At 41.8% G+C, this 72089-nt stretch overlaps 2 protein-coding genes and 1 long non-coding RNA gene across 3 annotated transcripts; 1 reads left to right on the plus strand and 2 right to left on the minus strand.

The window, feature by feature from the left end:
- Positions 1-5925: 5925 nt before the first annotated feature.
- On the plus strand, positions 5926-54586 carry znf414 (zinc finger protein 414). The gene is made up of 6 exons (XM_051944865.1): positions 5926-6087; positions 6309-6419; positions 10196-10301; positions 10411-10964; positions 15632-15705; positions 54467-54586. The coding sequence occupies exons 1-6, from the start codon at positions 5952-5954 to the stop codon at positions 54584-54586; spliced, it is 1101 nt and encodes a 366-aa protein (XP_051800825.1). The 5' UTR covers positions 5926-5951.
- mtch2 (mitochondrial carrier homolog 2) lies at positions 17172-40025 on the minus strand. Its single transcript, XM_051942722.1, has 13 exons — positions 39872-40025; positions 38625-38709; positions 31883-31989; positions 28889-28915; positions 26151-26207; positions 25899-25956; positions 25651-25702; positions 25506-25565; positions 23841-23934; positions 21966-22013; positions 21814-21881; positions 21659-21734; positions 17172-17965 (listed from the first exon to the last, which is right to left on the minus strand). Exons 1-13 carry the CDS (start codon positions 39956-39958, stop codon positions 17879-17881), a joined length of 906 nt encoding a protein of 301 aa, XP_051798682.1. The 5' UTR covers positions 39959-40025; the 3' UTR covers positions 17172-17878.
- LOC127532117 (uncharacterized) lies at positions 43275-44925 on the minus strand. Its single transcript, XR_007939378.1, has 3 exons — positions 44652-44925; positions 43946-44111; positions 43275-43319 (listed from the first exon to the last, which is right to left on the minus strand). It is a non-coding gene; the product is annotated as an uncharacterized LOC127532117 (long non-coding RNA).
- Positions 54587-72089: the final 17503 nt, after the last annotated feature.

Here is a 72089-nt window from a genome sequence, read left to right on the forward strand (position 1 = left end):
CCCATAACTTAATATTTTGTTGCACAACCTTTTGAGGCAATCACTGCAATTAAACGATTTCTGTATTTGTCAATGAGCGTTCTGCAGCTGTCAACAGGTATTTTGGCCCACTCCTCATGAGCAAACAGCTCCAGTTGTCTCAGGTTTGATGGGTGTCTTCTCCAAATGGCATGTTTCAGCTCCTTCCACATATGTTCAATGGGATTCAGATCTGGGCTCATAGAAGGCCACTTTAGAATAGTCCAACGCTTTTCTCTCAGCCATTCTTGGGTGTTTTTGGCTGTGTGTTTTGGATCGTTGTCCTGTTGGAAGACCCATGACCTGCGACTGAGACCAAGCTTTCTGACACTAGGCAGCACATTTCTCTCCAGAATGCCTTGATAGTCTTCAGATTTCATCGTACCTTGCACACTTTCAAGACACCCTGTGCCAGATGCAGCAAAGCAGCCCCAAAACATTACTGAGCCTCCTCCATGTTTCACCGCAGGGACAGTGTTCTTTTCTTCGTATGCTTGGTTTTTGAGTCTATGAACATAGAGTTGATGTGCCTTACCAAAAAGCTCCAGTTTGGTCTCATCTGTCCAAAGGACATTCTCCCAGAAGCTTTGTGGCTTGTCAACATGCATTTTTGCAAATTCCAGTCTCGCTTTTTTATGAGTTTATTTCAGCAGTGGTGTCCTCCTTGGTCGTCTCCCATGAAGTTCACTTTGGCTCAAACAACGACGAATGGTGCGATCTGACACTGATGTACCTTGGCCTTGGAGTTCACCTTGAATTTCTTTGGAGGTTGCTCTGGGCTCTTTGGATACAATTCGAATGATCCGTCTCTTCAATTTGTCATCAATTTTCCTCTTGCGGCCACGTCCAGGGAGGTTGGCTACTGTCCCGTGGGTCTTGAACTTCTGAATAATATGAGCCACTGTTGTCACAGGAACTTCAAGCTGTTTAGAGATGGTCTTATAGCCTTTACCTTTAAGATGTTTGTCTATCATTTTTTTTCGGATGTCCTGGGACAATTCTCTCCTTCGCTTTCTGTTGTCCATGTTCAGTGTGGTACACACCTTTTCACCAAACAGCAGGGTGACTACTTGTCTCCCTTTAAATAGGCAGACTGACTGATTATGAGTTTGGAAACACCTGTGATGTCAATTAAATGACACACCTGAGTTAATCATGTCACTCTGGTCAAATAGTTTTCAATCTTTTATAGAGGTACCATCATTTTTGTCCAGCCCTATTTCATTAGTTTGTTTTTTTAAATAATTATGTTAATCAACAATTCAAAAGTGATGGCTGATTTCGATTATTTAATTTTCAATAAATTTTTATTTATTGTTACTTTTGTGAGTTTCAAGTGATTTCAGTGAGAATTGTGGGTTTTTCCTTCTTTAACTGAGGGGTACCAACAATTTTGTCCACGTGTGTATACAGTCTATGTGTGGGACAGGGGTGCAGCCAAAATGCTGTAATTGTGGAGGTGCACATAACGTGGCATATGGAGGATGTGAGGCTATGAAATGGTAAAATAATATTCAAAGAGTGAGAGTGGAAAAGAAGATTTCGTATGCTGAAGCTGTGAAAGTGGCTCGGGGGCAGAGTAGCCGAACTATCGTTCAAGGAGATTTAGGGAGTCACGTAGGGCGGCAAAGAATGAGTGACAGAATGTATGTGGACAAAAGAGACCTGGTAACATTTATTGCAAGGGTGGTCAACAGCACAGCAGAGGTAAAGTCAAAAAGTGAAAAAATTCAACTGATTGTTAAAGCGGCAGTGCATCACTTGGGCTTAGTGGGACTGACATGGGAAGAAAGTGAGGGACAATCTCACTAATCAGTCAAGTCAGGAAACACCATGGGTTGGTTAATTCTAGTTATGGTATTAATCCTTCAGTGGAATGCTAGGAGTTTGCTGGCTAATGGTCAAGAATTCAAACATTTCATTAAAGAAATGAATAGAAAACCAGATGTAATGTGTGTGCAGGAAACATGGTTAAAACCAAATTTGGATTTCGTGGTACATGGGTATACAGTAATAAGAAGTGACAGAAGTCAAGGGGGAGGTGGGGGTTGTGCAACATTTATTAAACAAGAAATTCCTTATAGGTTACTGGAAAAGGGAGTGGACCAGGAGTTTGTTGTGATGGAAATATGGGAAAGGGGGGAGAAAGTAGTCATAATTAATAACTACAACCCATGTAAGAGGCTTAGTTTGGAAAAGCTATTAGGGATTAAAGGGCAAGACAGTAACAAGGTCATATGGTGTGCAGACTTCAATGCTCACAATACGTTGTGGGGAGGGGCGCAGACAGATGTGAATGGTCAGGTAATTGAAGATTTGATGGATGAAAGGGATTTAGTGTGTGTAAATGATGGAAGAGGGACAAGAGTAAACATAACAGCAGGTACCGAGTCAGCATTGGATATAACTTTAGTATCTAACACATTGGCAGGGGTCAGTAACTGGGGAATGTGGACAGCTTCAACAATAGGAAGTGATCATTACCCAATCCTGTGCTCCGTAGGGGAGAGATTAGAAGTGAGAGCAAAGGTGGGAATCAGAAAGTGGGTGTTTCAAAAAGCAGACTGGGACCGGTTTCAAAGGTTATGTGAGGAATCAATGAGCAAGACAGAAATACTTGGAGACATTGATGAAATAAATAAACGGGTGACATCAGCAATTGTAAGGGCAGCAGAGGGCGCTATACACAAAAGTAAGGGCAAAAGGAGTAGAAAGTTGGTACCATGGTGGACAGAATAGTGTCATCTGGCTGTAAGAAACAGGAATAAAGCATTCAGACAAGTTAAAAGGACTCATAACTTGCAGAACTTAGTTCGGTACAAAAAGGCTCAGGCAGTGGTGAGAAAAACAATACGGCAAGCTAAGAGGGCATCATGGAGAAACTTTTGCGATAGAATAGGGAGACCAACACCAGTGGGGGAAGTGTGGGGAATGATTAAGAAGATGGGAGGTGAAAGAAGGGAATGGGATTATCCTGTCATAACATCTGGAGAGGAGTCAGCAGTGTCCAACAGAGAAAAGGCAGAAGTCATGGCTAAGGCATTTGTAAAGGTGCATAGCTCAGATAATTTGTCAGAGGAGGGGAGACAGGGGAGGGAGAGAACTATGGCTCAGTATCCAGGGTTATTAAACAAGAGGGCAAAGACAGACGATGTGATAGATGAGCCATTTACATTGGCTGAAATGGTGAGGGCCATCAGACGGTCACGACCAACTTCTCCAGGGAAGGATCAGGTGTGTTACAGCATGTTAAAGCATTTGGGGCAAGGAGGATTAGTGAAGTTGCTGCAGCTGTATAACAGAGTGTGGGAGGAGGGGAGGCTACCAGAAGCCTGGAAAGAAGCAGTAGTGGTTCCAATAAGAAAACCTGGCAAGGATCCATCCAAACCTACTAGTTATAGACCAATATCACTGACATCAACTGTCTGCAAGGTAATGGAAAGGATGATAACGGAAAGGTTGTCATATCAGCTTGAAAAGAAGGAACATTTGGCAGGGTGTCAGAGTGGTTTCAGGAAAGGCAGGAGCACTATGGATGCAGTGGTTAGATTAGAGTCGGAAATAAGGATGGCCCAGGTAAATAAAGAATCAGTAATAGCAGTGTTTTTTGACATTGAGAAAGCTTATGACATGATGTGGAAGGAGGGGTTGCTGATAAAGATACACAACATGGGGATTGGTGGGAGAGTTTTCAATTGGGTGAAGGATTTTCTGTTTGGACGGAAAATACAGGTACGCATAGGGTCAGATTTGTCAAACCAGTACGCAGTGGGAAACAGTACACCACAAAGGAGTCTGATAAGCCCACTGCTCTTTATTATCATGATAAATGATGTATTTTTAAAAGTTCCAGTTGATATAGGGAGATCGCTCTTTGCGGATGATGGGGCATTATGGAAAAGAGGAAAGAACATGGAGCACGCAATAAAGAAAGTCCAAGGTGCAATTGACAAAGTGATAGAGTGGGGGAATGAATGGGGGTGCAGGTTCTCAGTAGAGAAAACACAAACACTATTTTTCACTAGGAAAAGGACTGAGGAAGGGATGAAGTTGAGGATGTATGGGCACATGTTAGAAAGGGTTAAATCATTTAAATTTCTGGGTGTTTTGTTTGACGCACGGCTGACATGGGCAGAGCACATCAGGAGAGTTGAAGGAAAGTGTAAGCAGGTAATTAATGTAATGAGGTGTTTGACTGGTCGGGAATGAGGAGCAAGCTGCTCAGCATTGAAGCGGTTATATGTGGCGCTGATAAGATCAGTGATTGATTATGGCAGTGTGGGATATGGTTCTGCATCTAAGTCCCTATTATGCAAACTGGATGTGATTCAAGCGCAGGCTCTGAGGGTTTGTAGTGGGGCAGTTAAAACATCACCGGTTCCTGCTCTACAGGTGGAAGTGGGAGAGATGCCTCTAGAAATTAGGAGAAGGCAGATAATCGCTAATGACTGGGCTAACTTGCAAGGGCACAGTCAGTCTCATCTGACAAAGGGAGTTTTGCAGGGGTTCTGGGAGGGTGGAAGGAGCCGGAGGCAAAACTTTGCAAAAGAAGTAAATAACATTGCAAAAGAATTTGGAATACTTAACCTCAAAGTTAGTCCTATGGTAGTCTATCCAGGTGTGGCCCCATGGATGCTCGTGTGGCCTGAGGTTGATTGGGGTCTATTAGAGGCTAAGAGGAGGGGAAAAGGCATGATTGATTTGGTTGGTGAATTTAAGTGTCACATATTAACAAAGTACAGCAATTTTACTTGCATATACACAGATGGGGCAAAGCAACCTGAGACAGGGGTGACAGGATCCGGGGTAACAGTACCGGAAAGAGGAATTGGGATCAACAGAAGAACATCTAATAATCTTGCAGTATACACAGTGGAAATGGTGGCGGTTTTGGTTGCACTACAGTGGGTGGAGAAGACTGGTCTAGGAAAGGCATTAGTGTGTTCAGACTCATCATCAGTGCTTGCAAGCCTCAGGTCTTTTCATTCAAACAGCCGTCAGGACATCCTATATTCAGCCCTTGAGTCACTAACAAGAATTGTTCACCAGGGGGGTCAGGTAAAGTTTCTCTGGGTACCAGCACATGTAGGGGTGAGGGGGAATGAGAGGGCTGATGATCTGGCCAAGAGAGCTTTACTGAAAAGGGAAGTAGAAATGCAGCTGAGGATCAGCAACAAAGAAAACAAAAGTATTATCTGGGAAAAAAGCAACTCAGTGTGGCAAGAAAGGTGGGATGGAGAGAAGAAAGGGAGGCACCTGTATCAGGTACAAAAGAGTGTCAGAGGTGGGAGGGTGAGTAGTGGACACAGGAGGGAGGAGAGTGTGATGACCAGGTTAAGGTTGGGGCATAGTGCACTAAATAAAACACTGAAACTGATTGGGAAACACCAGACAGGTTTATGTGAGGGTTGTCAGGAGGAGGAAGAGTCAGTGGAACATGTAGTTCTGAGGTGTAGAAGATATGAGGTGCAGAGAGGGGAGCTGATGGATAGGATAAAGGAGTTAAGGGTGCAGGAATTTACACTAAAAGAGTTGCCAAGTATGGAAGAGAGGGCACAGGTTAGGGCACTAATGGATTTTTTTAAAGGGGACCGGGGTTTATAATAGAATTTGATGGTTAGGTAGGGATAATGATAGGAATAAGGGGTTGTAGTTGGCTTGGGTGTGGAGAGTGCAAGTTAGAGTTTTTTTTTGGGGGGGGGGGTCTTTGTAGTGTGCGTGTGGGTGTGTGTTTGTAGATATGATAGTTTGAACTCGGTCGGGTAAAGGAAAGTCTGTAAGTCTACTGTCTGGTCCACACTCCGGAACAGAAGGTGGCGGTAATGCACCAAGAAGCTGGATGCCAACTGCCGTAAAAGAAGAAGAAGAAGAAGAAGAAGAAGAAGAAGAAGAAGAAGAAGAAGAAGAAGAAGAAGAAGAAGAAGAAGCCGCACATGCGCAGTACAAATCAGGTTTCCGGGACCGACAACAACATCTATGCTTCTCTCACTATTGTTGTCGCGGAGCTAGATGTCACTGCGACCATGATGTCTTCAAGCAGCACTGCCCTGCCTACAACTGAAAATGGAGGTTTGTTATTTAGCTTTCATTTTAAGAGCACATGCCGACTTAACTGGGTTTTGATGCCGTAAATTCTTAAGAATAACGTGCTAAACTTTACTGAGAGTCCATGTAAAGCTAGCAAAGCAGGGTAGCTAGCATGCTAAGCAGCTCGAGCTGAGTTGCTGAGTTCCAAATGTTATTTATAGTATTGGCCTCTTCGAAGTAATTGCATTGTTGGTTGGTTTCAGGAAACAAGAGGATACCGTGTTCGCTGCACGGCTGTAAGCGGGTGTACACAGACAACAGCGCTCTCGAGAGACACATTCAGGACCATGAGATCCCGGCGCAGTCTCTGCCTGGTGAGTGTCGTTTACATAGACGCCGCTCGGGGTGCTGCGCAGCGAGAAATACGGCCGCCATCTTGGTCCGGTCAGCCGCTCCCATACATATCTATGGCCGCTCCACTCAGCGCTGTTTGACAGCGCATTCCATCCATCTTAACTCTGAATATTAAACTGTTTTTCACGCGTTTTTTATTTTTTTGCTGCAAACGTCATACATGTAGCTATTTTCTCTGATATATAACTTCTGTCTATTGTTTTATATAGAAATATGTGTTCATTAGTCAGTATTTTGTTTATATATGTATATATAGTGTCCTGTCTACAGTTGAGCTTAATATCAGAATATTTTATTACCTATTATTATCATTATTACCTATTATTTCCGCTATGAATATTAAAATACGCCGAACCATTTGTCCTGTATCATAGCTACATGTATGACGTTTGCAGCAAAAAAAATAAAAATAAAAAACGCGTGAAAATCAGTTTAATATTCAGAATTAAGATGGATTAAATGCGCTGTCAAACAGCGCTGAGTGGAGCGGGTGACTGGACCAAGATGGCGGCCCCACGTCTCGTCAGCCCCAATAGGCAGTAGCGGTCGATGCGGCGTCTACTCTTTATATAGGTCTATGGGTCGGACATTACTGGGCGGAAAGAATATGCGGCGCTACTGTCTTCCTTCTGCCTTCGGCCCACATTGGCTCATGTCGGCTCATCCCGTCCTGTGATCAAATAAAAATATATACATGTCAATATGACAGCGCTCGATTTAGACGGTCGCCAGGTCGCCATTTGCGACTAAAAACCGATTTTGGCGACCAAAAATGACAAAAAACACGCTGGTTAGGGGCCCAAATATTTTGATTTGAACTACTGACCTCCAAATCCAAGTTTCAGGGATGGCAATTTTCCGCGGATTTCCACCGATTTAATTTAAAATTTGAATTTGTCGCTGATGTTAACGTCGTTAACATTTCGCGGAGTCCGTCGGATCCAGAACCAGTCCAGAATGTGGTGGCGGCATCCGGAGGCGGCTAACACCTGCCGCTCCTCGCCGCTCATCTGCCTGGGACAAACCGCACCTGTTCCGGCTGTCAACGTCCCAGTCGCCCACTAGGAGCTCTGGACAATGCGCTGCTCATTCGTGGGTGACTTTTCACGGCCGTGGGGGGTTTTAAGGCACACTTTGCCCAGCGGATTAATTTTTTTGGCCACTAAAAGTTGATTTTGGCTCCTTAAAATGTCTAAATTGATGTATGTTGGTGGCCCAAAAAATGTAATTTGGGCGACCGGACCTCTCGGCCTTAAATCGAGCGCTGTATGATCACCCCTTCCGCCCTCCAGACGAAAATATTCGGAGCTCGTCTCTTCCCTTTGGCCCACTTCGGCTCATCCCGTCGTGTTCGGCTCATCTCGGCTCCTCCGTTCGTGTTTGTAAACACCACCCGAATGGCCAGGTGGCTGCCGACTCTCACGTCACGCTTCACTGCGTTGCATAAACACAAGACAAGATGCTGAAGCCTTCCGCTGTTTGGGAATTCTTCAGTTTAACTGAAGACAAAACGAAGGCAAAATTTGGACCCGAGACCAGACAAACGGATCCGAATATTCGGGCCGTCTCCGCCACAAGCAGAAGCCGCCGCCGCGGCCCCCCCGGGCCGTCTCTGCCACAAGCCCGCTCCTGAGAACACAACAGATTTTTAACAAGGCAACGTGTTGCGTCGCAGCACAACAGCGACACGTTGTTAGCTTGTAGATCTTGTATTTTTGGCGAACGACACTGTCGTACCATACAAGTATAGAGCTGCAAATCATAGAACGTGCATTCAGTGTCTAATGCAGTGACTTTATCACGAGATATACGATAACTGTAAAAAGGCCTCGCCTTATCGCACACCTCTAGTCTAGCCCTAATGTTGACCCTTTATAGTAATGGCAAAACGAACGGGCAGTGGAACATCCCCTCACCAAGTTAAAGTAAAAAAGAAATGCAAAATCTCTTTTAAGATGGAATGGCTGTCGGAGTTAGGGTTGCCACCAGTCTCTTAAAATATGGAATTGTCCTTTATTTGACAATTAATTGTAGCGTCCCGTATTGAATCAATACCACGTCCAAAGAAGCAAAAATGTTTGCAAATGTACCGACATAAGTGGGAAGACTGGAACCCCTGGCAATAGGTACAAGGCAAACTGTGTGATCTGTTGCTCATGGACTGGCTGAAGTAAGGCAGCATCAGGAGACCAATGTGTAAGAAACATGAGAACAGAGAGGACACAAACAGCAGGCCACAGTTTTTCATCTCCAGAAGTCAATATGGTAAGGAATGTCATGATGTGATCAGCTGGATTTCCTCCGGTATATGGTTGTGAATCTACCAGAGGATGCTTATAATCATGCTGATGTGGTCATAGATGCTACAGTATTTTAGTGACTCAAAAAATGCCTAAGTTGTTTATTTTTTTAAATGCTTTTTAGTTTTTAACAAACATTTATTTAGTAGCCTATATGTAGTCAATAAATGATCTTTGTGTATCTAAAGAAAAACTCACTCAGAACTCTGTTAACAGTACTAAATAACCCTAAGGGTTAAAGCACCTGGGTTTGATGCACTGGGAGAGCGAGAGGTTGAATATTTCTTTGAACAACAGTGCAAGCTGGTTGGCACAAGCTTTCAGGACATGGCCTGTTATGCCGTCAGGTCCTGCAGCCTTCTTGGTATTCACACAATGAAACATCAGCCACATGTCACGCTCCATCACAATGCACTTCTCTGATCGGCTGGGCAGGATGCGCGCCTCTCCGCTGGAAGTCTTAAAGTGCGCACAAAAGTTGTTGAGTTCATTGGCCAGAGAGATGTTGGCACTCACCAAGGGCATTGGTGTTGCTTTATAGTGTGTCACAGTTCTTAGTACCTGCCATAGTCCCCTGGTGTTCCTTTGCTGCAGCTGTGACTCTGTTTGGCCTCCCTCACGGCTCTGTGGACGCTGTACGTAGCGGCCCAGTAAGGTCCCATGTCTCCGGTAGCGAGCCCCGTGTTGTAGGCAGCATTGTGGGACTTCAGAGTGTCACGGATGCCTTTGTTCATACACAGCTTCTGGTTGGGAAACTCCCTGATGATTCTTTTGGGGATAGTCTTCTCCACTAGTTTCCCAATGAATCCCACAACTGTCTCTGCTGACGTAGTTTATGCAACTGCACATCTCAATTGTGATTTTTATTTTATTTTTTCTTTTGAATGAGCTGTACCTGTAGAATTCCAGTAGACCATTTCTTCGTCATCAGAATGAGTCATATCACATGTAACTCCACTTTGTTAACCTCTGTGAGAAAGAAACTCTGTCACAGCACCTGCCATTGTGTTCCCCAGTCAGCAACAAGAGTTGGTCTGATTCACATACAGTGGCACATATTCCAACACCATATAGTAGCTGCAGGAAATGCTACAAGTTCTACATTCTGGATCTAGTTGATCCAGACAGAACTCTGCTCAGCCTGACTGCTCAGCCAGCCTGACCTGTACATCAGGTCTGATGTACAGTTAGAATACCCTGGTAGTTTTAAAAAGCAACTTCATTAGTTCTGGGATATTGTTGTCTTTCTCCGGTCCATAATGGCTTTGATGAGACTGCGCCCTGATGCAGCTGTGCTATAATCAATGAAACAGAAAATGGGCAGTCTGGGTTTACAAAAATACAGTTTGACAGTATGTATTCACACTGTCCTAATTAAGCGAAAGACGTAAAAAGAACAAGAGCGGTATCAGCATGACAAGAATTTCTCTCCTCAGGTAAAGTGTTGCTGTGCTCCTCCATTGGCTGCAGTGGCTCCTTCCCCAACATGCAGAGACTGATGCAACATATGAGACATCATCACAAACCCAACATATTCTTCCAGTGAGTTGGCCTGTGCTGTATATTGACTTATAGCTCATGTGCTGAGAATTCATTGGTGCAAATATTTTGAGTTATGTAACATTTCTTCTGTTTCTCTTGTACTCTGTGGGTGTGAGAGCTGTCGCACCAAGTTGCGGTCCTATCGTGGCCTCTTGACTCACCTGCACACCTGCTCCAAAGTACCACGGAGCAGAACAAAGCCTCTTGAACTGACACTCCCTCTGCCTGCTGCTGCAAACCACCCAAACGTGACCGCCACGGCTATGGACCAGCAACCCCCACAACTGGAATCGGTGTCTGCGGCCCAGCAACTCTCTGCTCAAAAACCAAACCCAGATGGATCCCTCTCCACTGCACTTCCGCAGCCTGTCTCTGCTGGCCCCCCTCTGCTTGGTCCACCCATCTTGCCCCTTTCTCAAGCTTCCCCTTCTCTCCTTGCTTCTCCACAACTCTCTGAGGCAACTCACCAGTCTGTGTTTAGGAATGAAGCCTTAAATCTGCCATCGTCCCTAAACCTGGATGGTCCAAAAGCAGCATCTGACCGTCTTGATGCCCAGGGTCAGCAGCAGACGCACACCTGGTCTCCTGAGTCTTTCCACCCTGCTCCAGGATCAGCACCTCACTCCCCTCCTGGGTCATCAGCTGTCTGGAAGAAGAATCCAGGTGAGCCTGTCTTCCTGCTAAAGCTGTGACCTGTGAGGTATGGCTACATGTTCTTGTTCATAGTAACCTGGTCATCAAAGCTGCTTTGTGCAGCTGCAGAGGATCCCTCAGGCTGTCCACATGTTGTTTCTTCTCCACAGGCAACTCTGTTACCCTTTAAAAAAAATTGATTATACTCCTTTAGAGACACACACATCTGTAGATAAAACAGTTTTTTTATTATTATATTGCTTTGTAGTCTTCTTTGAGTCCTCTGGGAGGACTTTGTTCCATCAGCTTCCATGCATTCTGTGCACACCGCTGCCCTTATAGTGCATGCAGTCTCAAATTCAGAGCCACATAGACTTATGCAGAGGAGTCTGAGCGGACTCTCGTGTAATTAGGCAAGTTATGAATTTTGTATCACAGGCACAAGCAGACCGTTGTGTCCTAACTAAAGTGGAAGTTTTATCACTTGCTTAACGCTAGCCTATTTGTGGTTTCCCCACTTACCTGTGCACTTACTGATGCAGACTGTGAACGTGGACGGCAAATGTGGAAATAGTCCTACAGGGTGGGCCATTTGTTTCCATGCATAGGAAAAATAAATATTTTATGTTGGACAACCATTTTTATTTGTATAATGTGCTCCATATGATTACCATTGTTTCGAAAACACATATTAATATGTGCTGTCCTCTGTTGATGAACTTGCATTAGCACAGTTGAAGTTCTGTTTGTAATGGCGTTGGTGATACGTTCCTCGAGATGATTTATGTCTCGTATTTTCACCTGATACACCATGGCCTTCAGGTGCCCCCAAAGATAGCGTCAAACACATCTTCTTGGGTATCTGAAACATAAAAAAATATACATTATAAATTTTTCCTATGTATGCAAACTTATGGCCCACCCTGTATTCATAAACTGTAGGGTCTATTATGTAGACTCATCGCATTGCCCCTCATGTCATTTGACAAAAACACACAGGCTTCCTGTGGGGTTGCACTTTTAATAGGAACGAGCTGTTGCTAACAGATAAGGCTGTAGCACCACGTCATTGTAATTACGGTATTCCTGACTTGAACACAGTGGGCGGACATAGCCCATTCTGGAGAATTTAGAACTCACCTCTGTGTTTGAGTGCAATTGATAAAAAGCTTGGTCCAATCTATAAACTCCAATTTAAGTCCAGCCAGGATTACTTCAATTTTTAAGGGTTGTTGCTAGAGGTACGGACCCGTACCTGTAGCCTGTGGACTACGGATACGGCACTTGCCATTTGCCAATCAGATACGCGAGATCTGGTCACGTGACTCCCGGTAGACGCTAGCTGTATGGACCCGTAGCATCGGTACGACAGGTACGGACCCTAAACCTGACCCTAACACTAACCTTAACCTTTGCTTACCTTTCAACAGTTTGCAGTGGTTAGCAGCTTCTTGACTCGCGAGACTCGCGTACGGGTCCGTATCTGTCTGGCAAATGGAAAGTGCCGTATCCGTAGTCCACAGGCTACAGGTACGGGTCCGTACCTCTAGCAACAACCCTCGTACGCCCCGTATCCGTAGACACTACCATTTTTAAGAGGAATGTGTGTATAACTGGATGAATGAGAAGCACATTTTAAAGTTTTTTGATTACCACTAACGTAGAAAAGCTGTGTTGCAGTTCCACTAGCTTAACAGTTGTTTAGGTAGAAATGGCTTCTGTCTCCCTCAGCTTCTCCTTCTCACTCATGCTCAGTGTGCCGCATGTTAAGTCATTTGCCTGCCTCCTTTTGCGATAGCAGTACCTGTAAATCAATGTAGTTTGTTGGAAGTTCTGGAGGTGAAACAGCTCTGTACCGCCCTAAACAACCTGGTCGCTGTAGTATCTAGTCAGATAGCTGGCAGGTAGCTGGCAAGTAGCTGGAGTTTCAATTTAGCTGGTGATCAGGTTAACTGGGGAGGTTTGTTTAGATTTGCGCTTCTTGTGCTCCAGATGTTCTGTTTGCAGATTTGTCATGAGCAGGCCTGCCTGTGTTTGTGAAGCATGACTAGATAAAGAAGACGTCACCAAAAAACATAAACATCACTAGTTAATGTAGTAAGTGTAATGCAGTCAATGTCATCTACAGATAGCAAAATGAAACATGCTGGACAGAAAAAAAACATCAAGTATCTCACTGTACCAAGTTCAGTGAGAGGATTCAAAGTGATGTAATCCAGTGATATAAATATTAGATGTGCATCTTACTAATTGTGCCACTGATTGACTTGACGAACATCTAGCTTCACTCGTATACATTTTGTTCTCTCTGTCAGTTGTTTAACACCCAGTAATGAGTCAGGAAACACACCATGTCAGCTGGTAAAGTCACAACTTAACACAAGCTGCCTGTTTAATAATGAGCCAGAAAACAAATTATTGTCTTACCAAGCAAAACCCACAACAAAGAAGTGTGTTCTCTGTTGTATTTTGTATTACACTGTGCATTAACTATAACAAATACAGAGCAGAACATTGAGCTTGACTTGGGTTTGTTTACCAATATACACAACCCCATCACCTGCAAAATGCTGTAAATATGCAGCACATTTTCAAAAAATTTCAAAGCAATTTCCCTTCAGAGATCAAGAAGTATTCTGATTGTAATTCTGAAATTAGGGCCTAAATGATATGGATTTTCTGGGGCCGATGCTGATTTAAAAATATATAATGAAAAAAATAACTTCTTTTTGGTCCCTTAATGTTTAGAACAACAAAGATATGAATTACAGGCAGAATAACTTTACAATATACACATACACATACATATATATATATATATATATATATGTGTGTGTGTGTGTGTGTGTGTGTGTGTGTGTGTGTGTGTGTATATATATATATATATATATATACAGTGCCCTCCATAATTATTGGCACTCCTGGTTAAGATGTGTTGAAAACCTTAAAATGAATTAAATTTTTATCACAGAAGCATATTCTCACACTGGAAACTTTTGAAAAATGTATTATAGGAGAAGATTAGGTGCTGTTTTGTTGGCAAAAGGGGGTTGTACAAAATATTAACATCAGTCATGCTAATAATTGTAGGACACATGATTTGATGTAAAATAATTATTTCTTAATTTGTGATTTTTTTTTTTATTCCCCCCCCCCCCCACTATTCAGTGGGGGGGGGGGGAATGCACTTGAATTAAAGGTTGGATTTTCCTCTTTTTTTTATTGTGGTCCTATATTATTTAGAAAAAAAACTGAATTTATTAGAAGCTAAAGAACACATCTTAACCGGGGGTGCCAATAATTATGGAGGGCATGTATGTATATGTATGTATATATACATGTGCGTATAATTCTGCCCGGTACTGTCTCACATGCATAACACCTGGAGCTCCAGCAGGGAGACAGAATGACTGTTATAAAGTCAAGGAGCTGCTAAATGGCTGAAACCATTTAAGATGTGGGCTTTAAAAAAAAAACTTTTTTTTTTTTCTTCAACACTAAATGAAACATTTATATCACCAACTTCAGTCAGTTGGCAAGTTTGGGGGCGGCATGGCTCAATGGGTAGAGTGGCCCGTTGTGCTCATGTCGAGGTGTCCCTGAGCAAGACATCGAACCCCTAATTGTTCTGATGGATCCCTTGCATGGCAGCTTCCGCCATCAGTGTGTGAATGGGTGAATGTAATGTATCATGTAAAGCGCTTTGGGTACCTTTCAGGTATAGTAAAGCGCTATATAAATACAGACCATTATAATGGAGAACAGCAAATGTGTTAATATATTCATTTTACCTATAAATGCTATTTTTAACAGATAGTTTCAAGCTATTATACATTTGCTGCAGGTCCTCCCTCCACTCTTTTCTCTACCTTTCTGTCTGCCTCTCGACTAACCTATCTAAAAAAGCCAACAAAAGGCCTAAAAAAGCTGTTAAACTTTAAACCTCAACTATTTAAACATGATATTGTACTGATGTGCTTTAGGTCTGACACTATTAAAGTGATAAAGCAGAATATCACTTTAACTTATAGTGAAAGTGAAATTAATGTTACTGATTGAATATTCTCTCTAACAAATACCAGTAGAATAGTCAACTTTCTAGTCTGTGTTCTATCAGCTGCAGTACCAGCAGTATAAATGGACCAAACATAAAAACATATTTCTGTTTTTTTTCCTGTCACAACGTGATGCATACAGTTTGCAAGACTGTAACTATGTGGCTGTATTCAGTGCTTTTAGTAGCGTACAGCTCAACAGGTTTTCAGATATGATGTATTCCCTCAGATGAAAATCTGTAGTACTCAGAGAATCATCAGGAACTACTACTATTTTCAAGGTGGCAAATAAACTTTCATCCTTAGACATGCATTCTTGTATAAACAAGCTTTATTTGTTGCCTGCTGAGCAGCAAAGTCTCGCAGGGTAGGAATGTTTGTTCAGAGTGCTTTGTCTCTGTTAAATTGAACCGTTTACTGTGCCATTGCTATTTTTGTTGCGTCAGTGACACAGCATCTTATGCTTAAAACTCTGCTCAACTTGTCACCTTTTGCAGAGCTGAACTGTCAATTATTTTTTTAAACATTAAACACATCTTTAATGTTTCTGTAGCAATTGAGGTCTGTGAAAGTACTCAAAACCTTATATAATGTTGATGTAGTTCCTGTGTTTAGACAGTAATTTGTCCTTTTATGCATTAGGTATAGCCTGCAGCAGACGCATTCTTTGGGAGCACACCAGAGGGCGCTACACCTGTGTGCAATGTGGACATGTGGTAAGCAACCGCAAGGAAATGACTCAACACATCAACAGTCAACACAGTGGTAGCAAAGCTGCAGAAGACACAACAAACTCTACTGATAACACATAATGTGGAAACTTTCTGCTGTTTTTGTCAAGGCTTTAGACAAACACTGCACACTGGTTTACTTTGAAGAGTCTGCATTAGTAAAGTTTAATACAAAATGATGATTTTGTAGTGGCTGTAATAAGTATTTACATCATGCTGCTTCTGAAAAGCACTAAAAAAAGATTTTTTCCTAAAAGTGTTTTAATTAGTCTGCTGGGTCACAAAAAATATGCTGTAGAGTCGCTGTCATTTATTCTAGGGATACTTGGCTGTAGCTGACAAGTGTTTGAAGGCTGTTGCCATCTGATGTTTGAACAACAGAATTGATCGCAGCTTCTGAATTGCAGGTGACATTTTGGCTATTGATGGTTTTATGTACATTAGTAAATTATAAACACTTGATGCTATCTTTCTCAGTTGACTACAATACAGACTATAATGCTGATCAGGCGAGTCATTGTGCAGTGCTGCTTGTTACAGATGATGTGGAAAAACTAACTTGACTGATGGATTTAATACATGTAGATTATGCAGATATTATTTTCCCCTCCAAGGACTGTTATTAACCTGTCCTTAGAATTTGCACCAGACCAATTACAGGATACAACTGCTGTTATTGTAGTTTCTTGTCAACTAATCCAATAAAACACCTAAACCAGCAAAGCATGTCTCTAATTCTGTACTCTGTTTGGCTCTCAGCTCAGAGCCTATGTAAATCTTAAACTTGACTTTCAAATAAATTTCCTAAAACAGCATGTTTTGGACCTTTTGGTCACCATGTTTTACCCACAGATTGTGCAGCAAGTAGAGGTGAGTCCAGATGAACTGCAGTGTGAGTTCACAGGAATGAAGAAACGTGTAACCCAACAGCTCACTGAATTGTTCTTTAGGAACTGCAATAATTAGTCATTTGAGAGAAAAATAAACATAATTTGTATATTGTTTAGTTACTGCACTAGATGCAGCGTCTCAACAGGCAGGATCTGCAGATTCTTTTATATTACTGAAAAGTGAATATCATTGGCTTTTGGGGTAATGGTTGGTCAAAACAAGCATTTTACAACTCTTGTTGGGTTACGGGAAAGTCTAAGTGGCTTTTTTTCTATGCATATTCTACATGAATGCAGAAAATTTGATTAATTGATAATGAAAACAATTGTAATTTCAGCATTAATGTTTTAATAGTTTGTGGAAAGTGGAGCTTTGAAGAGTAAGAAAGTATCTCTGTTTGATACACACAGGTGTAATACATGCATTGGTTTGGCTCTGTACATATCAACAAGACAACCACCATAGACAACTCCAGCCCATTCTTTCACACCAAAGTCACTGTGGTGGGCGTATCATTTCACATACTTCAAGTTCCATATGAAACACCTTTACGAGAAAGACAAGGTCAAAAAGGTCTGTTTTTATTTGGGTCAATCAAAATGAGTCGATACAAGCACTCGACTGGTCAGCGTGTCAGTTTAGTGAGCTCTCGCTCCTCCTTATGTCTACACATCCATACAAGCTCCCAGACAATCACCACTGCTTTCCCCTCCTTTACATTGTTAACAATACACACTCACCCAGCAGTGAGCTTTACAATAACTAACACATCAAGACAATACCACATGACAGAGGTCCCACTTGATAATTGTAAATTACTTGACATTACGACATGCAAACTGAGGTGCCGTTTTCAACACACAAATCCCATCATGTTGATGAAGATTTAATATCGATCAATCTATATTAAAAAAATGGAAGCACCCTCAAGGGTGCTTCCACATCATAACATTATGCTGACAACTTTTCATCAGCATAAGCCATCCTCCCTTCAGTTTCTCTACATTTTTTTAAAGGATCTGTCTCCCTGCACTAGCTTGTTGTCATACAGCCCTGAAGTTTAACTGGCAATTTCTATTGATTAAACAAAACCTGCTGTAATTAACTGGAAACTAATGTTTTTAGTCCACAAGATGGCAGGTTGTTAAATAAAACTTCATCGTAAACAAGTACATACAAAAAAAGATAAGGGACCGACTGTCCACCCCCAGATCAGGCAATGTTGATTTATTTTCACAATTGGGGTCAGCGCAAGGCTCTTGAGGCTTCAAAAAAATCTCTTCTGGTCAAATGCATACATCTTTCCTGCTGGGAGCTTCCGGAAAAATAAACTGTTGCCTCTGCTCATGTTGCCCTGGAATGAAAAAGAGGAAAGAAGTACCAGTAGTGACTGAACTTATAGTGTGCAGAACCATAACTAAAAGGCAAATCTAAATTTAAAATGAAAACAATTGCCTAATGTGAGAGCCTGCTAACACAAAACTTGGACTACTACTATAATTTGTCATTAAGTAGTCCCAAAGCTGTTCATATTTGAACAGCTGTGGGATTTAGAGTAATTTACTTTAACATTGCGTGCAAAATAACTTCAAGCAACCAAACAACGGATAATGATGGTGACTAGCATTAAGTCAACAATTAAACCCCATTTCCACCTGGTATTTCTATTTCACCTGGTATCTCTCAATTTACTGAAATACTCACTTGAGTCTGCAATTTGAGCTGATCTCAATCTACAGATAAGTGCAGTTGGCTAATCTGTCAACAAACTCAATGCCTTCAAGGGAAGTAGTGCTACTGTGGGCTGTTTTTTAACTCCCACTGCAGAGACAACATTACTGCTCTTACATGAAACCTTGACTAAACTTGATGTCTTCATGTTCTCTGGACTCACAAACAGCTCATGAACAAATACTGAATTATAAACATTGCTTGTCAAGATGCAAGCTGACACAAATGCCAACATGATTAAATCAGTCATAAACTACCAGTCAAAAGTTTGGACACACCTTCTCATTCAATGTTTTTTGTTTTATTTTCTACATTGTAGATGAATACTGAATACATCAAAACTATGAATGAACACACAGTTTTATGTAGCAAAAAAAAAAGTTAATCAAATCAGAATGTTTTATATTTTAGATTCTTTGAAGTAGCCCCCTTTTGCTTCGATGACAGCTTTGCACTCTTGGCATTCTCTGGATAAGCTTCATGAGGTAGTCACATGAAATTGTTATTAACAAATGTGCCTTGTCACGAGTCAATTTGTTGAATTTCTTGCCTTCTTAATGTGTTTGAGACCATCAGTTCTGTTGTGAGGAGGTAGGTTTAGTACATTGTGGATAACCCTATTTGACAACTGTTAGAATCGATATGACAAGACCCACTCAACTCAGTAAGGAGAAACAACAGTCCATCATTACTTTAAGAACTGAAGGTCAGTCGGTCTGGAAAATTTCTAAAACTTTGTATGTAAAACCATCAAGTGCTACGATGAAACTGGTTCACATGAGGACTGGAAAGGAAGACCAAGAGTCACTTCATCGAAGTCACCATCCTCAGAAATGGGAAGGTAACAGCACCTCAGATTAGAGCCCAGACAAATGGCAAACAGAGTTCTAGTAGTAGACATCAACTGTCCAGAGGAGACTGTGCCAATCAGGCCTTTATGGTCAAATAGCTGCTAAGAAAACACTAATAAGGAAAAACAACAAACAAGAGGTTTGTTTGGGCCAAGAAACACAAGGAATGGACATTAAACTGCTCTCAGTAACTGAAGGAGGCGGTTGCACTTTTCTCTGTCTCTATCTATATCTGCTCTTCCCCCATCCCTGTGTATTCTGCTTGCTGCAACTTTGTCTTGTCTCATTCTTGGAGCAATCGCTTGGCACTGGACCTTCGAAACACCGATCATGGAATTGATTAGCTGGTCTCTCAACGCCATTGACAAGATTGTCGCTACCAAAAGCACAGGCTTAGGGGAGCCCACCTGCCTGGATGGGAGCTTTGCCTCGGGCTATGTGATCGACTCGTGGGGAAAGTTGAGAGGGATCATGTGCCTGGCACCCCTATCTGTGGAGGATGTGGAAGATGTTTACATATTCGGATTTATGATGACAGGTCTGCTGATAATTGGCTTGATTGCGTGCCTGAGCTTCTGGAAAATTAGGAGGTCCGCAGAAAAAAACGACGTCCAAGCTCTGCTGATCCTAGCAAACGATCGGATCAAGGCTGCTGGTGACCAGAATGACGAACTCAAACGTAAGATAGACAATTTGCTTGGGGTGACTGTTGATTTGAGTCGGAAAGTGGATGTTATCAGGGTGGAGATCGCCACAGCTGAGGTCTAGAGGTTGAGAGCAGCTAGGGGGGACAGCTTTCGTGCATGCAGCGTGCCTCGGATGGTGCAGCAGCTGCATAGGTGACTGACTCCGGGACTGAGCCCCCCGTCCCAGTACCCTTCACCCTTACCCCAGTTAACCTTGTCTAGTGTTATGCTTTGCCTGTTGCAGGTTTGTTTGTTTTTCAGGTTCCTTCACAAATTGAATTTTCCCATCCTTAGAGGCTTCATTTTATTTGATGAACCTTTTTTTTCATTTACCCTCTGCCATCCCTCCCCTGATGCCAAATTTCTTTTCTTTTTCCTCAAGACGGGCGGCGCACTCATAGTGCAGCAGCCTGAGCTGCCATTGGCAGGGTAGTTCATATAGTTTCGTTGTGTACGAAAGTGTGCAAATGACAAAGTTCTGTTCTGTTAAACTAGTGGAAATCTGTCATTTGGTCTGATGAGTCCTAATTTGAGATCTTTGGTTCCACCTGCTGTGTCTTTGTGCGATGCTGATGTGATGGTGTGGGGGTGCTTTGCTGGTGACGCTGTTGGAGATTCACTCAAAATTGAAGGGACACTGAACCAGCTGGTTAACAAAGCATCCTGCAGTGACATGCCATCCCATCCAATTTGCATTTAGTTGGATCATCATTTATTTTTAAACAGGACAATGAGCCCAAACACATCTCCAGGCTGTTTAACGGCGATGTGACCAAGAAGGAGAGTGATGGAGTGCTGCGTCAGATGCCCTAACCTCCAGAATCACCTGACCTAAAACCAATCAAGATAGTTTGAGATGAGATGGACCGCAGAGTGAAGGCAAAAGGGCCAAGAAGTGCTCAGCATCTCTGGGTACTCCTTTAAGGCTGTTGGAAAACCACTTCAGGTGACTACCTCATGAAGCTCATCCAGAGAATGCCAAGAGTGTGTAAAGCAGCAATCAAAGCAAAGGGTGGCTACTTCAAAGAATCTAGAATATAAAACATTCTGATTTGATTAACAGTTTTTGGTTTGCTACAAAAATCTATATGTGTTCATTCATAGTTTTTATGTCTTCAGTATTAATCTACAATGTAGAAAAAAAAATTAAAACAAAAACCATGGAATAAGAAGGTGTGTCCAAACTTTTGACTGGTAGTGTACACTTGCTCTGTTGACAGTCTGCAATCACCTGAAGCTTCAATCTATAAAAAGTGCAAATCAAAACAGGCAAATGTTCATTTCAACTTAACAAAAAGAGGTCAATGTTATACCAGGCATCTGGTTTGTAGATGCTGGCTGAAGCAGTAAAAATTATTTATTTTTTGTTAACAATTGTACTGACTGTGGTACATGGTGGTCCCCATCCAATAGCCGAATTTCAAATATAGTGACCATGTTGCCTCAATGATCAGTTTCTTAGCTGTAGTCAAAAGTCAGCGTATCTTTGAGTGATGAAACTGAGATGTTTCTGCATAACTTTTCTATTACATGTACAGTCTGAAATTGTGATGTCAATAAAACCAGTTTTCTGCATTTATCTGGCGCTCATGGTAAACAAAGGTTAAGCTGTTGTAATTTATTAACTTAGTGACAGAGGCCTATTTTTGTGTAGTGAGTGCTGCTTGAATTTGATCAGAATTTTTGTTTCGGACTTCAAAGCAATAGCAGTATATATATTTTGATCCATGTGATGGTTACATAGGTGTTTGAAAAACGTTTGGTCTGTGGTATATTTACCTCTCTGCTGAGATGCCTCCAGCAGTCCACCCAGGTGGGATATACTGATGCATAGGGAGGTAGGCCTCCAACGAGCCTGACAGGACATTGGAAATGTGAGTCTGGTTGATCTAGCACTTAGGAGGTTCACAACAGCAAAGAACCTGTCAACTCACCCGCAGTTATTGACAGCCATGAGGTTTGACACCAAAACAAAGGGGTATGTGAGCATACTGGCAAAGAACTGGAAATAAGAGCAGAAAAGTAAACAAAATAAGACTGCAAGCTATAGACCAACTGGTGCACTGCTGGTGTTTGTTGGACTCACCCCTGTCACAGCCTGAGAGCAGTTCTTGATTTCTCCTGTGTGACTCATCTGTAAAGAGAAAGAGTCACAGCATTAACTGTTTTTGAGCCTTGATTCAAGACTGTTGAACACAATGGGGAGACAGTAACAAGAGTTTGTGTCACAGTTTTGGGTAATGCTGCTAAGTAAAATGATGGCCTTCTCACAATCTGACAATACCGCTCCACTACCTGACTTTTGGAGTGGTTCAGAATCAGTTTTCTGTCTGTTGAATCCTGTGCTCCCCCTTCTGTAGTGGGGACCAGCGTTTCTGTAAACTCATATGGTGGATGTGAATTTGACGGAATAATTTTTCACGTATTTTAAAAGACTAACTGCATCAATGTGTTTCATATTTTATTGCTGAATCTGTGTGCAACAGTACTCAAAAATCTAATAAAGGATTTGGATGAAATTTTTAGGGACCATCAGAAATGACACAAGTGCCAACTGACTAGATTTTGGCAGAGATGTGGTTTATAGTTTGGATCCACACATTTGTTAAAGATTTCTGTATCACTGTGAGATAGCGGCAAGGTGTCAGTGTATCTATGACAACAAATGAACCCTACGTCAGCTGCCTGCTGACGATCACATGACTGCGATCCGACTACAAATCCACTGTTGTGGACTTAAGCTTGTTTTACGCTTGCCGCGTCTGGAAGGTCCGTGCGGCTCTATGTGGACAAATTATGTCATTTTAGCAGCCATGCTCCTTCAAGCAGCCCTTCTCACACTGAAAATTTTCGTGCTGTGTACCTCCATATTTTTCTAATCATGTGGACGGAGACGCACAGAAAAACATGGCAGAGGACCAGGACCTACTCATAGCTGAAGTCCAGAAATACGGGCACTTATACGATTCATCACACAGAGATCACCGCGACAACCGGGTTATGAACAATTCATGGAGTGAAATTAAAACTGCTGAAATGCAACTATTTGGTAAAATGCCATATTGTAAGTGGTGTAAAAAATGGCAATCTTCTACTCTAGTTTAGTACTGGAGTAGACTAGGTAGACATGTTTTTGCGATATACTGTCCCTATAGTTTGGGAGCAGACGCCGCACGGAGTATAAAGTCACACACGTTTTCTTGCGTGAAATATTTTCTGCGCAGTTTGTTCATGTGAAAAGCATAACCCAGCCTTTATCTGTAGGAAATTATTCAATGACTGAGCAGCCTTGGCGGAGTGCTTTTCTTGTTAGTGATAATTCTTTTCAATTATATGCGTCTTGCTTGTTATTTATTTAATTTGTATTAAATTATATGGTCCTGTACACAACTGGTAACTGAAAATCAAAGCAAGAAAATTCTGAAATATTTTAGCTGCTAGTGTAGTGGGTCCTTCAACAACACAATGTAACACTGAAAATCTCAGAGAGTTGCTGCCAACACATTCTTTTGTTAGCCCATTTGCTTGTGTTGACACTAAAGTGGCAGTTTCAATAAGGCCAGATAAGCTGTGTTTGTTGCAGTATTTGCTGTGATTACAGCTCACAGCCGTAGTTTAAAAAATGCTGTTACTGTGCTCTCAGTTACCAGGCTACTGATATGAAGATACAATGTAAAACCCCAGCTGGTCAAGGGGCGCCAGTTTGAGATGTGTGATGCATGCATTGAGGTCTGTACCTTAATACAATAAGCACCATGTGATGACATATATTGTGAATTAGCACTATATAAACAAAACTAAATTTAATTGTAATGAAATCACTGTGGGAACAAAACCACAGCATTTCTGTGCATTTATAGACAACCTAGAAGTAAACACTGACAGCTTTATTGAAGGACGTTTAAGTCATTAAGCCAACCTTTAACTGGACTGAGTGGTGTGTGTATAAGAGGTAGCATACCGAGTCATCAATGGCGTACGTATTGATGAGGTGAGCCAGCAGGTTACAAATCCACAGAGACAAGACATCACCCAGCAGACGAGGAATCAAACCACTGGGGGAAGAAAAAAAACATCAAATAAAACAATATTTGAACACAAATAACACTGTATACAGTGCAATATATATGTACTGTAAATAAGATCACACCATTTTGTGAAAAAATAGGTTTCCCACCTTGCCTGTATATCTAAGCTGTGCATTTCATTTGTAAGCTCTTCAACTGTGATTGCTGTTCTGTCTGTTCTGGCTTCTAAGGGCTTTCGCAATTTTACACGACAGTGGAAAACAGTGGAATTTCTCTACAGGTGATGGTCAGCCAGGGCATATAAGCCACAGCATACTTTTTCTGCATTTATGTATACCTATACATAATATATTATTATTATACCACTGAGAAATTATGTGAATGGAAGAGGATCTGTGTTTAGGAATAGCAAGGACCATGATGATATGACTCATTCTGATCCTTTGTGTTGAAAAAAAAAAATCAAATTGATAGAGCAGCTGGGATGCTGCTGCTGACTTTCCTCCAGCCCCCTGCTTCCAGCTTCCCATTTCTACCAATCTCCTCCACATCGCCCTTACTACACTTGATATGCTCATCTACACACTGTTTGCATCTTACTATCAACTACATATGCAGTGGTTTTAATGACAGAGGCTCACACCATAACAGTAAACCTATGAATCAGTTTCAGTGTTGGGTTGTACTTAGTATCATTTATGTTACTTTTATGCATGAATGCCATTGTATCTTATGTTTCCTTGTCCCCCACTCCCCTCTTCTCCCTTCCCTATCCCTGCCTCCCCCACCCCCTCTACTTCTTCCATCTCTGTCAACCAACAGCAGATGAGTCCCTCCATATGAGCCGGGTTCTGCTCAAAGTTTCTTTCTGTTAAAAGGGAGTTTTTCTTCCGTTTTCACTGATACTTTAGGGCTTGCTTTGGGGGTTCTGGACATTTGGTTCTGTAAAGCGTCTTGAGACAATCTGAATTGTAATTGGCTGAAATTGGTTGAAACTGAATTGAAAACAGTTCATGTATTTTATCTGCTATTATTATTTTAATATTTCTATTTGGGGAATAATCCTGGATAATTAAAATTAGGAGACTGTAAACAGGACAATTTATACAGGTTAAGTTATACCCACAGCGCACTGTATACCCACAATATGCAAAGTCCACATTTTAGCTGATAATAGTATTTGTTATTATTGAGCCAAATTGTCCCCATTCAAAACAAATATAATTATCTTTGAGCAGCTCCCATTTGCAATGTATCAAGTTCCCCCCATGGAAACTCTCAGTATCTTCTGCTGTTGTAAAAACTTTATTTTTTATTTCTCGGGGATCTGTAAACATTTACAGAGATAATAGCATCCATAATACCTCAGCCTCAAGTTGATATGTAAGCTTTGAAATATTGTTAATAGTCTAATAATTCAGTGTTAGTATCCATGCTCCGCATATAATTTAGCATGAAAGCTAAATTGACACACTTTCTTCTTAATATCATTATATTACTTGGTGCTTTATCTAACTATAAAGCACCAAGCGTATTGCAAAATTACTTAAAGTTGACCAACAATACAAAAAAATACACAAAGAGACTGCCAAACTTACGCAAAGAAACCAAGAATGCCGCCTTCTCTGTAGACTGTGACGATGGAATCAAACACCCCACTGACAACAGAAGAAATTTTTACGTTTTCAACAATTTTCACGGCTCTTCTCACTGAGGTTTATGTCTAGAATGTTAAAACTTTACCTGTACTTAGTTTCTCTCCCAATAAACTGGACCATACATCGCAATGTAATCACTGAAAAACAAGTCGGGGGAAACATACTTGACATGCAGAGTAGTGTCTCACCACACAGATCCAACTCCAAGATTCAAATGTATGGTAATCTCAACCACTTCAAAGCTCCTATACAATATCTGAAGTCATCACATGCATAATACTGCAGTGAGTCAGGGTAAGCCACCTGACAGATGTGAGCAGAGGAATGACGTACCATGAAAGGGATGTGTGACGATGGTGGCACAGGAACGAGCGATCATCTCTTTGGTTGTCTGTGGAAAAGACAGAAAACAATCAACTGAAACTGAACTATTATCTTGCCAACTATGGTGCCTGTTGATGTCAGGGTAAACTCAAGCGAGCATAAAAAAGTTTTCTAATTTCGACATTTCCATGAACTTTTTGTAATGAAATACTTGATCATGTGCATAAAAATTAGCAATGGAACCATGGCGTATGCCCTTACCTCATTAACAACATGCTGTAGGGAGCCCTCCACAGCCTTCTGCGACCCGCCCAGTACCTGGCCAACAGAGACAAACCTCATGATCATTTCATTTTTTAATTTACCATTTTATGCCTTTATTAGACATAATGTAGAGATGGCCTGAAACAAGGAGAGAGAAATGAGGGAGGACAGGGAATAAGGGAAGACTCAAGACAGTGTGGGTCATGGATATGAATGTAACCTCCACGTCTCCTGAAACAGTCAAATCAACTATGCTGTTGGCCAATTTATCCCCAATAGTATACACTCCAGCCTGGTCATTACTTGGCTATCAAGTTTGAAGCAGAAACCAGCGGAGGCAAAACTGAAACTAGTATGCAACTGTGTTTCCTGGCTTGTTGATCTATCATCTAAGTGTCTGCCTTTGAAAAGCAGACACTTAGATGACTGGTGGACAGGGTCAGTGCTCAGTCTGTCAGCTAGACGACTGATGTGATGGGCTTTTTAAAATACCTTTTTCCTTAAGGATTCCAAAGCTGATTTAAATCTCACTAAGACCAGCAGCTCCAGCTGTCAAGAGCAGTCAAACATGCCTTGAACGAAAACATATTAAATGACAACCATTCCAAAACTACTACAGACAAAATGTGGCAAATACAGTATGGAAGACTTACACTGATGGCATTGTAGCCAGATTGGTGCCTGTATCACACCTGACCTTACCAGGGCTCCAGACTAACTTTTTGTCCTAGGAGCACAGTGGCCCCCAACTTAAAATTTTAGGAGCGCAACCAGAAAATTTAGGGGCGCACACCAAAATCCACTTGCAAAGTAAATATTCACATTTTCTCTCATTTTCACTGTTTAACTGGTAAATATTTGCCACAATAAATGCAGAAACTATGTTTTCAATTCACATTTTATAGTGCAGCAGTTGACACAACATAACAAGAAAAGCACTCAGAGAGTGCAGTACTCCACCAAGGCTGCTCAGTTGATGTATAATTTCTGACAGATGAAAATTTTAATAAAAATGACCTTGTGGTGAGCACAGGCACGTGTTATGCATGGGAACGTTATGTATTTATACCAAATCACGTGTAAATTACTCTTATAAAAGTCTGCTGATCAGCAGAAATTCATCACTTTTTGCAAGCCTTTGTTTTGCTAGTGTTAAAGGGGAACTTCGGGTTTTTTTCAACCTGGGGTCTGTTTTCATATGCCATTTCATACATGTGAGTGATGGAGAAATGAATTTTCAACATAGCTCCAGTATTTAGCCAGGCAGGCTGTTCAGCTAGCAAAAAGTATGGGGCAACTTGCCCCCCCACGTCAAAGTCCACCCTAACGTGCTTTTTTCCCCCCACACTGACCGGCTCGGATAGTCTCAATGAGTGTCCCACAACATACTAGAGATGAGAAGTGAACGAAAACTTCCACATTACTTGGGTATCGCTATTTGTTGTGATCTGTATCCAAATCTGGGGATGCTACAAAGCAAACCTCGTTCCGAAGTCGTGCGATAGCTCACGCCAAAACCGGTGTTTTGGGTGTTCACTTCGTCTCTAGTATGTTGTGGGACACTCATTGAGACTATCCGAGCCAGTCAGTGTGGGGGGAAAAAAGCACGTTAGGGCAGACTTTGACGAGGGGGGGCAATGTCGAAAATTCATTTCTCCATCACTCACATGTATGAAATGACATATGAAAACTGACCCCAGGTTGAAAAAAAAAACGAAGTTCCCCTTTAAAATAACCTTTCTCTCCAGGCTTTTATTTTGAAGACGTATTTTTAATGCTACGGGCTTTTATTTTGTGACCATTCCAGCGGCACAGGAAGTGCTTCTCTAAAAAAGGTTTCTTGACATGACAAAGACGCCGCAGAAAAGTCCGAAAATTCACGTAAAGATGAAAGAAAACGGCTCCACGCTTTTGCTGTCTCGCAAAGGATGTGTCTAAACTTCTAAGCAGCTGGAATGGAGACAAGAAAGGAGTGAAGGACAGAAAGGTGAATTTGTGTTCAAAATAAGGCTGAACATAAATAAAGGCTTTGTGAAACATCAGGAGCTTCACCGTCATTCGCCCCCTGCTCTCACACACATTGGCCCGCCCGCCTGCCGCCTTCTTCTTCTTTGGTGTTCGACTCCTGTCTTCTTCTTTTGGAGTTAATGTTGGTTGGCAAACAGATCATTTGCGCATGACTGTCTACTGGGCTGAAGTGTGGAGCAGACGTTTGTCAGTAACAAAAAATATTCAATAATAATTTAAAAAGAAATCAGCAAATTTACTGGTCGCACATGTGCGAGTAGATGAAAAATTTACTCGCACTCGCGACCATTTAGTCGCAGTCTGGAGCCCTGCTTACACATGCTAAGATTTTTCAGCATAGTTCTGCCACAAATCACCACTATGAGGTATTTCGCAAAATTTACCGTATGTTACAAACTGTGGCTATAGATACCATGTGATGAAACTCCCAAGTTTCATCTGTCTATATTTGGGATCAGATGTTAAGATTTGTTATTTTAATTTCCCCAAGTGGTCAGACAAATCATCTCAGAACCCAGTTCTTTGCTAACATAACCCAATCCATACTCTCAAAAGTATACCTTTAAAACAGTATCAGACAGACATACTCTACTTCACACTGTATTTGGGGTAGTGTCAGTGGATATTAGCAAGATGTATATAACACCTATTCTGATTTGCAGTTGACAAAAAAAATGCAGCAAGTTCTTACAAAAATGAACTTTTACCTGAGGTGTACCTTGTTCCTGACATTTCTGTAAGAAAGTAAAGATCAACATTATCAAAGGAAAACAGTATATTCTGGTCCTACACTACTAATATATTGGGCATTAGTATATATCTCAGGTGATCAGGCTTGCATTTATGATGAAGCACACAAATGTACAGGCACCCAGTGCAATCCCAACAGAAGGCTAAGCAGAGACTGCTATTGTTGTTGCAGTCTTAAAATTATTTTTTTTAGCAACACAATATCTCTAATATATATATATATACACACGTGGACAAAATTGTTGGTACCCCTCAGTTAAAGAAGGAAAAACCCACAATTCTCACTGAAATCACTTGAAACTCACAAAAGTAACAATAAATAAAAATTTATTGAAAATTAAATAATCAAAAACAGCCATTACTTTTGAATTGTTGATTAACATAATTATTTAAAAAAACAAACTAATGAAACAGGCCTGGACAAAAATGATGGTACCTCTATAAAAGATTGAAAACTATTTGACCAGAGTGACATGATTAACTCAGGTGTGTCATTTAATTGACATCACAGGTGTTTCCAAACTCATAATCAGTCAGTCTGCCTATTTAAAGGGAGACAAGTAGTCACCCTGCTGTTTGGTGAAAAGGTGTGTACCACACTGAACATGGACAACAGAAAGCGAAGGAGAGAATTGTCCCAGGACATCCGAAAAAAAATGATAGACAAACATCTTAAAGGTAAAGGCTATAAGACCATCTCTAAACAGCTTGAAGTTCCTGTGACAACAGTGGCTCATATTATTCAGAAGTTCAAGACCCACGGGACAGTAGCCAACCTCCCTGGACGTGGCCGCAAGAGGAAAATTGATGACAAATTGAAGAGACGGATCGTTGGAATTGTATCCAAAGAGCCCAGAGCAACCTCCAAAGAAATTAAAGGTGAACTCCAAGGCCAAGGTACATCAGTGTCAGATCGCACCATTCGTCGTTGTTTGAGCCAAAGTGGACTTCATGGGAGACAACCAAGGAGGACACCACTGCTGAAAAAAACTCATAAAAAAGCGAGACTGGAATTTGCAAAAATGCATGTTGACAAGCCACAAAGCTTCTGGGAGAATGTCCTTTGGACAGATGAGACCAAACTGGAGCTTTTTGGTAAGGCACATCAACTCTATGTTCATAGACTCAAAAACCAAGCATACGAAGAAAAGAACACTGTCCCTACGGTGAAACATGGAGGAGGCTCAGTAATGTTTTGGGGCTGCTTTGCTGCATCTGGCACAGGGTGTCTTGAAAGTGTACAAGGTACGATGAAATCTGAAGACTATCAAGGCATTCTGGAGAGAAATGTGCTGCCTAGTGTCAGAAAGCTTGGTCTCAGTCGCAGGTCATGGGTCTTCCAACAGGACAACGATCCAAAACACACAGCCAAAAACACCCAAGAATGGCTGAGAGAAAAGCGTTGGACTATTCTAAAGTGGCCTTCTATGAGCCCAGATCTGAATCCCATTGAACATATGTGGAAGGAGCTGAAACATGCCATTTGGAGAAGACACCCATCAAACCTGAGACAACTGGAGCTGTTTGCTCATGAGGAGTGGGCCAAAATACCTGTTGACAGCTGCAGAACGCTCATTGACAAATACAGAAATCGTTTAATTGCAGTGATTGCCTCAAAAGGTTGTGCAACAAAATATTAAGTTATGGGTACCATCATTTTTGTCCAGCCCTATTTCATTAGTTTGTTTTTTTAAATAATTATGTTAATCAACAATTCAAAAGTGATGGCTGATTTTGATTATTTAATTTTCAATAAATTTTTATTTATTGTTACTTTTGTGAGTTTCAAGTGATTTCAGTGAGAATTGTGGGTTTTTCCTTCTTTAACTGAGGGGTACCAACAATTTTGTCCACGTGTGTATATATATATAATATATTATAAAAATATATACAGAGGTAGGTAGTCACGAGTAACTTTTTGAAAAAAATGTACTTCTGAGAGTAGTTGTACTCTGCCATACTTTTTACTTTTTTGAGTAGATCTGTGAATAAGAAACGCTACTCTTACTCCGTTACACTGGGCTACACTCGACTTGTTACTTTTTTATTTACCACATTAGATATGTTTGATGTAATGCCCACATGACTGTGTTTCACTAATCAGACGAAGCAACAATAATCACGCGACTCCGTTTCACCAGACATCGCCCTGCATGACCGCATACGAACTGTGGTGGCATAGCAATACAAACTCTACACACGCAGCAGACAAAGAATGAAAAAAAACTGAGGCATTTTCGAGATCTTGCTTCGGAATCCGACAACATTAGCATAGCGTAAGCATGTATATCTCCATCTTCGGCTTTTGTCTTCTGTTTACTAACACAGGCAAAGTGAAATACAGTATATCTCGTCACTGGAAGTAGTTTGCATTGTTCAAACATAAAAACGTTACCTTACTACAGCTATTTGTTTCAAACGCTTTATGTTGCGAAAGACTGACTTGTCATTTTGTAAAGATGTTATTTATTTTATTGTTTTTTTTATTTTATTATTTGGAAATACCACACACATAATTTTTTACATTGTTGTCTGATCACATCATTTCTAAAAAATAAATTGGACATTAAAATCAAACAGTTACTCAGTACTTGAGTAGTCTTTTCACCAAATACTTTTTTTTTACTCGAGTAATTTTTTGGATGACTACTTTTTACTTCTACTTGAGTGATATTATTTTGAAGTAACATTACTCTTACTTGAGTACAGTTTTGGCTACTCTACCCCCCTCTGTGTGTGTGTGTGTGTGTGTGTGTGTGTGTGTGTGTGTGTGTGTGTGTGTGTGTGTGTGTGTGTGTGTGTGTGTGTGTGTATAGCGAACCAATAATGAAATTATATTACGCTGTTTGAGGTTATGCTTTCAGAACCATGCTAACCGATTATATCCATAATTCCAACTGAAGAACATGTGATTACAGTCTTTTATGATGCTTTTTTTTTTTCAGACTTACCTGGACAACTTTGCTGTGCACGACTGTTCCAATAGTGCCAGCACAGAGCCTTGGACCAAGCCCTTTGAAGAGACCCACTTTTCCATCAATCTTAATGATGTGTTTTGCTAAAACATTCAGAAAACACATAACTTAAGTTGTAAAAGACATTTTAAATAGGTATAGATGATTCAATAAAAGTAAATACTAATAATAATCAAGAGATGTGCACAATCCAGTGGTTAAATATGGATAAACTCTTTTCAGTTCTTCAGGGTTATATAGGCTAACTTCTGTTTCATTATCATCATCAGATAGCCCCCACAGATGCTGATATTATGCAGTGACCTGACAGTGTGGAGGCCAGGTCAGCAATGCTGATGAAGCCTATAACAGCTCTACTATTTCAGGCTTCCAGGACTGTGCTGGTAGTCCTGCACAATGAGCCCAGTAAATTTTAAGTGTTAACAATTCAAACTACTTACCTGTGGTAATATCCATACAGTAATGCATTCATAAGCAAATAATTAGTCATTGGTGTCATTAAAATGTGTCTGAAATTTGACAGATTGGGCAATAGAAATGATTTTGTTGTCTTCAAAGTGAATTAATGAATGTCAGCTTTATGGCTGCATATATACCGAAAATCCTGTACATCCAAATCTGATGTGCTCTCTCCATGGATGAAGGTGATAACAATTTTTACAGACGTCCTGTTGTTTTAAATTCATTTAAGATGGATCTATACAAGCACATCTCAAATAATTGAATATAGTGGTAATCAGACATGGCTCCAAGTGAAACATATGTCTGTCCTAGACTCAGTACACATAAACAGAAATATTTCAAGCCTTTATTTGTTTTAAACAAATAAAGGCTGGGGGGGTCAGGCTTTTTGAGCTCTAAGTCATTCTCATCCAATTGTTGTCTGGCAAACAATGAAAGTCTCACATATTTAGGGTCTGAGCACCGAGGTGCCGAGGACAGGCACCGACTGTCCAAGGCACCAACGGTGCCTAGGACCCCATTGAAACCTTTAGGTTTATTAGGGTCCGAGCACCAAGGTGCCGAGGACAGGTGGTGCAAGGGCACCGACTGTCCAAGGCACCAACGGTGCCGAAGGACCCTATTGAAACCCTACTGTTTACTATTATTAGAGTCCGAGCACCGAGGGTGCCGAGGACAGGCAGTGCAAGGGCACTGATTGTCCAAGGCACCAGTGGTGCCAAGGACCCTATTGAAACCCTAGGGTTTTTTATTATTCTTCTCCTCCGAAAAGAAGTGCCTTTTTGAGGGCCTAAACCTGCTCCAATTCGCGTGCAAATTTCCAGATGTGCCAGAACTGCCGAAAATTTTTATATTTTAAAGGAATTATGGAGGTTTGTGGCAAAATGGCTCCAGAGCGCCCCCTACAAAAGTGCAAACAGTGGTCACTAGGCCAACTTGGAGGACGTTTCATCTACAGCTACAATATTTGGAAGGCATATGCAGCACATCAGGATGCATAAAAAAGTCAGTGACAGCTACTCTCTAAACCCAACAGGAAGTGCACTGTCTTGCGTTAACTGTAAATTACTGTCAATTTTTGGTGACAAACTCCTCCTACAGGGTAAATCCAAAAGAACTGAAATTTGCTCAGTACATAAAAGAGCCCTGGAGGATGAAAAGTTATCAAAAGCTTCATCCAAAGCTAAAAGGTGTGGTCATGGCGGCCTTCTAAACTTTGATCCTTCGCCATGAAACAGGAAATGCTTTCTAAGTCTCATGAACATGCTCCAATCTGCCTGAAACTTTACATGTATGATCAGAGTCCTGCCCTGAGCACATCTATATGCTGATATTCAACCACAGTCATAGCACCACCTTGTGGTATCATGAAATTTGACATTTTTTCCAGTTTGATTTGCTATTGCCTGTTGGCCAGATTCATCTCAAATGTGATGACAACAGCCTAAACATGTTGATGATAAATCACAGTTGAAAATGGTGACTGGTCGTTAAAAGGCGTGTTTGTGATTTCGCATCGAATTTTGATGTTTCCTCATGAAAACTGAAGTGCTTATATCCCAGCTGAACAAGAGTCTATCTGCCCCAAACTTCATGTGCTGGACAAGATTATGGGTCTTAATATATCCACACTTAAAAATTTGGAATTCGTCATAGCGCCACCAACTGGCAACATGATGTTTTGCCATTACATTTGCACGTCCCATTGCCCTAAATTTTGTCATATTCTGAAAAATGGTGAGCTGAGTCTTCACACCATGACCGTGCCACAATGTGAAGATTTGTGGGGGCGGCATACCTCAGTGGGTAGAGTGGCCGTCTTGTAACTGGAGGGTTGCCGGTTCGATCCTCGGCCCGTTGTGCTCATGTCGAAGTGTCCCTGAGCAAGACACCTAACCCCTAATTGCTCCTGATGGGGTCGTGGTTAGCGCCTTGCATGGCAGCTTCCACCATCAGTGTGTGAATGTGTGTGTGAATGGGTGAATGTGACGTATTCTGTAAAGCGCTTTGGGTACCTTGCAGGTATAGTAAAGCGCTATATAAATACAGACCATTTACCATTTTGACGTTTCATACAACGCTGTTGTCGTGGCAACGCATTGTTGATGTGATAAACTGAGTGCTTTTTGACAGGTTCAGAATGCTAAAAACTTCACCCAAACTACCACACACATCACAATTGGTCAAAGGAATGACACTGTATGCATCACAGCACTGCATGTGCTATAGCGCCCCATGCAGCATATTTAACAATCAGACCCCACAGCACATTTCACCTACATCCACAAAATTTGGGAGACATCTAGAGCACATCAGGACACACAAAAAAGCCTCTTGGAGCTATGCCCTAAACCCAACAGGAAGTCCGCCATTTTGAATTAACTGGACAAATTTTCTCTATTTTTTTAATTTTTGAGAGCGAACTCCTCCAAGGGGTTAACTCCTAGAGACCTCAAATTTTGCCAGGATATAAAACATGATGTCATGATCAAAAGTTATTAAAAGATTCTTCCAGAGTCAAAAGGTGTGGACATGGCGACTTCCAGAATTTTGATGGTTCGCCAAGAAACATCAAGTGCTATCTAACTATCCTCTGCATGCTCCAATCTACCTCCGACCTCTCATGATTAAACACAGTCCTGTCCTGATCATATTTATAGGCCAAAATACATTCGACAGCATGTGCCATAGCGCCCCCTACAGCATTTAAAAAAAATAGTCTCCACAGAGACTTTCACCTATGACTATGAAATTTAGCATGCATATGTAGTATGTGAGTGTAAACAAAAAAGTCTCTTGGAGTCATTCTCTAAACCCAACAGGAAGTCGGCCATTTTGAATTAAATGTCAGATTTTTGGTGTTTTTGGTCATTTTCAACAATTCAGTTCTCACAGGCCATAACTCGAAATCACCTGAATTTGGGACAATATATATAAAACACGCCTTCAGGTTGTATATTTGTGAAAATTGTTCACAAAACTCAAAGGGTGTGGCCATGGTGGTCAACTGAACTTTAATGTTATGCCATGAAGCAGGACGTCTTGTGTAAATCCCCTGTACATGCTGCAATCTGCCTCAAACTTTACATGTTTGATCAGAGTTCAGTCATGATGAATTTCATAGACCAATACACAGTCACACAGATAGCGCCACCTGGTGGATGGACAGAAAATGCTGCATAAATAGCCTGTACATGCTCCAATCTGCCTGAAATTTGACCTGTGTGCTCAGAATCCAGCCCTCGTCGTATTCATGGGCCTAAATACACTCTCAGTTGCAGCATTGCCTGGTGGACATGCTTGGGGTCGCCGACCAGCAAGGATGTGAGGACCCGTTCAACGCTGCTTGCAGCTTTAATTAGGGTCCAAGCACCGAGGTGCCGAGGACAGGCGGTGCAAGGGCACAGACTGTCCAAGGCACCAACGGTGCCGAAGGACCCTATTGGAACCTTAGGGTTTTTTTTTTTCTTTTTCTTTATTATTATTCCGCCAAAACAACTGCATTTTTCAGGGCCTGAACATGCTCGAAAAGTCATGAAAATTTGCACACACATCAGAAGTGGCGAAAAATTTCATGTTTTTTAGGGCATGTGGAGGTGTGTGGCAAAATGGCTCCATAGCGCCCCCTACAAAATTTTAAAAAGTGGTATTCGGACAACTCAGAGGACATTTGGTCTAGAGCTACAAAATTTGGGAGGCACATGCAGTACATCAGGAAACACAAAAAAGTCAATCACAGCCATGCTCTAAACCCAACAGGAAGTGCGCCATCATGCGTTAACTGTACAAAATCTATGATGAACTCCTCCTAGGCGGTAGGTCTTAGAGATCTGAAATTTTGCCAGTACATACAGGAGGCCTTCCTGAGAAAAAGTTTTTAAAATCTTCCTCCATAGTCAAAGGGTGTGGTCGTGGCGGCCTGTAGAAATTTGATCCTTCACCATGAAACAGGAAATGCTGTGTAAATCTCCTGAACATGCTCCAATCTGAATGAAACTTTACATGTATGATCACAGACCTGCCCTGATGACATCCCTACAGCAAAATCCATTCAGTCACAGCACCACCTTGTGGTATCAGGACTATGACATTTTTAAACATTCATGTTCTAGAGTAAGCCCATTGGCCAGATTCACCTCAGATGTGGTGACATAAGCCTGAACACATAGATGATGAATCCCAGAAAAAATGGTGACGACTCATAAAAAGGCGTGACTGTGGCGGCGTGGCGAAGTTTGATGTTTCGCCACGAAAATTGAAGTGTTCATATCTCAGCTGCAAAAAATCTTATCTGCCCCAAACTTCATGTACTGGACACCAGGACCACTCTGAAGACATCCACACTCATAAATTTGGAAATAGTCATAGCGCCACCTATTGGTAACAGAACATTTAGGCATTACATTTGCACATCCCATTGCCCAAAACTTTGTCATATAATTCTGAAAATTGGTCCACTGAGTCGTCATACTATGACTGTACCATGGTGTGAAAATTTTGATGTTTCATACAACACTGTTGCCGTGGCAACGCATTGTTGATTTGATAAACAAAGTACTTTATGACAGGTTTACAATGCTCAGCAGGTCACAAAAATTACCACACACATCACTGTCGAGCCAAGGAAGGGCACTGTATGCTTCTCAGCACTGCATGTGCTATAGCGCCCCCAACAGTATTTTTAATAAACAGCCCCGGCAGCACGAATATTCGGATCCGTTCGTGTGGTTCGTGCGGCGGCGCGGCAGCGGTGACGGCCCGAGTGGTCGGATCTGTTCGTCTGGTCTCCCGGGTCCACATTTTGCCCTCGTTTAGTCTTTAGTTAAACTGAAGAATTCCCAAACACTGGTCTTCAGCATCTTGTCTTGTGTTTATGCAACGAAGTGAAGCATGGCTTCAGAGTCGGCAGCCACCCGGACATTTGGGTGGTGTTTACAAACACGAATGGAGGAGCCGAAATGAGCCGAAGAACACGGCAGGATGAGCCGAAGTGGGCCGAAGGCGCAGGGAAGAGACGAGCTCCGAATATTTTCGTCTGGGGGGAGGAGGGGGTGATCACATCGACATATGTGTTTATGTTATAGACATGTGTATATGTTTATGTGATCACAGAACGAGATGGGCCGAAGGCGGACCGAAGACAGTAACGCTGCATATTCTTTCCGCCCGGTGACGTCCAACGGCGGGAGGAGGGAGCGAATATTCCGATACCAAAATTAATATCCGGATAGTGCCGTAGCGAACGAATATTCGGATATTGGGGATATTCGGGTCCAGCCCTAGTCATTTTAGTCGCTTGAGGGTTAAGTAGTGCAAAGCAGCAGCTTGGAAAGAAATGGTTCTGAAGTGAATGCAGGTTAATGTGTAGTCTTAAAGGGGAACTTCGGTTTTTTTCAACCTGGGGTCTGTTTCCATATGTAATTTCATACATGTGAGTGATGGAGAAATGAATTTTCGACATAGCTCCAGTATTTAGCCAGACAGGCAGCTTAGCAGCTGAGCTAGCAGCTCAGCTAGCAGCTCGGCTAGCGGAAAGTATGGGGCAGCTGGCCCCCTGCGTCAAAGTCCGCCCTAACGTGCTTTTTGCCCCACACTGACCGGCTCAGATAGTCTCAATGAGTGTCCCACAACATACTAGAGACGAGAAGTGAACGAAAACCTCCACATTACCTGGCGATCGCTCTTTGTTGTGGTCTGTATCCAAATCTCAGGACGCTAGAAAGCAAATCTCGTTCCAAAATCGCGCGATTTCACTTCTCATCTCTAGTATGTTGTGGGTAGTATGTTTGTCTAAATTAGGGTCTGTACAAAGAGATTGTCAGTCATCCACACCTTGAAAATTCATCTTTAAAATAGTTGTAACTGAAGTAGGCGCTACAGGACTTTGGAGGTGCTTTGATTTGTACATGCTTTCTGCTGAGTACAAATACAGTAGAAAATTCTAAATTCTCCTCTGCTATGCTCACCCACTGTGCTCCACAGGTGTCAAGATTATACACTAACCTGGCACTACAAACAAATCTGTAAGATCCTGTTATATCCTGTAAACAGTTAAGTGTGTTCATGTTTTCACAGCTTTTACATCACCAGTTTCAAATTTACAGAATCCACATTACACAATAAAAAAGGATTTTCAAAATATGGGACTTTTTAAACAGAAGCTATAAAATTAACTATCCACATACTGACATATAAAGCACTGTATTGAATACTACTGACTCCATTTCTGAGTTTAAATTGTGGGGGTTAGACTTACCATAAGCAAATAGTCCAGGCAGCTGGTAGACTTGTCGGCCAAACAAGTTCCTGCCCAGGGTGGGAGAGAGAGGCTCATGTCCTACCTAATAACACACAGTAATAATTTTAAGACTAAACAGCTACTTTTAAGCGTGAATTCCTGTCACGCCTTCCTGTAAACTCCCAACTCTCTGCAGCACAAACACACACACTGCAATACACTTCCTACTTATTTGGACACATCGATCTGAATCTACATTGTCCCAATTCCGTTCACTTCGTCGTTATACAATTATAAACTTTCTATGTGCGTATGTTGTCTTTCAGTCAACTTTAATAACGATCTGAACCTCAATGCCTTAAAAGTTGTCTAACAAACTAAGCTAGTTAGTTAGCAACTGCTAATGTTAGCATATTAGCTGGTTCAGTAGGATGAGGGCAAAAAGACACGTCCCCAAATTCTCTGTTACAAGCGCAGTCACAAATGGTACATATTTACTCTCTCAAAAGCACAACGCTAATCAAACACCTCTTTTATACAGTTTGCGGAGCTGACAGTAAGACAAACTGGCACCGCTTGCAGATTAGCATCAAGTATCGTTCGCGTTCTGTTAAATGGGTCGACAGACACCATGTATGAGTATTCCAAGAACCAGGATTGGATGTCTGCATTTCCGGAAAGAGTCTGACAATGCTGAACACGGAGGATGTAACGTTTGACTGGCAGCACAACGGAGCTAGTCTCATGGCGGCTAACAGACAACCTGACGGCCCGGGTTTGTTATTAAATAAGTTCTGCAATTGTCTGGGAGTCTCTCTTAGGACACCATTCTGTTCACTGAGTGTGATGAACATCGACGAAGTAACGGGATATTTCTATAAAGCCTGGAATTTCGAATACGGTTCACAGTAGGCTTTTTCCGCCCACTAGAATATTTTCAAGGCAGAAGGTCACAGGGACAACACACGGACTCACAGTGGAGCTGACAACGTTAGAGGGACATTTGCTGCAGTAAAGATTGTACGTATGCAGAATTAATTAGTGGTAGTAATTCGCGAAAGGCCTTTAGTCCTGTTACATACTTATTTACGAATAAACGAGGTAACATTTAACTACATTATTCTCAATGGAGGTGGTAGTTTTCTCTTTCAGACTGACAAGGCAGTGTGATGATGCAGTATTTACAAAGGCCAGGTCAGACTGGCTCCATCAACTTCTGCACCACAGACATCTTCACTATCCCGCACCAACTCTTCCCCTCTTACCTGGATTAGGACTTTAATATACATCAGAGGGTGAGAGAGGACGGTTAGCCCTGATCCCAGCAATATCTGGCCACACGTGTCCGCCATTTTTGGAAAGACAAGAGAGAACGGAAGTTATCCTGTTTTCTTCTTGAGCCTGGGAACGGCAGAGGCCATTTTTGTCAAGTACTTCCATCTAGTGTTCACTAACGGCAGGGCGCAGTGAGCACAGGTTTGTGTAACGTCACTTAAATATCAAAAAAGTAGAATTTATATAATCTCTTAATAATTCCCTTGTTCACACTTCAATTTCCATTCAGCTCAGTTTTATTTATAAACAACACTGGTGATGCCAGTGATTTTTGCTCAGCCTAACTTTATGAACATGGTTACACTTATTTGTCAGTTTGATTAAATAGGTGAAATGCTCCTTTAGGGTGTCACCAAATTTTCTGTGCTGCTCGACTGATTAGAATTACCAGCCCAGCGATAAGTGTCAGCTGTAGTGTTTAGTATCACAATGACACAGCATATCACTAACAAGATGGATTAGCCCTTAGTGTCCTTAGTGTAGAAACTTGTTCCTTTGTGTGAATCAAGTATTACATAGTGCTGCTAAAATGTTCCACTTCATTAAGTAAAGTTATATGCTGCAGTATCGCTTCCAAAGAGATCTTTGGATACACCCACTGTTTTTTAACGGAAAACGACACTTTATAAATAGATGTGCAATTCAAGGCCCTGGATCCTGACTGGTAGCCGAACGTTTTACCAGAGTACACCAGACCGCACATTGAATATGAATTGAATATCATAATGTGTATGTCAGGGATGTCAAACTCAAATACACAGTGAGCCAAAATTTAAAACTTGGACAAAGTCGCAGGCCAACACTGATATTTATTTGAAAAAAATCTTCCTCCAAATATAACAATGAAACTATATAATAGACAGTCCACGACATAAAAATAGGAACAGGGATAAATTTAAAAATATATCATATATTTTCAAATTTCGTTTTTTTGAGTCCACTAAAAATATGTATTTTTTTGTTTGAGTCTTTATAGCTGTTTACATTTTCTTTGAGGGCTTAATTTGATGAAGCATAATTAAAAATGGCTACAAAAAGATAAGAACTTAATAATTTATCAGTCTCCCATAATGCAAAATCATTTCTGCACACTATTTTGGCATGTTTTGAGTAAGAGAAACCATTTTTCATCAATTCTGTCCCATGCTTTAATAATTACATTTTTCAAATCACCCTTGTTATTGAACTGTTTTCCATCATTATTCACTTTTCTCAAGACAGTCTGGCTGCAGACCTCCACTCTCAGGACCGGAAGTTTATTCGAAGCCTTTCAAAATAAAACCTTGCAGACCTGCACTGTGAGGTCTCCTCCACTCTCAGGACCGGAAGTTTATTCGATGGAAGCACGTATTTAGCGTTTCCCACGTGAATGTACTATATGTATATAATGTAAATATGATTTAAAAGCGAGTATACCAGAAGCCTACATGTTTTCTAGTTTTCCATGGGCATTATTTTATGTCTAAATATGTAAATATTATTTATGCGTATTCATGTTCGATTAAGATTTTTAAAAATACTATGCTTCCAGTTGACCTGGATAAAATGCAAGAAAATCAAAAACGGCACCATCAACGAGTTTTCTGCTGATAATTAATGCAAACTAGAAGTACAGCTATTGTTATGATCCCATTAAAACATTATTTCTCATTACTGCATTATTTTACACCACAGTATTTTGATTTAATTGGATAAAGAAACAGCTGTTAGTTTAGTTTGCACCACATATTCGTTTTGAAACAATAGATCTGTGAATGCACCCAAATGTGTGATGGTATAATGCTTCCACACTCCAACCTATTGCTGACTGTTCTTTGTTACCACACTATTATTTATCATTGAAAATGTAGCCTCCTGCACTGTTTGACCCATTTACACCATTTTATATAGGTATATAGTATGTGTTTACAATTATTCATCTTCTTCTCATCATAATTCATTTAATAATTACTTAATATTGTTTGTGCTATGTTCTTACCTTGTGCTGTCAGACCACATGGATTTGCCAATGGAGGATGTAAGGGTTGATTAATTTTTTGATTAGTTTTGTGTATTCAATTCACTGAATTACTGAATACCTAGTTACATGACCCAGAGAGCCAATAACCTCTGTTACAGGAGAAAACAGTAGACACAAAACAAACTTTCAAACGTTTTATTTGTCCTTGAATTCACAGTATGCCATGTAGCGTCGGTTATCCATAAGCTCTTCACAGAAGACAAACATATCCTCAATGTTGTAAAGAAAACTTGAAGGGCTCCAGAATGAATTCTCTCTCTCATCATCATCAATGTCCTGGGTGGCATCGAACAAGTTTGCCAGTTGCTGTTGAGCCTCCTCAATAGAGCTGCTGTCCATGTTTAAAATTTCTGGCATCTCCACCCTGGCTGTAAACAGTTGTGGGTTCCCCTGCACCCATTCCGCTGCTTGTTTGCAGTGGGCCACAACTTGGCCCACCATACTGGTCTAAAGAAAAAAAAAAGTGTCAGCTTTTTGTCAAGGCATGAAAGATCATCTCACAAAAATTAACTACATGGAACTGGAGAGGCTTACCTCTTCTTCAGTTTGTCTCCATCTGGTGAGCTGGTTCCATTGTCTCTACCTGGTGGGCACATTTTCTTCCTCTCCTCAGCCTAAAAAGTATTATTTTGCATTAAATACAAGCAAAGGTCACAAAGTCAGTTTGGAAACCATGTCTGGGATGGGAAACTTGACATAAGATTGACTGAGAACAACTAATAAAGACTGAGAAAAAAGGACTGCCAAACTGACCTCAGTCATGTCATCCAGTTTTTGCTTCAGTCTAAAACCCATGCCTTGTTTTCTGCACTGCAGAAATGCCATTGGTGGCATCGACACAGACACTCATGAAGTGATTCTTAACGTTTATGTCCTTTGATTTCCACTGTGTTTTTCTCCTGGATATGTGGTGACCATGTTTTTTTTGTAGATTGTCTGGTTGCAATGAGGGCATTTATCCTTTTTCAGGGATAATCTTGAACATCTTTTCTCTGTGGCAGCAGGTAAAACCAAGGAGGGCACTGCAGCATGTATCTTGCCAGAATTTGAGAGGGTTGAGGACTGTGGCTTGGCAGAGAGCTGTGGACGAAGGTGTGGCAGTGAGGTTGTTGCTCTGCCTGAAGGTGAGACTGGAAGAGGAGAGATCCGGCATCAAGACCGAGGTGGACTCTTGCAGCTGTATTTGTGTGGGGTGGGAGGAGAGGGTTCTTTTCTGGAGAGGCAGCAGTCATGGCATGCTGGGCAAACCTCCAATGTGTTGTGGCATGTCTGTCCTTCTGAAAACAGTTTTACTGCACACAGGACAATGGTAGGTCCCTGATCCCTGCAGTTCAGTCCGCATCTGCATATAATTTTATCTAGAATAAAAATCGTGCAAAAAAACATCTTAGTTAAGGACCAATGACAAGTACACTCTATAAGTACTGTTTCTACTCTCTTTTTGGGTGCGGGTGTACACTCACACCCCATTTCAGCAACATTCTGAAGTTTTATTTATTTTATTTATTTATTTGTTTATTTTGAGCAGACATTTGTTGAGTTTAATAGGGCGAGTTCAATACAGTTTGTGCCCAAAAAAGGAGCAGAAAAAGTTCAGAGAACTTATCAATGTCCACTCCCTCCCACCATAAGTCCACAATAATTTAAATTCAACAATCAAAAAAAAAAAGAAGCAAAAACAAAAGAATTGCATTCTATACATAAATACATTTACAACACTACATAATACAATAAAAGCACTATTATCCTATTTTCAACTTTTCATTTAACTTTCATTTCTGATATATCATTTGGCTCACATAACTCACGTAAATTTTGACTTGCAGAGCAGAGAATCTGATTCTTAACTTTTTCTTTTATGAAAATTACTCTCTATAAACCGTTTAGGGTAGATCATTCCCCTTTTACCAGCCAAACCAAACCCTTCAGTAGCATTGTCTCATACTTAAGAATACAAACACACAGACAAGTACATTATGCTTACCTTTAAATAAAATGCCACCTTTTTTGTGTGCCTCCAAGTGGCTCTGCAGCTTGGACAGTTTGGCAGGTTTAAACTTTAGGCACAGCGGATGGTGGAATTGTTTGCAGCATGTCTTGCAGCGTTTCATTTTGGGCGTGCTGCCGGCTGTTAGGACTGAAATATGCATCTGCAAAAGAAAAAATTATGTCGTAATAAGTCAAACAAAATTATACAAAAATATATATGGTGACTCAGTGTTTTGGTCTTCTAGCAGGACAATGCACATTTTAGTGAGCACATCGCTGCACAAGACGACTTTCAACCAAGTTATATACAGTGGAAACCAGTTAACGTTGTAGTGATCATGGGATAACGTACTTATCAACGCTTTGATATGGATCAAAATGCCCGGGACAAAATAATTTTTGTGCAAATGCCGTTTGCAAACGACAGTGAAAGCCTTCTAATGTCAAGCTAATCCCATATATATCTAAATAATACAGAGTGCCTTTAGAGGCTAATCAACCGAGTGAATCAACCTGGTTAGCGCTAGCCACCGTTAGCCTAACTACGATAACAACGCTACAAACTAAAGTCCAAAACTCGATTCTTTCAAATTAATATAACTTAACAGGGCGATGTATAGTGTGCAACGTAATGTTCTAGTGAATAAAGGCTGTTTCTGTTTCTTCGTATAACAAAAAGTTGTCGCTTGACTTTTACTCACTTTGTTGTCTCCGTACTTCACGTGGGAAACGCTAAATACGTGCTTCCGTCGAATAAACTTCCGGTCCTGAGAGTGGAGGAGACCTCACAGTGCAGGTCTGCAAGGAAGGGTCCTGAGAGTGGAGGTCTGCAGCCAGACCCTCTCACTTTTCTTGCCATAAATCCCCATGAAGTATTCTGTTGTCTTCTGCGATTTGTGGCATGGTGTGTTGTCTTTTTGACAGATAAGTTTTTCATTTTTAGTATAAGTAAGTGGTTCAATGTTTTTTTTCCCACAAGTTTTATATAAGACTGAATTTGTTGTTTAGAATTTGTTCTAAACAAATTTAAGTATTTTCATAAAAAGCTCCCATAACCTAGCTATATCTTGCTAAAAATTTGTTTTTCAGCACCAATATGATGCCAATAGAATTTAAACCCGCCAATTTATTTTTTTCATCCGAAAATAATTTTTTCCTATTCATCTCTGTAAATAAAATTTTTTTAGACTGTTCAATTCTCAGGGTCTCCACGGGTCCCGAGAGCGGGGTGTGAGCACGAGGAGCACTTTGTCCTCCTCTTCCTCCCGCTCATCCTGGATCTCCGTCTCTATCGGTGACCTGCTATCCGTGGCTGAGGAGAGCCCCATGGTCATGAACAAGGGACAAAAAGGAAACAAAATCCGGTTGATGTCTTTCGCGTGTAGGTGGCGGTGGTGGCGGCGGCGGCGGCGGCGGCGGCGGTGCTGGTGGTGGTGGTGCTGGTGGCGGTAGTTGTAGTAGTGGTAGTGATAGTGGTGGTGGTGATGATGATGTGGTAGGGGGCACCGTCATGTTTATATTGTTTTCGTTTTGCCTGACCGACCGGCTCTTTTCTCTTCTTACTCCGTCCAACCAGGTCGGGGCCGTCCGGCTGTTGTTTATTGTTTGGTTCGATGGACAGGTTTTCTTCTTACTCCCCCGTCCAACCAGGTCTTGTTTTTGTTTTTGTTTTTGTTTTGTGGTCTGGTCCTGGGGTTTTTTTTCGGTCGGAGGGCTTCACCCTCACCTTCCACAAACAGATTCCAGTAAAACGACTGAACAGGGGAGGATATATATATATATAGATATTAGTGCTGTCAAACGGCCCAATGATACAATCATGTAATCAGATTAATCTCAAGGTTGCTGTGGATTAATTTCGATTATCATGATTACCGTAAATATCATTAATTTTTAATCTATATCCATCGTGTTTTATTTTGTATGAGCAAAAAGATTCAAGAAAGAAGGGAATATATATACACTTAATGTGTTTATTCCACACCTTTCAAAGTTCATGTTCACAAAAAACTGTTTTTTTCAAACAACATTTCTCCATTAATGTGGCGCTGTTACTCTTTTTCAGCCTGCTACTGAGACTAGTATTTGTCCATCCATCCATTCTCTATACACTGCTTTATCCTCATTAGGGTTGTGGGGGTGCTGGAGCCTATCCCAGCTGACTCAGGCGAAGGCAGTGGGACACCCTGGACAGGTCGCCAGTCTGTCGCAGGGCTACATATACAGACAAACAATCACACTCACATTCACACCTACGGGCAATTTTTAAAATAATCAATAAACCTCAGCATATTTTTGGACTGTGGGAGGAAGCCAGAGTGCCCAGAGAAAACCCATGCATGCACAGGGAGAACATGCAAACTCCATGCAGAAAGATCCCAGGCTCAGGCCAGGACTCGAACCAGGGATGTTTTTGCTGCAAGGCGAAAGTGCTAACTACTGTGGAGCCCATTAGTATTTGAGATAAAAAAAATTTTTTTTAACATTTTAATTCAAAAAGCAAAAGGTTGAAAAATAAATCCAGCACAGTACAAATAGCTGACTACTTGTGATACTGTTAGAATAACTTGTAGCATTTAGTATTATCACACGCCACTTATAACCTCTTTAAATCAAAATTACAAGGGAAAACAGATAGCCTTGCACTGTCCAAATTGTGAGACACATCTGCCTACCGCCACAGCTAAAGCTTGATTTTGCACCTTTTACAAAGTGGGACATATAAACAGAGAGCATTAGAGATTCTGGTGTTTAGAGCTTTTTTTTAACTGTAAGTGGAGGAGGTTAGCTGTTTTCTGTCTTTATGCTACATTAAAATAACATCTCCTTGCTGTAGCTTCTTTATCTAGTAATTTCTTCTCTCCTTTTTTCTCTGTTACTCTTTCTTCAGCCAGCTATTGAGAACAAACACATTTGTTGACATTGTCTGAGAGAAGAGATGACCACTTATTAACAATGTTGCCTGCAACTGAGAACAGTCTTTCACATGGTACAGTGGTTGCAGGAGTGGCGAGATATTTGCAAGCCAGCAGTGCCAGCTTGTCATGAGCTTGTCAGTGAGCTGACCACCACTCCTAAGGGACAGTTCTCCATACTAATAGTAGGCTCTGCTCTGTACAAGTGCATCAGTCTGTCAGGTAGCAACTCCTCATCTGATTCTGAATCTGAGCCCATCTGTAAAAGACCCTTTTTCTTGAGTGGCTCATCTTCACAAGGCTGTCGAGGTGGGGATTGTTCATGCAACAGTCGTCCAGGTGTGGTCCACACCCCCTCTCTGTCACTCTTGGGGAGGCATTTCAAGTCCTTGAACCGAGGATCCAAAACTGTTGCAATCTTGAGCAACAGCTTTGTTGCTCAAGCTTCATTGAGCAACAAAACTCAATGAATCTTGAGCTTTGTCACATTGTGAAGGGAGCCTGAGAGAGACTTGAGTTTGAGTCTGAGCGGTGAAGGCTGAGGGACAGTGAGATCCTCCATGTCTGAACTGCTGGAGCCAGAAGATGACACACTGATTTGGTCAGCATGAGTCTTCCTGAGGGAGCTGTCGCTGCCCGTCGCAACGAGGCGAGCTTCTTGGTGAGCAGGCGGCTGCTCCATGAGCTGGGGGAGGCGGGACGGACGGGTCGACTGGAGGCTCCACCTCACGAGACAGTTCATAGCTCTCCTAGTCTGTGAGCAGAGTGTGGGCCTGCAGCCAGGAGGTGATGTGAGGGTTCACTGGAAGGTTGTACTGAGAACAGGAGGCCTGAAGCTGCTGAATCTGAGAGAGGATCTCAAACTCCCGCCTGCATTTATGTGTGCGAGTGTGAGAGTGTAAATATAAATATCGAAGTGTGCTGATGAAGTTTTTGTTCCCTTTTTCGGACTCTTTGTTGACAAAGCGTTCTTGAAGGGAGGTTAGGTCTTCCTGGAATGCCGTTTTAAACTTAGATACATATGCAGGATCGTCATCAGAGGTTTCCATCACACGACGCAGGTGGCGGAAGGCAAGCAGTGCCACTGAGCAGGAAACATAGGATTCCCCACCCAGAATCTCAGTCATATACCTGCAGTCAAGACACACACGCACATGCACACATGCACACACAGAGAGAGAGAGATGAGGAAAGAACAAAATGGTTATGAAAACAAGTTGAACACAAATGGGTTTTCTTTGATCAATTCATTTTATTTCAGCATAAATTGTACATAGATTGCTTACTTGCAGGGCTCCAGAAGAGACTCCAGTTTCTGCAGTTTGTCCCACTCTTGTGGCGTCAGCATGAGATGTTTGTGGCTCTGTTGATCCAGGGTTGCTTTAATTGCTGCTTGTTTGCGGTTCAGACGGTTGACCATTTCGAGTGTAGAATTCCAGCGTGTTGGGACATCCTGGATCAGTGGCTCTTTCCGCTGTCCCAGGGTTGCTTGCTGTGCTTCCAACTCTAAGGCGTTTGCTGGACTATGTTTGAAGTGGCCAACAATTTTCCGACACTTGGATAATGCGCTCACAAATCCGCTGTCACCAAGACTCACAGTAATGCATCTCTGTAAGATGTGAGCCACACATGGCATATGCTCAAATGGCAACATTTTCCCACTTGTGTGCCACTGTTAAGAAGTGTTCAGCACATGCCTCTGTGAAGTGACGCTCTTCCGTCTATTAATGCGAACGACTTTAATACCCATGCGGCAGTAATCAGATGCGCTGTAACACCAAGATAGTTACTGTTACTTACAGAAGTCCAACAGTCTCCTGTCAGGGTGACATGTTTGGCTACAGATAAATCCTTGTGCTTTTTATCTTTTTCAGTTTCATAGAGTCCACGAATTTTTGTCATTATTGTGCTTCTTGACGGAGCACTGTACAATGAGTCTTGAGAGCCAACTTGCAAAACTTTAGTAAAGCCTGTGTCCTCGACGATAGTAACGGGGCTGCAGTTTGTTGCAATCTACCTAGCAATTGTGTCAGTCAATTTGAGGGGGGTCCAGCTGCAGACCTCCCGTGTGAGGCCGCTTCCGGTGCAAACTCCCCTCTCAGGTCATAGATATACATAGAAAGGCTAGATAGCTTACAGACGCTGTGAGCCAATGAGGGCTGACGTCGCTACATGGCCGCCATCTTACCTAGGGGCTGCCGGCTCACTGATAACATTAATGCCTATGGAGCATGTACTATTTAATTAACCATAGCTTGCTCAATTTTCAACCAATTCTTAAACCGTTCGATTTGTTATAAACGCCAGAGATGTAGTTATGTTATTGCATATTTACGGATAATTACAACCTTGGACTTTCATATTAAATTAAAAAAGTAGATAGTAGAGCATTACCTGCCATAGCTGCACACATACACACAGTGAAATTAAATCGTCAGTGTTTATGTTAAACATTTAATAGTTTGATATTTTATATTTCTAATTAATACATATATTAAATATAAAGGGGTAAGTTGACCCACATGATATTTTAAACTTAAACTGAACAAATAATGTATGTACATTATATGAATTGTGATTCATATTGGTTCAATTTACCCCAAGGCTTTTGGTTCATCTTGCCCCATGGCCATTGTTTTGATAAAACCTAATTAATTTAAGATTCAGAATGATCTTTTGCTAAATGATTCACATAGTTCTAAACATTGAATATCACTAACATGCATAATGTATAAGTTTAGACCTGGGTCTATTTGCTTTAGCATAAAAATAATTATACCACAAAAGTCAAAGAATTCCACAGCCAGTTGGAAATGATGTCTGTGTTCTTATTTTAGGGTCTCGTGACAACTCATGTGTATAGTTTTAAAGATCAAGGGGATGCTACGTTCATCTTACCTGTTCTCCCCTACATATATTTTATTATACATTTTTAAATAAACACATTCAGTAACATGACATCAAGGTTTCTTTTATTAACAGGTGTGCACAATTACAAAACAATTCAAGATTCACTCCAAACCAACAGTAACACTAAACCATGCAATATTCACTCCAAATAAACAGTCACTCTAAACCATGCAACATTCCCATTGCCTCCTCTTCTCTGTGTTTTGGGGAAACCTTAAAAACATGAGAAGATACCAAGATATACGAATTATTGTCAAAATTTTACACCCTTCTTACTTTTAACATTAATGGTAAGGACAAAAATACTGAGCTAAATTATGATATTGTTGGGGTAATTCATGTAGCCTATGCTTGAATGCCATTATGAAAACCTAAATAACTGTAACATGTTAAAAGAAATGTGAAAAAGAAATATTCAATGATTATTATGTAAACAAATGGTAGAAACATTTCTAAAACGTCAGGGTCAAAATAACTTGTATTAAAGTACAAATCCACTAAGTTAGTAATAATTATCCTAAATATGTCCCTCAAGTAATTTCTTACGAGTGAAAGGTGATTCCACGGGCTCTTGTTTTGAAGGAACATTCATTTGAGCATCCATATGCTGCACAAAAGTGCGGCATCTTGCACTGTAGGGGGGTATTTTTGCAAACACAAAGCCAGCCAGTTACTGTATCACAATGAATGTAAATCTAGGATATATTTCACTAATGAAACAGCCTGGAAATCATGTTAAAACGAAGGAGTAATTATGCCTTTCCCACCTGTCCAGGTTACTTTGTAATAGTCCAAGTGGCTCACATGTCTCATTCACAACCTCTTGTTTCTTTGCTAGCTAATACCCAACTGCATCCACACAAATTGTCACAAAATTATTATTGGTCTCACAGAAACCTATATAATAATTGAAACTCCCAGATTGCAGCCTTGCAAATAGCTGTAACAAACACACAACTATGCAGCGATTTTTGAAAAGAAAAACTGCAATATCAACAGGTCTGCGCGGCCTGAATCATAGCCATGTTAATAAGGTTTTTAGTAAACCAAACCGTTTGTAAATCCATCAAGAATTCAGCAAGTTAAGTGTATTTTTGTTTGTGTAGGTCGCTCACCTTCCATCCACTACTATAGAGTGCTCCGGAAAAGTCCCCCTAGGTACAACACGGTCTCACGGGGATTCGTGAAACTGTTACGTAAATTTTTTGTTTCTTTTTCGTGCGCACCAACACGATTTCGTATGTTTTTCGTGCCGCTCACCACGAATGTTTTTCGTGTTGCTCACAACGAACCGCTGTGGTAATCACAGCTGAAAGTGGTTTATACAGCGGATTCATGACGATCTAAGCTGTCCATCGCGTATACTGCTTGTGTGATTGCGTTTGCGGCCGCCGGCCGCCGACATATCTTTAAATTCCTATGCAATTGGTAAGTGTACCACGGGTTATGGTTGGTTATGGTTAGGTTATGGTTAGGTTATGGTTAGGGTTATGGTTAGGGACGATGTCATGCAAAATATAGCGTTGGATTCGCCATGGTTTTACATTAAAAAATAATACACACAGTCGTTTGAAATACGTTCTGGGTGACACGAAAAGTCCGCCGTTTAAATACATTGGGTGCGCATTTCGTGGTGAGCGGCACGAAAAACATGACGAAATCGTGTTGGTGCGCACGAAACCGAAACAAAAATTTACGTAACAGTTTCACGAATCCTCGTGAGATCGGGCTGCTAGGTAAGATGGCCGACCGGTGACATCGCCGGCGAAAGTCCCATCAGCCATCTAGCCTTCTATGTTATATCTATGTCTCAGGTCACCGCCAGCATAGATATAAGAGTAGATACGACACGCCCCTCAGAGCGGCGTGCCTACGGAGACACAAGGCTGGCGGTCATCTCTCAAGTTGTCCTTCGACCTTCAAAAAAATTCCTGGATCCAGACGGTGTCCGGATCACCTCCAAAATCTAATCGATTGTTACTTTTGCTCTTCCGGACATCCTGTAAAAATTTGGTGAAAATCCGTCCATGACTTTTTGAGTTATGCTGTTAACAGACAAACGGACACACACACACACACACACAGACAGACAGACAGACAGACAGACAAACAGATGGCCTGGCGGAGGTATGCGCTCTCCGAGTGCTTTTCTAGTTTGTCTTTGTTCTTACTCCATGTAGTTTCCCAAAGACTTTCGCTGAGGAGGAAATGGGAAGCAGCTCTGAGGAGAGCGTGGGGGTTGCTGCAAGTGATGATCAGTGCTCGCCAGCAAACATTTAAACCTGATGAGTTTGACAGGGTGGGGCAGTATTGCCGGCTCAGACCTGTGTTATCCATCAGTGTTTAACTTCTCAACTCATCTTAAAAACAGTAGGTGCATTATTTACAAGGATGCAGCAACTCAGTTTTATTGAGTTGAATATTTCATGACCATTTACACTTTTCTGTTACTTATAGACGATCCACTGTGACCCAATGCACACTTATTATTCACCCTACTTGTGTTTGTATCACTGCTTCCATGCCATTAGCATTACAGGCTCATTGTATGTCAATTATGTGTATCTCTAAGTACTTAAAATAATTTTTGTCATACTTAACGATTTTATATGAATCATTCATAATCAACTACAATGCTGTGAGATGCTAAATCTTTGTATTTTCTTAACTTTACACCTGTCTAAGTGTAAGGGCGTCATCTGGGCATGTGGCACACAAACACGCACACACGTATGTATATACCGTATTTTCACGACTAGAAAGGTGCACATAAAGTCTTAATTTTTCTTCAAATTGTGCGGCGCGCCCTATGGTGCAGTGCGTCCTGTGTCTTGTTGTTGTAAGGCGGACGTAGTAGAGAACACCATGAGAACGTAAAGGGGGAAGTGTGGGCACGGATGTATATAAAAGAACAGGTATGTGCGTTATGCAGAACATCGTTGTTATAACAACCCTGAAAATGGCAAAGAGACACACTTATGAAGCACAGTTTAAACTGAAGGCCATCAGCTACGCGGAGGACATGGAAATCGAGCAGCCGCGAGAGAATTTAAAATTAATGAATCGATGGTTCGCAAGTGAGGAAGCTGGAAAACGAGCTCCGACAGGTCAAGAAGACGCAGCTGAGTTCCGCGGACATAAGGCGAGGTGGCCCGAGTAGGAGGAAAGACTCGAGCGTGGCTCATCGAGCAAAGAACGAGTGGGAGAAGCGTTTCGACGGTCACCATTCGACTAAAAGCAGTAACGCTAGCAGAAGAAATGAAAATTGAACATTTCCAAGGAGGTCCGTCTTGGTGCTTCGTTTCATGAAACGGTGCCATTTTTCCATCTGGACCAGGACTACGGTAGCGCAGCAACTTCCAGCGGATTATAATGAAAAGCTGGCCATCTTCCGGTCCTACTGCAGCAAACACATCGCCGACCAACACATCCGCCCAGCCACATCACTAACATGGACAAGGTGCCGCTCACTTCGACATCCCGTGAGTCACACTGTGGAGAAGAAGGGGACCAGCACGGTAGCGATACGCACAACGGGGTACGAAAGTCTTCTTTTACTGTTGTGCTGGCTGCCATGCTAATGGACAGAAACTGCCGCCTATGGTAATTTTTAAAGAAAGACTTTGCTTAAAGACAAAGTTTCCAGCAGGAGTCATCATTAAGGCAAATGAAAGGGCTGGATGGATGAGGAAATGATGAAAGAGTGGCTGAGGGAGGTGTATGTAAGGAGACCAGGTGGTTTTTTTCCACGCATCACCATCGCTGTTGATCTGTGACTCTATGCGTGCCCATCTCAAACAGCCGATGTGAAAAAAACAAGTGAAGCAAATGAACTCTGAGCTTGCTGTCATTCCGGGAGGCCTGCAAAGGAACTCCAACCGCTGGACATCGGTGTTAACCGGCCGTTCAAAGTAAGGCTGCGAGCGGCGTGGGAGCGATGGATGACCGATGGAGACCACAGTTTCACTAAGAGTGGAAGGCAGCGCCGGGCGAGTTACGCCACAATTTGCGAATGGATTGTAGATGCTTGGGCTAATGTGTCTGCTGGCACTGTTGTTCAAGCTTTCGCCAAAGCCAGCATCATTTCCGAGGAGCCGCACGGCACGGAAAGTGACTCTGACAGTGAAGAAAGTGAACCTGGCATGTTTGATGGAGATTTAGCGCAGCTGTTCAATTCAGAAACTGAGGATGAGGACTTCCATGGGTTTGATTGATGACGATTACCGGTAAAAAAAAAATGTGAATACCAAACTCAGTTTTGCTCCTGCTCTATTTTTAAATACGCACACTTGTGTGCTTGTTTTATCCGTGTGTTTTACCATGCCCGCGCCTATTGATGATTAAAAAATGTTAGTACTTTGTAATCAATACTTAAATAAAGCACAACCAAACTCAGTTTGCTCCGCTCTATTTTAAATACGCACACTTGTATGCTTGTGTGTGTGTTGTTGTTGTAAGGCGGACGTAGTAGAGGACACCATGAGAACGTTAAAGGGGGAAGTGTGGGCGTGGATTGTATATAAAACCCTCGCCATATAATCAGGTGCGCCTTGTGTGTGTTAAATACAGTAATGGCACACATAACTGAGACTGCGCCTTTTAGTACAGTGTGCCTTTTGGTCGTGAAAATACGGTATATTCCCCCGTGGAATTAAAAAAGAAGTATGTAAATCTATCTTCTTTTTCTGTAGGCCAAAGCAACAAGGACCACGGCAACCTCAAGGCAAGTTATGGAGAGTCTACACACCTCTGAGTATGCCACCAAAAAGGAACCTGAGCCTAATGTTGATGTTGTGAGTATTTCTACTTGATAAGTCCCAAAAATGTGAGGGGATTATGGGCTTGGTCTCAATAAGCATGGTGTTGGCATTGGGATCTATGAATGACTAGAGAATTGGTCAACAATCACATATTTTTCATCCCTTTTCTAATAGGACCACAACTATCATTGCCCAGTTCGCCGTGGGTTTTGAAGGCCAGGATCAGTGAGGCTACAGCCAGAGTGTTGAGTCTGGAGAAGAAGAAAAGAAATGCGCAGGTGCGAGAAAAGAGAGCAAATACCACTATAAAGGCTCTACTGAAGGTTCTGAGAAAGAAGAACCTAATGACTGAGGAGCTTTGTGAGAGGCTGAAAATATACAATGGTATAATGAAAGTATTGTTTACTTAACACCCATTGTCAGACTATGTTTTCAGTATTTCAGGGTACTTACTCAGTTATGCAAATTGATTTTCAGAACTCCCTGTAGCCCTTTTCAAAAAGAGGAAGCACAATGAGTATTCAGCGGAGCAGCGAGAGTTTGCCATCACCCTGCATCTCCATGGTCCTAAAGCGTACAGCTCCTCAGAGACACATTACATCTTCCTCTCCCACACCCACGCTCACTCCAAAGGTAATCTTAATGTTGTTGTATTGACTTTACCATAAAATACATGAATCATAAAGCCCTGCGTACCACTCCCTGGAATAAACAGTAAAAACTGAAGCAAATCTATATACTCTCTAAATCTATATATCATATACTGTTGGGGGAACCAGAGTTTTTTTTAGTTTTAAACAACTGAAATGAAAAGAGTACTTGTAAGCACTTTGTTATAAATTTTGTAATTTTTAAAGGTGGCTCTCTTCTTTGTTTTTGTTTTTTTTGTCTGCAAGTCCGCTGAAAAATGACACCAACCAACCATGGTGTCATTGCTTAAGCTTCATGTGCAATTTTTTTTCTTCTTTGTGACTGTGACCATCACCTGTCCTCATGGCAAATTAACCTATCATGTTTATTTCAAGCTGTTTCCTACATTATGCCATTGAGGGCTGTGCACACCCAAGTGAAACATAAAACAAACACAGGACAGACAGAAAGGTGAGGCATAGACAGTGTTCTAAGAGAAAAGGTGCATTTTATTTGTTTGTGCTCTTTAATTCACACCTTAAAACCAGTTACAAATCTAACACCCTTCACAAACACTAAATACGACAAAATCCCAACTGGATCAATCATGAAGATGTCAGGAGACCACAAGAAGGATATAAAGCAGAGTGAGATCCACAGACACTAACCCAGCAACCTCCACTGACTCAGCGCCCGGAGGAACAAACTCTATTGAGTTTTGGTAGGTGCCGGTGTGGTGGGTCTGGCATGCATGAAAACCTTCACCAAAAGGAGAGAGCTGTCTCCTCCAGCCCAAGGAGGTCCACACAGCCCTCCCGCAGGAGCCACCAAGCGGAGAGCCAGCCCAGGAGCCCGGAGCGACCCCGCCGACACAGCCAGAGCCCCAAGGCCCGCGCAGCAGAACGGGCCATAGCAGACCCCCACGGCGCCCCACCGGCCCACAGCCCCACTTCCCCCACGACCCCCCCCCCCCACAACCCGACTCCCCCCGCCCCCCAGCCCCCAAACCCCCGCCCCCCCGGGGGGGGATGTGGATGTGGATATGTGGATGTGGGTGCTGGAAATAATGAAACTGATGTAGCCATTGAGGCTCTAGTGTTCATGGTTGTTGGCGTACAAGGACACTGGAAAGCTCCAATTGGTTATTATTTTACAAATTCACTTTCAGCAGAAACCCAGAAAGAGCTTAGGCGACACATTAAAGTGTTGTGTTTGACTACGGATGGTCATGCCACCACCAAAAGCATGTGCAACCAACTTGGTTGTGAGCTGAGGGGAAACCCACATGGACTGTTGAAAACCAGCTTTCCACACCCAGCTGACTCTTCTCATGAGGTGTTCGTGATGATGGATGCTTGCCACATGTTGAAGCTGGCTCATAATATGTTACAGGTAATGTGATGATTTAATACTTAAGTTGTTTATTGCAAAAGTTAATAAACTATCCTGTTCTAGTCTCTCATTGTTATATGTATATATCATCCTAAAGAGAGGTATAAAAAAATAAACAGTTAATATTAATAATAATTGTTTTTATTGTAAATGTAAATAAACTCTATCCTGTTGTAGTCTAGCTCCTTGTTATATGTATGTAATAGCCTATATGTGTGTGTGTGTGTGTGTGTGTGTGTGTGTGTATGTACACATTTATATATAAATAAATAGTAATAAATTAATCTTAATAAGTTTTATTGTAGTGAAGATGTATCATTTTGTGGGTGTATCATCCAGTATATATTATTATTTCTTGCACTTAGAGGTACTATATATAAGGCGGGGATGTTTTAAGCGGAGCGTGTTTATTTTTTGTTAAATTTTGTTTTAGATCACATATTTTTATTAATAGTACATGTTTTGATGTTGACAAAGTAAACCACACGAAAATCGGTTGAGAAATGAGCAAATTATGATTTATTTTTAATGTACATGCATTGCTTTGAATGGGAACTTTGCCCCCGTCAAGATGGCCGCCACGTACCCACGTCGATTAGCTGGCTGCTACAGTGGGCTGGCACATCTACTCTTCATATCTATGACCGCCACTGTCAGCCCCGGAATAAACAACCTTTTTGTGCGTCTGTAAAAGGACTCCGGACAGAAACCAATGAGGTTACACACTCGGTACAGTAGGCTGCGGTATGCATCTTTATGCATGCCGTTTGCGATCCGCCATTTAATCCAGAGAAGAAGAGGAAGCGCAAGACTCCAGCAATGTGTTACTTTTTCGAGTAACACAACTCCGTGTAGTACATTTACGGTAACTGAAATTTATGTATCCCAAAAAAACGAATCCACGGGTTGCATATGTTTGCTGTTTCACTTGCTGCTCTATGCACGTAAATGACTGAATATGTTACTGTAACATGGCTAGTTAGCTGTCTTAGCGTTCGCGTAAAGTGGCTACTCGTTTAATTGAACATGAAATGTGTCGCTATCGTTCTCTCGGTTTACTTTTTCTAATTAGAATGTGTAGATACTATGACCTCAACATTACTTTTTCTGTGTTATGTAGATGCATCACTCTGTATTTCAACTGAGTGAAAGGCAAGATGTGCAGCGCTGCACAACTGCTGCAAGCTCGTGTCATCCCCTCCCGCTCCTGTGATCAGACTTATCTGGTTAATGACAAGCTCTCAGCACAGCCGGCGTGAGTTTCTAATCAGTGCGGCATATAAGCCAGACTCCCCTCACAACTCACTGCCGGTTCATTGCACCATCATCCATGCCACGACGCACTCAGCTGTCCCCTGCACTCCATTCACCTCCTCTTGCACGTCGCTTCCTGGACTCAAGCTTCCCGTTGGACTATATTACCCATTTCCCTGCCCTTGCCACGTCTCTCCATCTGCTCCCTCCATTCTGCCCGCTTCTGCCTTCCACACCCTGGACACTCCGTGAGTCTTCCTTCCCCATAACTTAGTTTTATTTTATGTTTAGTTTAATTTGGCCTCTATTTCCAGGTAGATCAGTGGAAGAATGCTGCCGGGCAGGCAACCAGGGACGCAGCGGTGTTGGAGGGACGCAGATGGGCTGCGAAGAAGCCGTGGTTAATACCACACATACCTCGCGACCTTCTGACGTTCCTGAACGCCCCCCTGAATAACCTGCCCGGTCCCCCGAGGCACTTCCCTGACAGCTCACCTGTTTCTGGTTCCCCGCTAGCCGCTGAGCCTGCCGCCACAAAGGTTGGTCGCCGAAGGCGCGGCTCAAGAAGACGAAAAAGCTCCCCAACTCCTGTTCCTGAGAAGCTCTGCGCCACCTCACCTGCAGCGCTGGAGGGCCCTGTGCCACCTCGCCCGCAGTGTTAGAGGGGCCTGATGCAGCCTCAACATTTGAGCGGGTCGATGCTGCCACCATCCCTGAGCAGGTTGACACTCCCTGCTGAGGAGAGGCCCCGTGACGTCTTACTCCCTGCTGGGGAGAGGCCTCGTGCTGCCCTTCTCCCTGTTGAGGAGAGGCCCCGAGCTGCTTTACTCCCTGCTGAGGAGAGGCCCCGTGCCGCCTCACTTCTGGTTGAGGAGATGCCCCGAGCCGCTCCTCTCTCTCCTGTCCATATGGGGACCATCACCTTGTCTTCGGTTCATCGGGGGTCCGTCGCCACGTCTCCTGTCCATATGGGGACCATCACCTTGTCTTCGGTTCATCGGGGGCCCGTCGCTACGTCTTCTGTTCCTGTGGGGCCCATTGCCCCGTCTTCGGTTCATCGGGGGCCCGTCGCCTCGTCTTCTGTTCCTGTGGGGCCTATTGCCCCATCTTCTGTTCCTGTGGGGCCCATTGCCCCGTCTTCGGTTCCTGTGGGACCCATTGCCCCGTCTTCGGTTCCTGTGGGGTCCATTGCCCCTGTTTCTGTTCTTGAAGGGGCCATTGCCCCATCTCCGGTCCATGAGGGCCCTGCAGCGTTGAGGCTCCCAGCCTCCCCTACAGTTTTAAAAGAGCTAAAAGCTCTTTCTGCAGCTGCGAAGGAGCTTAAGGTTCTCGCTGCAGTTTTGGAGGGGCTAAGAGCTCCCCCTGCAGTATCTAAGGAGCCAAGAACTCCCTCTGCAGCGTCTCAGGAGCTAAAGGCTCCCCCCACGGCTCTGAAGGAGCTAAAGGCTCCCCCCGTGGCTCTGAAGGAGCTAAAGGCTCCCCCCGCAGCTCTGAAGGAGCTAAAGGCTCCCGCTGCAGCTCTGGAGGAGCAAGGCTCCTCCTGCAGCGTCCAGAGAACAAGCAGCTCTCCGTGCTGTGTCTAAGGAGCTAAAGGCTCCGGTGCAGTTTTAAGACGGCTTCCCGCCTTCTCTGTAGCCTTCAGGAGGCGTCCCGCCTCCCCTGCAGTCTTGGTGAGGCTTTCTGCCTCCCCCGTGGCCTTGGTGAGGCGTCCCGCCTCCTCCGTGTCCTTGTCGAGGCGTCCCGCCGCCTCCGTGTCCTTGTCGAGGCGTCCCGCCGCCTCCGTGTCCTTGTCGAGGCATCCCGCCTCCTCCACGTCCTTGTCGAGGCGTTCTGCCTCTCCAGCGCCCTCTGAGAGGTGTAAAACCTCCCTGGCGCACTTAGAAGAGCTTAACGCTCGTTTCCCCAAATAGGAGCGAAGCATGACAATGTAATACTTTCATTCAGAAAGGTGTGAGCTTCTTGTCAAATACATATGGTATTTTTTAGAAAAGGGTTCTGTGTTTGCTTCAGGAGTGTTTTTCTTTGTGCTGAATAGCTATACGAACAAAGCGGAAGTTCTGTTGAGTTACCCTCCATCTCCACCCAGGCTGGAACATCTTCGTTTAGAAAATAAAACAAGGCAGCCCGAAGCTGAGCAGCCCAGTAGTAAAGTTTCATATAGAAACTTTGTCCAGAATAGAATTTAAAATCCTTCTTCTGACATATAAAGCTCTTAATAACCAATCTCCATCATCTCTTAAAGATCTGATAGTACCTTATTATCCTAGTAGAACTCTTCGCTCTCAAGCTGCAGGCTTACTTGTTGTTCCTAGAATTTCTAAAAGTAGAATGGGAGGCAGAGCCTTCAGTTATCAGGCGCCTCTCCTGTGGAACCTGCTCCCAGTTTGGGTTCGGGAGGCAGACACCCTCTCTATTTTTAAGACCAGGCTTAAAACGTTCCTTTTTGACAAATCTTATAGTTGGGGCTGACTGGGTGACCCACAGGGGTTCGGCTTGTGTCTTCATTTGCACAGCTGACTCCCTCTTGGACGTCCCTTCGTTCTGCCCCTAGTCATGCTGCTATAGGCCTATAGGCTGCTGGGGGACTTTTCTTGACGCACTGAGCCCTTCTCTATCTACCTTTACATTTAATATGTATACCGTCATTGCAGTACATTCACTCTGTTTCCCCCTGTGCTATTTCTCCGAGTGTCCCTGGTCCCAGAGCTGGATGCTTCAGATCTGCGGTTGATGTTCCACCAGCTGGTCCAGTCTCCACCATGTCCACTGTGGGATGCTGCTGCTGACCTTCCTCCAGCCCTCTGCTTCCAACTCCCTTTTTCCACCAGTCAACTCTGCATTGCCTTCAGTATACTGTTATGCTAACTTACATACTGTTTGAATTTTACTGCTAGCTATATATGGAGTATGTTTAATGTCAGAGCCGTACATCATCAGAGTAAACTATGAGTCAGTTTTCAATGTTAGCTTATACTTTGTCTGTGTCACATATCCTGTCATGCATGCATCCAAATGTGTGTTGTGTTTTCCTTGCTTTCCCACCCCTCCCTCTTCTCCCATCCCTCCCCCTTGCCCTCTTCTGTCCTTCTCAACCCGCCCGGCCAGCAGGCAGATGGGTCCCCCCTATATAGAGCCGGGTTCTGCTCGAGGTTTCTTCCCTGTTAAAAGGGTGTTTTTCCTTGCCACTGTCGCCTTTGGGCTTGCTCTGGGGGTCAGGCATTTGGGTTCTGTAAAGCGTCTTGAGACGAGTTGACTGTAATTGACGCTATATAAATAAAATTGAATTGAATTGAATTGAATTGAATAGTAAAGTTTCATATTGGGCAGCCTTAATCCCCCCCTTTCGTAAGGCAGGTGAAGGAGGGGAAGACGCACTCTGGGGCGCTTATTATTCCAAATAAAGTTGGTGATAATTCTCTTCAGCTTATTAAAGAATGAGGCTGGAAGATGAAGAGGGATCGATTGAAATAAATACAGGAATTTAGGTAGTATTGACATCTTAATAATATTAATTCGTCCAATCATAGAAATTGGAAGTGAACCCCATCCTTCAAGCGTGTCCTCTACCCCTTTCACCAACGGGTCATAGTTGGCAGCCAGAGTGCCGTCGACCTCTGGGGTTATTTTAATTCCCAAGTACGTAAACCCCTCCGTAACGTTGGCATAATGAGTTTGAATCGTTGGGTTTTCCCTCTCCTCTTTATTCAACATTAATAGGGCACTTTTTGAACAATTTATTTTATATCCAGAGAAAAGTCCAAATTCACTCAGAATTAGGTTTAGCGCTCCTAGTGTGGTGTCTAGGTTTGTTAAAAATAAAACAATATCATCTGCAAACAACAGAGAAATTGTTGCGCCTCTCATTGATGGATGCAGAATCCCTTTCTCATACGATTCGTTAAACACTTCCAAAAGATGCGGGAGTAACTTGGTTGAAAATTTCTTATATATCTCTACAGGTAGACCATCGGGACCAGGGGCCCGCCCACTATTCATGCTCTGTAAAGCTCATAGTAACTCCTCAATGGTTAATTTAGTTTCAATACCAATTTTCGCCTCTTCTGGTATGGTAGGAAAATTGAGTCTGTCTAGAAAACTGTTCTGGTCCTCCGATCCATCTTGACATTCAGACTTATAGAGATTTTTGTAATAATTTGCAAAGGATGTATTTATTTCATCAAGATCAGTTAACTGTTTTCCCTCTTCAGACATTATCATATTGATAGCCCTCTCCGTTTGTACCTTTTTTATCCTGCATGCCAACAATTTTCCCACCTTTTCTCCCTGATCGTAGTAGGACTGTTTTAACCATAGCAAATTAGAAGTTATTTTGCTTGTAGTTAATTCATTATATTGAGCTTTCAATTGAAGAATCTCTTGCTGCTTTCCTGGATTGATTTGGTGGTAGAGCTGCCTTTCTAGTCCCTTTACCTTCTGTTCAATTGTATTCAATTGCTCATAATATTTTTTTGATTTATAACTAGTATAACTTATTATTTCACCTCTTAAAAATGCTTTAAAAGCTTCCCATTTTATTGAGGCACTGGTTTGATTAGTGTTTACAGAGAAATATTCGTCTATTTTCTGGTCGAGAAATTTCACAAAATCGGGATATATTTAGCCACTTAGACTGGAAGTGAAACCTGGGTGGAGAGGAGGATGCCTTAGGCAGTTGTAAACACATTAAAATTGGAGCATGGTCCGAGAGTAATATGGCATCATACCAGCATTTCTTGATTTTTGATAATAGAGAGTTTGTGATCAGTAAATAATCTATCCTCGAGTATGTTTTATATGTACTCGAGAAGCATGAGTACTCCCTTTTGTCAGGGTTAAGACACCTCCAGGTATCTACAAGATTGAGATCAGACATGAATTTCTTGATAACTTTCCTTGTCTGTTAATGAGAAGTATCAGTACCTGTCGAACGATCTATCATTGGGTCCAAAACGCAGTTGAAGTCTCCGCCAATTATGTAGTGACCCGGGGATGAAGATATGGACAAAAATAGATTTTCATAGAAAGCTGGATCATCTTTGTTGGGTGCATATATATTTATTAAGCTTACTAAAATAGAGTTTATAGTCCCACTGAGTATGACATACCTCCCCAAGGGATCTATGATTCTGTGTTTCACATGAAAGGGAACTGATTTGTGGATAAGTATCATCACTCCTCTAGAGTGGGAGTTAAAGCAGGCTGCATGAATCTGACCTGGCTATCTTTTTCGGATCCTACCCAAATCTTCCTTTTTCAGGTGAGTTTCTTGTATGAAAGCAATTTTTGACTCCATTTCTTTGATTCTACTTAACACCTGTTTCATCTTTACTAATCTATTCCAGCTGGAAATCTTCAAATCTATTTTGTTAGCCATAAGACTATTTCAATCAGTTCCTTTTTGCACTTGACAGAGCAGTGAAAGAAAAATAAAGTAAAAAAAAAAAAGAAAAAAAATCACAGTAAAATAGCTCATGGTGGTATTACTAATCTTAAATAAAGAAATACTTAAATAAATGGATGAATTGAAAATAAATAAATGAATAAGTGAATAAACAAAAATAAACAGATACATGAATAATAGGTAAATAAATACATAAATAGATACATAAATAAATAAATAATATACCCTATATATTTTATATATACGGTTTATGTGATAATTATAACATACACACGTGGACAAAATTGTTGGTACCCCTCAGTTAAAGAAGGAAAAACCCACAATTCTCACTGAAATCACTTGAAACTCACAAAAGTAACAATAAATAAAAATTTATTGAAAATTAAATAATCAAAAACAGCCATTACTTTTGAATTGTTGATTAACATAATTATTTAAAAAAACAAACTAATGAAACAGGCCTGGACAAAAATGATGGTACCTCTATAAAAGATTGAAAACTATTTGACCAGAGTGACATGATTAACTCAGGTGTGTCATTTAATTGACATCACAGGTGTTTCCAAACTCATAATCAGTCAGTCTGCCTACTTAAAGGGAGACAAGTAGTCACCCTGCTGTTTGGTGAAAAGGTGTGTACCACACTGAACATGGACAACAGAAAGCGAAGGAGAGAATTGTCCCAGGACATCCGAAAAAAAATTATAGACTAACATCTTAAAGGTAAGGGCTATAAGACCATCTCTAAACAGCTTGAAGTTCCTGTGACAACAGTGGCTCATATTATTCAGAAGTTCAAGACCCACGGGACAGTAGCCAACCTCCCTGGACGTGGCCGCGAGAGGAAAATTGATGACAAATTGAAGAGACGGATCGTTGGAATTGTATCCAAAGAGCCCAGAGCAACCTCCAAAGAAATTAAAGGTGAACTCCAAGGCCAAGGTACATCAGTGTCAGATCGCACCATTCGTCGTTGTTTGAGCCAAAGTGGACTTCATGGGAGACGACCAAGGAGGACACCACTGCTGAAAAAAACTCATAAAAAGCGAGACTGGGATTTGCAAAAATGCATGTTGACAAGCCACAAAGCTTCTGGGAGAATGTCCTTTGGACAGATGAGACCAAACTGGAGCTTTTTGGTAAGGCACATCAACTCTATGTTCATAGACTCAAAAACCAAGCATACGAAGAAAAGAACACTGTCCCTACGGTGAAACATGGAGGAGGCTCAGTAATGTTTTGGGGCTGCTTTGCTGCATCTGGCACAGGGTGTCTTGAAAGTGTGCAAGATACGATGAAATCTGAAGACTATCAAGGCATTCTGGAGAGAAATGTGCTGCCTAGTGTCAGAAAGCTTGGTCTCAGTCGCAGGTCATGGGTCTTCCAACAGGACAACGATCCAAAACACACAGCCAAAAACACCCAAGAATGGCTGAGAGAAAAGCGTTGGACTATTCTAAAGTGGCCTTCTATGAGCCCAGATCTGAATCCCATTGAACATATGTGGAAGGAGCTGAAACATGCCATTTGGAGAAGACACCCATCAAACCTAAGACAACTGGAGCTGTTTGCTCATGAGGAGTGGGCCAAAATACCTGTTGACAGCTGCAGAACGCTCATTGACAAATACAGAAATCGTTTAATTGCAGTGATTGCCTCAAAAGGTTGTGCAACAAAATATTAAGTTATGGGTACCATCATTTTTGTCCAGCCCTATTTCATTAGTTTGTTTTTTTAAATAATTATGTTAATCAACAATTCAAAAGTGATGGCTGATTTTGATTATTTAATTTTCAATAATTTTTTATTTATTGTTACTTTTGTGAGTTTCAAGTGATTTCAGTGAGAATTGTGGGTTTTTCCTTCTTTAACTGAGGGGTACCAACAATTTTGTCCACGTGTGTATGGTAGTATTACCAATCTAGTAAAAAAAAAATATATCAAACAATGTAAATTATAAAAATGATATATATATATATATATACACATATATGTACACCTACACACACATGCATATATGCATACACATAGGAAGTAGCAAATTAGTAGTAATAGTGCTAATAATAATAATAACATAAAGAATCCAATTAAACAAACACAATTAAACAATAAATGGATTAACTTAAATAGTATATGTTATTTATGCATAATATATCTATTGTATATTAATTAAATTAGATGTAAAACATAAATAAAAATCCCTTTACAGTGCATCCCATTAAGAATATAAATTATAAAGTAATAATAACATAGAGTGGCATTTCTAATTTTTAATGAATATTTGAATAAGTGGATGAGTAGAAGTAAATGAATAACTAAATAAATCGATAATATACCCTATATAGCCTATGTATGTGATAATAATACTAAGTTCATAATAATATTAAGGCAGACGTGATGAAATGGATGTAAAAGCAGCAAAATCAGAGGTTAGAAAAAGGGTATGACATTTGGAGGATCAGGGGAATTGGCTCTCAGGTTGTTGATATCATAATATTAAACACATGATAATGAAAATGATGGTAATAGTAAATGATAAGAAAGTTCAAGAGTGAAGGTGGTTGAGAAGAGGGGTCCAAACAGAGGGTGGTTCTACGGCTGAGGTATGGGTGTGTATGGGTGAATGTTCCAAGATGGTGTGGTCTATGAGTAAGTTTTTCCAGTGTGTGGTGTTTGTTTTGCTTCTACTTTTCCAGTTGATGAGGATGGTTTTCTTGGCAATAGTTAGGGCTGTAAGGAGTAGTTTGCTGTTGGATTTGTTGAGGTTTATAACTGACACATCACCAAGTAAACAGAGTGAGGGGGACATGGGGATGTGGCAGCCCATCATGGTGGAAAGTGATTTTGTAACCTCATTCCAGAAGTGTTGAATTGGAGTGCAGTGCCAGAAGGTGTGAAGGTAGGTGTCTGGTGATTTTTGCAGTGAATACAAATTTCTGAGGTGAATCCCATTTTAAACCAAAGAACAACAACAACCTGCTGCACAGCCTCAGCAAGTCAGTGTTGTAAAAGATGCTGAGATGACAATGGAAGTGGTATGCATGCTTACCTGTTTTACACTGAAGTTATTCTGACAAAAAGCTCCTTTGGAAATGTCCTTTTGCTACTTTCTATGTGCTGTAATTTGTACATTAATAACTTATGGCACTGTTTGTACAGCAGTTTTGCTATAGGAAGACTAATCGTTTTCTCTCTGTCTTTTCCATAGGACAAAGACGAGGCCAGGGTAATCTCAGAATGTAGACAAGCAGCAGTTTGGGTTTTAAAAAACCAGCACTTGTTTGCAGACAAGGTGGAGTTGCCCTGTGCCCTCACAATGGCAGAAGAGGAACTGGCAGAGGCTGTGCAGCAGTACCAGAGACTTTGGTCTGAGGATGAAGGCTCCATTATTGATGACCAGGAGAAGGAAGAAATCTTGGAGCCATTTAAATTCACTTTCTGTAAAGTGGAGGACTTATGGATCTTCTGCAAAGAAATTGCAGACCGACGGAATTTTTTGATATATGTCGAATGCAAAACTCAGGAATAATTCAAAAATCTGTTCAATTAAACGCAGAAAAAAACAATAAAAATGTCTTTTCATATTTGTTATTCTTACATCATGCACACATAATAATTTATGTTCCTTATATCATGAACAACACAGATAGGTTAGCGCCTTTTAAGAAATCAATACAGTTTTAACTAGCCCTATGCTGACGTTTTTAAATTTAACAAAATCTGATTGGCTTCTATGTCTTCTATCTTCAGGTGTAAAGTATGATATACAAGATATAGCTGGAATCATTTAATGTGATAGTAGACGAAATAATATATTGCGTATAATATATATTAACATGTTATACATTATATACATGAGATGTTGAGACTATGAAAAAAGCTTGATTCATTATGTTGATATGTTGATGATTTGATTTAACTACACTTCAAAAGAGTGTTAGGTTCACAATGTAAAGAAATGCATAAGCACATTTAGTTCAAATCTTTACAACAAGACGACATGGTCATCAATATCCCCCGCCACATGTGATGTCTGAGTCTATATCCAAAATAGTGATCAAGGGCCATAACTCTGTTAAATATTATTGCACAGGTCTCATTTTCGAACTTGATCAAGGGGTCCATGGTGTGAAGCTACACACTAAATTTCGTAATCCTAGCTGTAACAGTTTCCGAGAAAAGCTGTCCCCTTCATATGAGTCTATATCCAAAATAGTGATCAAGGGCCATAACTCTGTTAAATATTATTGCACAGGTCTCATTTTCGAACTTGATCAAGGTGTCCATGGTGTGAAGCGACACACTAAATTTCGTAATCCTAGCTGTAATAGTTTCCGAGATAAGCTGTCCTCTTCATCTCGGAAGCACGGACGGACGGACGGAGGCCGAACCTATATCCCCCTTTTCCACTTCGTGGAGGCGGGGGATAATAAAACAAACTAACAAATTATAAATGACAGGCGTCCAATCAACAAGCGTTGTTTTTCTGTATGAAATAGTCACAAGCTGTATTGACAGAGTGGTAGTGCAGATATAGGCTCATGCAATAATGTTGCTGGCAAACGTCTAACCATGCTAAATGCTATGTATACAGAATAGGCTACATCAACATGCATTCTACATTTAATAAACATGCTTTTTGCGTGACACTGTTGAGTCATAAAATATAAATCCACGACAAAACCGCTTCCTTCGAAATTGTCAACATGATCTTATTTTGAAGTTCCTGCCATGCGCTTCTTGTCCTGAGCGACCTGACGCTGGAGGTGACCTGAGCAAGGAGCCTGCAGCATTTCGTTCTCAGGCGGGAGGTCTCGTGTCCTCAGGTGGGAGGTCTGCAGCCAGACTCTCTTGGTCAATTTGTCCGACGTAGACTGACTGAGGTCCCGACGTTCCATTAGGGTGGTTTGTTGTAAGCCGGGCGACACATTAGCCTAAGTGCTCGCAGAATCCCCCACTACTGCATGTTTCGCATTGATGTGATATTTTAGGCTGGAAGTGCTTCTGTGAAAAGAGAACTCCTTCCTGCAGAGTGTGCAAATGACTGTATTTCGGTCTGTTGTTCCATCTTGGTATTTTTTAATCGTCAAATTTTTCACCGTCAAAATTTTTAATGAGATTAATGATTTTAAAGATTGATGAATGATTTTAATCAGATTAATGATGTTGATGGATTAATCTAGGTTAACACGCTAATTTTGACAGCCCTAATATATATATATATATATATATACATATATATATATATATTTTTTTTTAAATTAATTAATTAATTTATTTATTTATTTATTTTTTGCTTGTTTTATGTTTTGATCCTGTTTTGTCGGTCGGAGCCATCCGACGGCTCCTGTTTATTGTTTGGTCCGATGGATGGGCTTTCTTCTTACTCCCCCATCCAACCAGGTCTTGTTTTTGTTTGTGTTTTTGTTTTGTGGTTTGGTCCTGGGGTTATTTTTTCGGTCAGAGCCATCCGACGGGCTGTCTCTTTATATATATATATATAAGTTTATTCCTTTTTTATTCTTTTTTCCCTCGTTTTATGTTTTGGTCCTGTTTTGTCGGACGGAGCCCCCCCCCACCACCACCACACACACACACACCCTCTCTCGCTCTCCCTCTCTCTCTCTCTCTCCAGTAAGTGCATGAGAGACATGATATATATTTTTACATAAATAATACTTTAATAAAAAAACACGTTCTGAAGGTCTCCTAGGAACCTGGGGTCGATTACACACCCACCGAGGCGGGGACCGCACACAAGGGAATGACATACTACACACAATACACAAAATAGTAATAATTTCTGAAACTCGTTACCAACCACCAGAATAATACTTCATGTTACTACCACCTGTAAGGCAGCAAACATTGTAGTCGTCTTGTATTGGATAAAACACTGTTACTGCACTTAAAAAAAAATCCCTCAATAAAAAGCTGTGGGTGAGACATTACCATTATCTGGACTAGTGCTGGTAAAAAAAAAAAATTGACTGGTTGAAACAAGTCATGTTTTTCAGGACATTGACTTGTCCAAGGATTCATAATAGTATGCACACAAGAATGGACATACGAATTTTTTCAGGAGAGTAAGTATTCATCACTGCTGATCAGTAAAAATAAATTAGCTTCAGCCCCCCAGTTAACAGCAGAAAGTCCCATGCAATTAATGAACCAAATGCTCCCTGTTTGACAAATAAAAACCTGGCTGCACACTCTGTAGGAAAGAGCCCCCTGTACAGAAGGCAGTGTGAGATGCTGCTGTACAGTGCACGTCTTAACTTTGTTGTTTTGCGGTCAAAAGTTACATTTCAGCTCTAAAAGAATGCTGCTACTTACCTCGCTAGTTAGTCTGAAATGCACAGTGAAGGTTCTGGTTGTTTATAGAGTTGGGTGTGCACTCTTATTTATTTATTTATTTTTACCATATACTGTCTTTGGGGTGACTTCCTTCTGGAGCATCAGCTCCAGCATCAGAGGCACACAGTGAAACAGGAGCTGAGCTCATTCACGTATGATGATAATAATAATAATAACAATAATAATAATCACTCCACCACCCCTGTTGACCTGTAGGAGTCAGGTCAGAGGAGCAGAGTGAGTGAGAGGGGAGAAACCTCTACTGGAAAGGTGAGTATGAAGGATTTCACAGGATAGAGTCATCTGTAATGTTGACAGTCTTGGATTTTTATTAAACTTCATATGAATATGAAATTTTAAACATTTCAGTCCAGGTGCAACATATAAGACTTATTAGGGTCCGAGCACCGAGGGTGCGAAGGACAGGCGGTGCCAGGGCACCGACTGTCCAAGGCACCAGCGGTGCCAAGGACCCTATTGAAACCCGAGGGTTTATTATTAGGGTCCGAGCACCGAGGGTGCGAAGAACAGGCGGTGCCAGGGCACCGACTGTCCAAGGCACCAGCGGTGCCAAGGACCCTATTGAAACCCTAGGGTTTATTATTATTATTATTATTATTGTTAGGGTCCGAGCACCGAGGTTGCGAAGGACAGGCGGTGCCAGGGCACCGACTGTCCAAGGCACCAGCGGTGCCAAGGACCCTATTGAAACCCTAGGGTTTATTATTATTAGGGTCCGAGCACCGAGGGTGCGAAGGACAGGCGGTGCCAGGGCACCGACTGTCCAAGGCACCAGCGGTGCCAAGGACCCTATTGAAACCCTAGGGTTTATTATTAGGGTCCGAGCACCGAGGGTGCGAAGGACAGGCGGTGCCAGGGCACCGACTGTCCAATGCACCAGCGGTGCCAAGGACCCTATTGAAACCCTAGGGTTTATTATTATTATTATTAGGGTCCGAGCACCGAGGGTGCGAAGGACAGGCGGTGCCAGGGCACCGACTGTCCAAGGCACCAGCGGTGCCAAGGACCCTATTGAAACCCTAGGGTTTATTATTAGGGTCCGAGCACCGAGGGTGCGAAGGACAGGCGGTGCCAGGGCACCGACTGTCCAAGGCACCAGCGGTGCCAAGGACCCTATTGAAACCCTAGGGTTTATTATTATTAGGGTCCGAGCACCGAGGGTGCGAAGGACAGGCGGTGCCAGGGCACCGACTGTCCAAGGCACCAGCGGTGCCAAGGACCCTATTGAAACCCTAGGGTTTATTATTATTATTATTATTTTTTTTTTTTTTTTTTTTTTCTCCCGTAAAGTAAATTGGCTTTTTGGCGGCCTTATCATACTCCAAAACGCGTGAAATTTGGCATGCACATCAGGACTGGCGAAAAATTTGATATTTTATGGGAGTTGCGCATGTGCGTGGCAAAATGGCTCTATAGCGCCACCTGCAAAGTTGAAAAAGTAGTCATTAGGCCAACTGCCACAATGTTTCATATACAGCTACAATATTTGGTGGGCATATGCACAACATCAGGACACACCAAAAAGTCAATTACAGCCACGCCCTAAACCCAACAGGAAGTCGGCCATCTTCAATTTGCTGAAAATTTTTCAAACTTAATCGCTCCTCGGGAAATGAGTTGCCTTTTTGGCGGCCTTATCATGAACCAAAACGCGTGAAATTTGGCGTGCACATCAGGACTGGCGAAAAATTTGATATTTTATGGGAGTTGCGCATATGTGTGGAAAAATGGCTCTATAGCGCCACCTGCAAAATTGAAAAAGTGGTCATTAGGCCAACTTCCACAATGTTTTATTTACAGCTACAATATTTGGTGGGCATATGCACCACATCAGGACACACCAAAAAGTCAATCACAGCCACACCCTCAACCCAACAGGAAGTCGGCCATCTTGAATTTGCTGTACATCTGTCAAAATTTATAGCTCCTAGTGGATAAGTCTGAGAGAACTGAAATTTGGCCAGTACATGCACCAGACCTTTCTGATGAAAAGTTATCAAAAACTCAACCAGAAGCCAAAAGGTGTGGCCATGGCGGAGCCTCAAACAACTGATCCTTCGCCATGAAACAGGAAGTGGTGTCTAATTCTTCTCAACATGCTCCAATCTGCCTGAAACTTTACATGTATGATGACAGTCCTGTCCTGATGTCATCCACATAGGGATATTCATTGACAGTCATAGCGCCACCTTGTGGTTTCAGGAAATAGACATCTTTTACACTTTCATGCCCTATTGTTACCCGGTTGATCATATTCACTTCAAATGCGGTGAGAACAGGCTGAACACATTGATGATGCATCCCAGTGAAAATGGTGACTTGTCATCAAAGGGCGTGTCTGTGGCGGCCAAACCAATTTCGATGTTTCGCCATGAAAATTTAACAATTCATATCTCAGCTGAACAACATCCTATCTGCCTCAGACTTCACATGCTGGATACCAGGTCCAGTCTGAACACATCCGCACTCATAAATTTTGAAAAAGTCATAGCGCCACCT

Source organism: Acanthochromis polyacanthus, chromosome 2 (assembly GCF_021347895.1).
Source record: "Acanthochromis polyacanthus isolate Apoly-LR-REF ecotype Palm Island chromosome 2, KAUST_Apoly_ChrSc, whole genome shotgun sequence".
NCBI classification, from domain to species: Eukaryota; Metazoa; Chordata; class Actinopteri; family Pomacentridae; genus Acanthochromis; species Acanthochromis polyacanthus.

What these genes read in the sequence shown, in the direction of transcription:
- znf414 (XM_051944865.1), top strand. Translation starts at nt 5,952, where the DNA reads ATGCGCAGTACAAATCAGGTTTCCGGGACCGACAACAACATCTATGCT. An exon ending in TGTCTGGAAGAAGAATCCAG is followed by an intron (nt 10,965 to 15,631) that starts GTGAGCCTGTCT and finishes TTTATGCATTAG; the next exon opens with GTATAGCCTGCAGCAGACGC. An exon ending in GTGTGCAATGTGGACATGTG is followed by an intron (nt 15,706 to 54,466) that starts GTAAGCAACCGC and finishes CTTTTTCTGTAG; the next exon opens with GCCAAAGCAACAAGGACCAC.
- mtch2 (XM_051942722.1), bottom strand. Translation starts at nt 39,958, where the DNA reads ATGGCGGACACGTGTGGCCAGATATTGCTGGGATCAGGGCTAACCGTC. An exon ending in GGCATTCTTGGTTTCTTTGC is followed by an intron (nt 23,935 to 25,505) that starts GTAAGTTTGGCA and finishes TTCTTCCCCCAG; the next exon opens with TGGTTTGATTCCTCGTCTGC. An exon ending in CGTACGCCATTGATGACTCG is followed by an intron (nt 22,014 to 23,840) that starts GTATGCTACCTC and finishes TTCTCTTTACAG; the next exon opens with ATGAGTCACACAGGAGAAAT.